This window comes from Gracilinanus agilis, chromosome 2 (genome assembly GCF_016433145.1).
Source record: "Gracilinanus agilis isolate LMUSP501 chromosome 2, AgileGrace, whole genome shotgun sequence".
Classification (NCBI taxonomy): Eukaryota; Metazoa; Chordata; class Mammalia; order Didelphimorphia; family Didelphidae; genus Gracilinanus; species Gracilinanus agilis.
The window spans coordinates 482,064,333-482,136,421 of NC_058131.1; positions in this window are offsets into that span (position 1 = coordinate 482,064,333).

The window sequence follows — 72,089 nt, forward strand, 5'->3', positions numbered from 1 at the left end:
AAGGGTTAGGTAATGGGGTTAAGTGACTTGCCCAGGATCATGCAGCAAGGAAATGTATGAGACCAAAATTGCTTTCCAGAATGGTCACACGGATTCACAGTTCTATCAGCAATGCTTATCTTCCCAGGAACCTGCCCACATTAACTATTCCCATCTTTTGTCATTTTGCTAATTTGCAAGGTTGTAAGGTAAAACTTTGAAACTTTTTGATTTGCATTTCTCTTATTATTAATGACTTTTAAAAAAACCCTTATTTTTCATCTTAGAATGAATATGTATAATGGTTCCAAGGCAGAAGAGCAGTAGGGGCTAGGTAATGGGATTAAGTGACTTCCCCAGGGTCATACATCAAGGAAGTGCCAGGTCAAATTGGAACCCAGGACTTTCCATCTCTAGACCTGGCTCTCAATCCATTGAACCCCCTAGCTGCACCCATTCCCCAACCCACCCCTTTTTTTTCATTGGGGGAAGGATCCTCTTTCAAGTTTCATCCTTAAATGCCACTGGAATGACTTTGCTTTACAGGTCACTTTGCCAAATTTTCTTTATACTTATTTGCCCCTTAGTTGTTCCTGACTCTTTTTTGAAGTGATAATTCTCATAATCTTCCATCATTCTCCTCCATAAGATTTTATAAACAAGTTTATATTCGAAACCAATGTTGCCCTTGGCTGCCATTCCTCTTCCCTTGGCAAGGACATAAAGTGTTTTCTGGCTGAGGCAAATTCTAGGTTAAATCGGATCTCCTCGTGACGACAATTGATTTACACTCAGTAAATGTCTTCAGAAATTTGTTATAATTGCTGTTATATCCTTTTGTGCTGGGCAGGGCTTGATTCAGGCCCCTCTAAGAGTTCAGGCTTGGGATTGGAATGAAACGAGACTCCGAGAACATCTAGCAACAACCACAGAATCAACCAAAGTTTAGTTCCTCCTGAGATGGCAAGGAGGCTCCTTAAGGACATAGCCTTGATTCAGGTAGACGTAGCCCTCACCTCCATCTCATACTGAAATGCAGCTAGTCAGAAGGGCATGTTGAGTCAGAATCTGTGTTGATTTGCACAAAAGTGGGACATCTGTCAAGTCTGAAGGGCCCCGACTCCCCAAGGGCTTTTTAAAAAAAATGCCATAGATGTCATTAGATTAATGCCCTAGATGCCTAGAAGCAGTGTTAGCAGCTCGAGTCCTTTGTACCCTGGACCAATCAAATCCTAAGAATGGCTTCCTGGCCTTTTAGGGGAAAATGAGCCCAGCCTACATGGCAGGAACCTTAGTAGATGTGGCTTCTCTACCTCACCTTTCTTTCATCCATTTCCCAAATCAATAACTTGTTTAAGTAGGTCAGGCCAGAGTTGCTTTAACTGCGTGCCGTGTCATTTTTAAAATTATTTTTGTAATTCTAGCTAGGTATTAATTTTGATACTTGCTCTAAAAAGTCAGTGGGCTGACTATACACAGACGGCAAGCTAGCAGATCCAGGAATAACTCCCACATCAGTAGTGAGTTGTTTTCTGTCTTTTTACATGTAATCGACTTAGTTCTTTGTGATGTTATTTGGTGCTCATCATGTCTGACCTGTCCTGATTCTTCTTTTAAAGAAAGAAAGCGTGATAAATGGACGTGTGGTTTCTATATATAGTATGCATTTGGGGGCCTGACTTTGGCTGAAATACGTATTTCATTATTAAAAAAATAAGTCTCACTATTTTGATCTGGGTGTGCAGCAATCACTCAGGGGTCCAATCTCTATGTTGATTGAAATCCAAGCCTTGTTGTTCAGTCATTTTTCAGTTGTGTCCAACCCTTTGTGACTCAATTTGGGGTTTTCTTAGTAAAAATACTGGAGACCCACCTCCCTATATTCAAATCTGGCCTCAGACACTTACTAGCTGTGTGACCCTAGGTGGGTCACTTAATCCTGTTTGCCTCAGTTTCCTCACATGTCAAATGAGCTGGAGAAGGAACTGGTGAACCACCCTGGTATTTTTGCAAAGAAAACCCCAAATGAACTAGGGAAAGCAATTCAGTTCATTTTTCTACTCACTCAGTCAGTTAACAAGCATTTGTTCATTGTTGTTGTTTGATCATTTCATTATGTCCACCTCTTTGTGACCTCATTTGAGATTTCCTTGGCAAAGATGCTGGAGTTGTTTGCCATTTCTTTCTCCAGCTCATTTGACAGATGAGGAAACTGAGACAAACAGGATAAAGTGACTTACATTCAGTATGTATCTAAGGCCAGATTTGTACTCAGGAAGAATTCCAAAGCATTTTTCCTTGCCTCTTGTCTGACCTGGGACAGTATTCCCCTCCTTAGTCAGCCCAGTGACCCTGTATTTGCCATGGCTCATTACATTTAAAAAAAATTAATTTATTTAATTGATTAATTCTTTCCCTCCCCTCCTCCCACCCCTCTTCCATAGCCAACGAGCAATTCCACTGGGTTTTACATGTGCCATTGATCAAGACCTATTTCCATATTATTGATATTTGCACTAGAATGATCCTTTTCTACATCCCCAATCATATCCCCATCAAACCATGTGATCAAGCAGTTGTTTTTCTTCTGCATTTCTCTTTCCACCGTTCTTTCTCTGGATGTGGATAGTGTTCTTTCTCATGAATCCCTCAGAATGCCATGACTCATCACATTGAGTGCTAATATCTGATTACAGCTCAGAACTCCCAAGTTCAAGTGATCACCTAACCTCAGCTTCCTCAATAGTAGGGATTAAAGGTATGCATCACCACCTCAAGCTCTGTCCTATTTTTAAATTTTTTCCTCTATGCTCCCTTTTGAAATGACATCACCAAGTATCAAAATCTATTTGATTTAATTTCAAGGGTCTTACAAATCTTTCACATACTTTGCTTTATTTTATTTTTCAATGAATAAAAATTCATTTTCTCTCCCTCCTACCTCCCCGCCACCATTGAAAAAAGAAAAGGAAAAACACAAAAATGCACATTGAAGTAAAGCAAATTCCTGCATTGTCCTTGTCCAAAAATATAGCTTCATTCTGTACCTTCAATCCATCATTCCTCTTTTAGGAGGTGGGGAGCATAGGTGATCATCAGTCCTCTGAAATTATAGTTGGTCATTGCATTGACCAGAGTTCTTGAATTCTTTAACATTGCTTGTTTTTACAACTTCATATAATTTCCTTGGGGCAGGTAGATGGCATAGCAGATAGAGTGACAAGTCTAGAATCTGGAAGACTCATTTTTTCTGAGTTCAAATGTGGCCTCAGACACTTATTAGCCGTGTGACCCTGGGCTAGTCACATGCTTCTGTTTGCCTCAGTATCCTCATCTGTAAAATGAGCTGGAGAAGGAAATGGTAAACCACTTCATTATCTTTGCCAAGAAAAACCTAAATGAGGTCACAGAGTCAGACGAGACTACAAATCGCTCAATAAATGACAGAATATATTCTTTACCCTCTCATCCTTTACAGCTAATGTTGCTACATTAGCTTTAATTATTTTAAAGATGATTTTTTGGGTCTATACTTATCATAAACACTATAATACAAGATGACCAAAATACCCATGAAACAATATTTCTTGATGTCTTTATACGCACAACAAAACCAATTTTGCCAACTCTTTTACCGGTCTTTCCAAGGAGAGTCTATCAGTCATTGTTCCATTTCTCAGTTGCAGTTCTGTCACTATCTGATTGGGCAAGTCACTTAATATTTCTGAGACTCAGTTTCCGCATCTACAAAATCAATGGGTTGAGCTAAATGCTCTCTGAATTCCTCTCCAGACCTGTATTGATGAGACATTATCGTCCTAATTTGGGAGAAATTAGGTTGTTTTGACAGCCCTTGAGTCAGTGAGGAGTGCCCTTTGGTCAGAAGACATTGATCACTAGACCAAAGATTCAGGAAGAGCTCTGTCCTTGCGCCAAGGTGATGTTAATTCTTCTCTCTGCAGCAGTTTAGCAGATGGTCCTTCTGTCCCTGACCAGAAGTTTGGCTGTGCCTGTGATCACAATCTGATAACATGTATTAGGAGTTAGGAAGAACTGTAGGAAGAGTCACTGTAGAGAAAGATAAGAAACATCATTTCCTTATGACTAGGGGCATTTCAATATGAGATGGAGGTAAAGATTATATCTACTTGAAGAGATACTTTATCATTTAAAAAAAATTAAAACCCTACTTTCTGTCTTAGAACTGATACTGAGTACCAGTTCCAAGGCAAAAGGGCAGTAAGAGTAAGCAACTGGGGTTGAGTGACTTGCCCAAGGTCACACAGTTAGGATGAATCTAAGGTTAGATTTGAACCCAGAACTTCCCATCTCTAACCCTGATTCTTTATCCATTGAGACACCTATCTACCATTTCCAATACTGTATCCTTAATCAGCTTCCTTTCCATCCCACAATTAATGAAATGTCTATAGTCTCCGTTGTTGCTAGGTGTTCTAGGAGTCTCATTTCATTCTTTCCCTGAGCCTGAACCCTTAATGTAATCTGATTTAGGCCTGTCCCAACACAAAAGGATAAACACCAATTATAACAAATTTCTGAAGATGTTTACTGAATATAAAATCAATTGTCATAATCAGGAGACCAAACAGTCTAGAAATTGCCTCAGATAGCAAACACTTTATGTCTTTACCAAGTAGAAATCCTTTTTTATAATTGATGAACATGTTTTTATAGGGGGAGCCAGGTGGCTCAATGGATAGAGAGCCAGGACTGGAGACCAGAGGACATAGGTTCAAATCTGGCTTCATATACTTCAGAGTTGTGGGACCCAGGGCAAGTTCCTTAACTTCAGTTGCCTAGCTCTTATCAGTCTTCTGCCTTAGAACCAACATTTAGTATTGATTCTAAGAGAGAAATTAAGGGTAAAAAAAAAAGTACTTTGCAGACCTTTGGAAAAAAGCTGCCCATTGGTAGGTCCTTTATTTAAAAAAAAAAAAAAAAGCTCTGGTGGTAGATTTATTATTTTTTCTTTGATTTTTTGAAGTAATCCTAAAATTTTGTGAATTATAAATTTGTAAGTGGGTGTATGGTGGATTGTGGGTCAGTCTCAATATATTGGACAGGTATTGGACATATTTTTTCTTAGATTTTCTAGGAGGGGGTTAAAGCTTGAGAAAATTTCCCCAAATGCACCTAGGCCCTTTCTGTCATCACATAACCTCTGAAAAGAGTTATATAACTGAAATATTCCTTATTTAGTAACATAGAATAGTATAACTGTCAGATCTATGGGAAAGGAAAGAATTTAAGACCAAGCAAGAGATAAAGAATATTGCAAAATGTAAAATGAATAATTTTTATTACATTAAATTAAAAAGGTTTTGTACAAACAAAACCAATGCAACCAAAACTAGAAGGGAAGCAATAAATTGGGGAAAAAATCTTTATAACAAAAACCTCTGACAAAGGTCTAATTTCTCAAATTTATAAGGAGCTAAATCAGTTGTCCAAAAAATCAAGCCATTCCCCAATTGATAAATGGGCAAAGAACATGAATAGGCAATTTTCAGATAAATCAAAACTATCAATAAGCACCCGAAAAAGTGTTCTAAATCTCTTATAATTAGAGAAATGCAAATCAAAACAATTCTGAGGTCCACCTCACACCTAGAAGGTTGGTTAATATGACAGCAAAGGAAAGTAATAAATGTTGGAGAGGATGTGGCAAAATTGGGACACTAATGCAATGCTGGTGGAGTTGTGAATTGATCCAACCATTGTGAAAGGCAATTTGGAACTATGCTCAAAGGGCTTTAAAAGACTATCTGCCTTTTGATCCAGCCATAGCACTGCTTGGACTATACCCCAAATAGATAATAGGGGAAATATGTGTATAAAAATATTTATAGCCACGCTCTTTGTGGTGGCAAAAAACTGGAAAACGAGGGGATGCCCTTTGATTGGGGAATGGCTAAACAAATTGTGGTATCTGTAGGTGATGGAATACTACTGTGCTAAAAAGAATAAAGAACTGGAGGAATTCCATGTGACCTGGAAAGACCTCCAGGAATTGATGCAGAGTAAAAGGAGCAGAACGAGGAGAACCTTTTACACAGAGACAGATACACCGTGGCACAATAGAATATAATGGACTTCTCTACTAGCAGCAATACAATGATCCGGGACAATTCTGAGGGACTTATGAGAAAAAACACTATCCACATCCAGAGAAAGAACTGTGGGAATAGAAACACAGAAGAAAAGCATATGATTGATCACATGGTTCAATGGGGATATGATTGGAGATTTAGACTCTAAAGGATCACCCTAGTGCAAATATTAATAATATAGGAAATAGGTCTTGATCAATGATTCATGTAAAACTCAAGGGAATTGCTCATTGGCTATGGTAGGGAGGAGGGAGGAGAGGAGGGAAAGAACATGAATCATGTAACAATGGGAAAATAGTCTAAATAAAATAAAGAAATATTTAAAAAAGAAACATTCCTTATTTAAATGAGTTGATTCTTTAAAGCAATTTGAAATTATGATTTTTAAAAGTAATTAAACTTTCCATACCCTCTGACTCAGAGACTCTACTCTTAGACACCCCAGTGAGGTTAAAGAGAGAACATTTTCCATAGGCACCATGGAAATATTCATGGCAGCATTTTATTTTGTAGTAGCAAAAAACTGGAAACATAGTAGGTGGCTATTAATTAAGGAATGGCTAAGCAAATTGTGTACATGAACATAAGGGAATATTTCTGTGCGATAAGAAATGAAGAATCTGAAAAATTTTGAAAAGTACAGAAAAACTTCTATGAAAAGATGCAGACTGAAGCAAGCAGAACAAGAAAAACAGTATATGCAATGATTGTTGTTCAGCCACTTTTCAGTCAGGTCTGACTCTTTGTGACCCCATTCAGGGTTTTATTCTGGAGTAGCTTCCTTCTCAAACTGATTTTATAAAAGAGCAAACCATGGCAAATGGTGAAGTGATTTGCCCAAGGTCACACAGCTAGTAAATATCTGAGACCACATTTTAACTTAGAAGATGTCTTCCTGACCACAGGCCCAGCATGCGCTCCACTGCACCACCTGGTTGCCCTGTGTGTGCAATGATTGCAATATAATAAAAGGGTAAAAAGGGAAACTGCTATATAATTAAGATGATGCATCTTGTTCCCAAAGAAATGTACCTCCCTCACTTTGTAGGGACTAGAGACTAGAGCCTATGGGTGTGGAATATTTATTTATATATGGTCAGACTATATGGCTCTCTTGGTAAATTTTTGTGAACTGGGTTTTTCTTGCCTCTTTGTTGCAGCAGGCTGGCTCTCTGGTAGGGAAAGGAAGGGGGTGCATTGGAGTCAGCCTGAACCCAGCTTCAATCCCTATTATTAAATTTTCAGCGCGAGCATTCATACCTTAGAAATCAGCAAACCTTCTAAAAATGGGGGCTTGGTTTATTGTTTCGTTGATTATTTAGAATCCAGAGACAATGCAGATTAAAATGAAAAGTGTGTAGCATCAACACTTTTTCTAGGAAAGCCTGTTGTTACACCTTTATCAGTACATCACTGGATAGCTTCATAAATCAAAGTGATATAAAAGCAAAAGACATCAAGCAAAAATTTTTTTTATTAAATGGGAAGATTCTACTCAATCTCAAAGATCTCTTCTAGTTGTAAATCTGTGATTTAGTGAACTTCTAAAAAAATATCTCTCTCCAGAGAAAGAACTGTGGGAGTAGAAACATAGAAGAAAAACAATTGCTTGCTCACATGGTTCGATGGGGATATGATTGGGGATGTAGATTCTAAATGATCACCCTAATGCAAATATCAATAATATGGAAATAAGTCTTTATTAATGACACATGTAAAACCCAGTGGAATTGCATGTTGGCTATAGGAGGGGGGTGGAAGGAGGGGAGAGAAAGAACATGAATCATGGAACCATGGAAAATAATAATAATAATAATAATAATAATAATAATAATAATAATATCTTTCCTCTTGCATCTCTCATCTACTAGCACAATAGCAATAACTAATAACACCTCAAAGTTTATCAAGTGTTTTCCTTATGACAATAGAGGAGATTTCAGACGTTAAGTGATTTTTTTTTCTCCCCAGTGTGTCTATAGTAAGTGTTGATTCTGTTTTGAAACTGAAGTCATGCTCTTTCTACAGGATGAGGGCAAGGGCTTTGGTTGAATGGGTCCCCAAACTGCACTGGGGCTGAAATTGGGGGGATCTATTCTTAATGCCTCCAAGGCTTTCTCTCTTTCTCTCAGAGCTGTTTTACCACAGATCTTTAGTGTAAGTGGTCTTCAGTCTTTTGTGGGAAAGTGGGGGAGACTTTCTCCTGATGGGGTGATTTTTATTCTCTCTACCTCTACACCCACACCCACCCTGCTCCCAGGCTATAATTTTCCCCAGAAAACCCCCAAAGAAGACACGTGATTCATACAAGGCATCTTCAAAGTTACATTTAGTGCTAGAGCTGGAAATGCGAAGGTCACATGTGAACATAGAGTGGGAACAGCACACACCTCTGTTCCTCTTTCATTCTCCACTTTCTAGTCTCCTTGGGCAATTCTGCTTCTCCTTTTTCAGTAACCTGGAGAAGCAGAGCATTAAGATGTCAGGTCACAGGCACAGGATGATTTCATCTCCCTAAAGAGCCTGGAGGTTTAAGGGAGGAGTGGACTGAGATTTGAACTACTGAACTTCAGACCCACCTCCACCATCATTCCTTGGTAAATCTGCCTTTGTTCTCTGTTCTCACCAAAGGCCAAGGCTTGAAGAACAATTTCCAAGCATTTAGTCCAAAACAAAACTAAGCAGCCCAGAATAGGGCTTTCTCTAGCACAAAAACACATAGGGCAGGAGAAGTCTCTCAAGCCATTGTGAAGTGGGTATGCCTGCCCATCAGTGACCTTGTTTATTTCCAGTTTTGAACTCATTACCTCTATTGTTTGTGACTTTCACGCTCTCTTGGGTACTTTTTCTTTGAATTACAGTATTATTCCAGGGGGCCGAGTGTCAGAAGAAATGACAGGAAAGGTAGGGTTTGGGGTGTTTGGTGGAGGTGTGTGGGTGGGGAGATGTGTTACTGGGGACAGAGAGAGAGGGAAGCAAAGAGGATGCAAATTGCCCAGGGGTACCTATTTACGGGAACCAAACAACCAGAATTATGTTTGTTAGCATCACCTAAGCAAAACAGTGTTTATGATAACTGCTTTATCTGAAACAGGGTGAGATAGACAAGCCTAGGACTTCTTTTCCAGAAAAATGGAAGCTCCTTACTTTCTCTAAATTATTAAAATACTCAAAATTTGAAAAGCTCTTTTTACCTGATCATTTTAAGAGGAAAATGCCCCTTTTATTGGAAATTGTCATTATGTAAATACATGAAAGATCTATGATTTTTGTCCTTCGAAAATGGTGATCCATCGAAGACATGTTCTGTACATTCACACAAGATGTCTAAATGTACAGATGGATGACTTGAAGGAAGACATGAATTTACATCTCTAGAATCTTGTCTATTCCTCTCCAATGGAGACTGAGGTTACAGCTTTGAAGAGAGTTGGAGAAGGTGTCACAAGACTGGCTACTTTGCTCTCCTCTAAGAAGAGGAGTACAAAACCAGAGCTGATTCTATCTGCACCCACCCATTAAACGTTGTTGGTCTGTGGGCACGGTTTTTTGTTACAAAAGCCACTAACTTCCCTTGTCCTTTATCCCTCAAGGAGGAAGGCCCCTTCCCACCAAATCTGAATCATGCGACAGACTATCATAATAGTGAATAGTGAGTAAACTTATTTATCTTAGCAAATAGCAAACAGAAATTGGGCAAGTTCTGCAGAGTAGATAATTCTTTATAGTTAGATTCACAGAAGTGAATGAGCTGTTTCGATGGGAGCAAGATGAGATCTTGGCTCAACCAAAAGAGAGTCCTTAGTCTTACTCTAGAGGAAATTCCCCATAATCTCTAGGAAGATAATCTAGAATAATTATCATAATGATATCATCAATATAAAATACACATATACATATATAAAACACTTTAGGACCTGCAAAGCATTTTACAATTATCTCCTTGACAGTAAACCCAAAATTCCATTTACTATGTCATCTTGCCTCCTGATTCTTTTAATTACTTTATTTTTAAGTGTAGTAGAATGCATAATTTTCTCCCCTGTAGCTTTTCATCTTTACCTTGTAGAATCCCTTCTCCTTCCTTCAACATTCAGCTCAAATACCTCCTTCTAAATCATCCCTCCTAATCCCTCCCAACTGCTAGTACCTTTCCTCCAGGACTGTGCAGGTAAATGTTTAACAACCAGCTTTCCCAAAAATAAGCTGATACATTTTATTTAATTTAAAACTTTCTGTCTTAGAATTGATACTAAGTATTGATTCCAAGGCGGAAGAGTGATAAGAGTTGGGCAATTGGGGTTAAGTGACTTGCCCAGTATCATACAGCTATGAAGTTTCTGAGGACAAATTTGATCCCAGAACCTCCCATCTCCAGGTCTGGCTCTATCCATTGAACTTACAATATGCTTTAAAATTTTTTTTACTTTAAATTTATTAAATTTTATTTTTATCTTTGGTTCCAAATTCTCTCCAAATTCCTCATCCATTAAGAAGGCGAGAAATTCAACACCCATTAGACATATTGAGTGAAATAAAGTGTGTGTGTGCGCGTGCACATGTGTGTGTGTTTCTCAAAGTAACCATTTGGCCTATACCCCCAATATCCTTAAAGCTGGTAAACCTCCCCAATTGGAAAAGGGATGAATAGTCTGTTTTTAAATTGTATAGATCTTTTGTTGACTGTTTAGCTAAAGACTCTGGGACAAGCCTGGGAAAGGGACTGATAAAAGACCGAAGGTCCTGATTCAAGGGTAATCAACAACTTAGTTGCTTCTTTATCTCTTAAGAAAGTTAAAGTAACATTTTTTCGGTACCTCTCGGTGCCCCAGAACCAGGCTAGAATCCATGTATTTAAATTGTAAATTCAGGCCCCAGGCAGGAGCTAGACAGGGGAAGGGAAGGGGCGAGTCTCAAGTAAGGAACCTGTAAAATGTCTGTTTTGAATCCCGGGCATTGCATTTGCCATTAGGGCACCTCTCATTCTCAGAAGGAAAAGAAATAAACAACTGCTTTTCTTTACTCTCATTTTCTGACTCCAGATTTTTTTTTATTTTGAGTCAGTGGCACTGGGTACTCATTTTTTTAAATCTCACGCAATATGAAGACATGCAAAACATATTTCCACATTAGTCCTATTTTGAAGTGAGGAAAAAAGTAAGAGAAATAAAGAAAGAAAAAAAAATTCAATTTATACTCCGTTTACTGACCACCTGGAGATGAATAACATTTTATGTTACAAGAACTTTGGAACTGTGGTGTATCGTTGATCAGAGTTTCTAAGTCTTTCATAGTTGATCATCTTACAATCCTGCCATTACAGTGTGCAATGTTCTCCTGGTTCAGCTCACTTCACTTTGCATCAGTTCATAGAAGTTTTCTCAGGTTCTTCTGAAACTATCCCTCGTCATTTCTTATAGTACAATAATAGCATTCCGTCACATTCATATACCATAACTTATTCAGTAATTTCCCATTTGATACCAAATATTCTTTTTAGCTTTAATCTATATTAATAAAATTTTCACCATCACTTTCTTAGGTCTAGATAATTAACAAAACAATAAATTAAATCCCTGTGGTTTTTCACTAATTTCCAAAGTGTAAATGTTCATGCTTAAAATTTAACACTTAGCTCTCCAGAGCCTGTATGAGCTGGTTTCAACCCACCCTGGCCTTCTTCCCTAAACTTTTATATTTCTTTTAAATTTATTCTACGTGAATATCTATATGCATAAATATACATATACACATATATATGGGTGTGTATATAAACATACACATAAATAGTTGTCTTCTGTATTAAAATATAAGCACCATAAGGGCAGGGGCAGTTTTTTTCTTGTCTTTATATTCCTAGCATCTGGTATGGTTCCTGGCATATAGTAAATATTTAAGAAGTGTCTGTTGATTGGTTAGGTATTTGGTGGTGAAGTTTTTAAAGTTTGCTCCTAGTTTCTGGCTTTAGCTAGAGACCTCAGTTGGAGTACTAGCTCTTTCCTAAAGGAGGTAGCTAGGTGGCACAGTGGATAGAGCTCTGGACCTGCAGTCAGGACCTTGAACTTAAATCCAACCTCAGACACTTACTAGCTATGTGACATTGGGAAAATTACTTTTGTCTTCCTCAGTTTCCTCATCTGTAAAGTGGGGATAATAAGAGCACTTCCCAGGACTGTTATGAAGATCAAACTAGATAACAATTATAAAGCATTTAGCATAGTGCCTGGCACTATATCATCACTATAATTATTTTTATAGACTAGTGCAGTGATGGGCAAACTTTTTAAAGAGGGGACTAAAGGAAAGGAAATGCTCATCTGTCAGTCTGTTTCTAAGGCAACTCTTTCCAAGTTTCATTGTATTGTATCCTACTCATTGTATTTGTCAGATTAGGAATAATGTCTGCAGCCAGATAGAACAGGGGGCTGCATCTGGCCTGAGAGCTGTAGTTTGTCCATGACTGGACCTAGTGGGTTACATTCTTTTTTTTTTTTTTTTTTTTTTTTTTTTTTTTTTGGTTGAAAGTTTCTAATCTTTCCATAGTTCTTTCAGAGAAAAACTACTTAGGCTCAGTCATGGACCAGCAAAAGTCTTTCCTTAAAAAAGGAAACAACTCACCCCATCAAAAAAACAAAACACAACCCCGCAAAAACTGCCAAGGAAGTCCATCTTACTTTTGGTAGCTCTAATTGTTAGAAAGCTTTTCCTGAGTTACTATTTAGAATATGTCCCAGAGAATATGGGTTGGGTTTTCCATCCTTTTCTGATAAGGTTTATTGGTACATTTTGTTTTGGCACATCAAATGCTTTCCAATAAACAGAATAGCTTTCCATAGACAGAATATCTTCTCTTTTTTTTTTTTTAAAGAAAGACTAAGCAAAACTAAGGATGAAGGAAAGGAACAATTTTTCTCAGTCTGGGCAATCTAACATATTGATGGGGGTTAGTGTCCTGAAATAGATGTTCATCACAGTAATCTACAAAAAGAAATATCGTTGCTATTCAGGAAGTATGTCTATCCATTACTGGACATGTACAACAAGGAGATCAAAAAAGAATGGTGATACCAATACCAAAATATTCGTAGCAACACTTTTTATGGTAGCAACAACATGGAAATAAAGTAAATGTTCTTGGGAATGCCCAAACGGATTGTGAGACATGGTGGTAGATGAATATCCTTGGTTTGTAAAGAAACTAAGACTGTATGGAATCAGAGGCACTAGCATAGACTTATATAAGTTAATGAAAAGTGAAGTGGAACCAGGAACCAGAAGTATGCACAAGGATGACTGTAATGTAAATGAAAATAATACCAAAAGGCAGCCACGTTCATATTAATTGCAACAATGCAATGTTAGTCTTGGAGGACAAATAACAAAACACATCCTTTGGGCTCCTTTCTGTATGAGCGCAGGATGGAGCATGTGCTGTTAGATGTAATCACTGAGCCAGCTAGTTTTGCTTAACATTTTTCTTTACTATAAGGGAAAGTTAGATTATAGGGATTTAGGCCAATATATGGGGAAAGGATTGTTATATTAAAACAAAAAACACCAGTAAAACTTCACTCAATAAATAAATAAAACGGACTAAATATTTTTAAATGGTATTAATTGGCGATAGGCTAAAAAGAATCATGGTGCATAAATGCAATGGAATATTACAGTGTTATAAAAAGGGACAAATATGAAGAACACAGAGAAGTATAGAAAAGTTTGCATAAACTAATGAAGAGTAAAGTAAGCAGAGCCAGGAAAATGATATCACCTAACAACTTTTGTTGTTGTTGAGTCATATCTGATTCTTCGTGATCCCATTTGGAGTTTTCTTGGCAAAGATACTGGAATGGTTTGCCATTTACTTCTCCAGCCCATTTTTATCATTTTACAGATGAGAAACTGAGGCAAACAAGCTTAAGTGACTTGACCAGATAATGCAGCTAGTAAGTATCTGAGGTTGGATTTGAACTCAGGTCTTTCTGACGCCAGACCTGGTGCTCTATCCATTACACCATCTAGTTGATCTGTGCTCAGACCCAGCAACTACAATAATGTAAATGTAAAGAATAACCATAAAATTATCAAAATGAATATTGCAAGATTATAAACAATAAGTTTGGTCTGGGAAAAAAAAACCGTTAAGAGGACATACTTCCCTCAACTCCTTTATAGAGATGGAGTCCATGGGACTAGGACTGTGTTGGTGAACCTATCGCATGTGTACCAGAGGGGGCTGCTCCCCTCCCCCTCTCCACTGCACCTGCACATTTCTCACATCACCCGCCCCTCTGCCCAGCAACCCAATGGAAGCACTTCCTTCCTCCCCTGTCTGGGGTAAAGGGGCAACTCACATGTGGTGTGAGGGTTGCAGTTTGGGCACTTGATTGCTAAAAGGTTCACCATCACAGGTATAGGACATGGCATCTATGATCAGATTTGCTTTTTTGGATATACTGACTAGTTTTGCTTACCTTTTTATTTGTCTTTCTCTTTTTAAAAAAATTGGTGAGGGGCAGCTAAGTGGCACACTATACCAGACTTGGAGATAGGAGGTCCTGGGTTCATATCAAGCCTCAGACATTTCTTAGCTAGATAATTCTGGGCAAGTCTTTTAACCCCCATTGCTTAGCCCTTGTCCTTTTATCTTAGAGCTGTTACTGACAGAAAGTAGGGGTTTAAAAAGCCTTTGGCTCTGGAAGGGAATGGGAAGGATATAAAGGCAAATTTAAGCAAGGTAAAAACAGAAAAAATAATCAATTAAAAAACTTTTTTTAATGGTCATCTAGTAGTGAATCCTACATTCTGGTTCCTAGAACCTATTCGTTCCCTCCATTTATTCATTTTCACGTCATTTCCTTAAGTGAATAAGAATTATTTTCTTTCCCACTTACCTTCTCACCCTCATCGAAAAATAAGAAAAATAGATTTCTGGCAACAAATAAGCATGGTCAAATAAAATAATTTTCCATATTGACCATGTACAGAAATGTGTATCTTAATCCAAATCTTGAGTCCATCATCTCACTTCCAAGAAATGGTTCATCAGTGGTCCTTGGGAATCATAGTCATTGGGTTAGTCACAGCTCCTGAATCTTTCAGAGTTGGTTATCTTTATTATGTGAATTGTTCTCCTGGTTCTGCTTACTTCACTCTGCATCAATTTTATATTATTCATAGGCAGAGTTATAACTGGTGAGGGGTAAATAGGCTTGCCTCTTCACAGTAACCATTACTTCTAATGCCTCACCTAGAAGCTCTCTGTCAGACATGCAGTACACCTGCCTCTAGGTACAATCACCAAGGCTACTGTCTTCCAGGACCTTCCTTCCTCACAAACCCATGAAGATTTTCTGAGGGATGGTTATCCAACTCCATGCTGGTACTACCCTCTGGGTGGCCACCATCTTCCTCATCCTCTCCTCCTCCTCCTCCTCCTCCTCTTCATTCTCTTCCTCCTCTTCTTTCTCCTCCTCCTCTTCTTTCTCCTCCTCCTTCTCCTCTTCTTTCTTCTTCTCCCCTCCTTAGCTTCTTTGGGATTGATTCTAAGACAGGAGAGTGGCAATCAGAGTTGTGACTTTCCTAGGGCACACATCTAGGAAGTGTCAAAGACCAGATTTGAATCCAAGTACTCTCAACTCTAGGCCTGGCATTGTGCTACTTAGTTGTCCCTTTTCCTCTTCTTTTTAAAATCTTTGCTATAAGGAAAAGTTAGTTAGGTAGAGGATAGAGAAGGGATATATTCAAATAATTTATTGTTCAATCATTTCCAACTCTTCCTGACCCCATTTGGGGTTTTCTTAACAAAGATAATGGAGTGGCTTGCCATTTCCTTCTCTGGCTCATTTTACAGATGAGGCAACTGAGGCAACCATGGTTCAGTGACTTGCTAGAGTCACCTTGCTAAGTGTTTGAGGCCAGATATGAACTCAGTAAGTCTCTATCCACTGCACCACCTAGCAGATATGGAAGTGCTGTAAAAATAAAAAATTCTAGAGATGTCTATTAATGCTTCCCTCCTGCACCACATTTAAATAGCCCGTGTTGATATATATCACCTTCATGGGCAGCACACATTTTACAGAAACATAAAATAAAATTAGCAGCAGGCGTCCCATCACCACTTTCCCCAAAGAATGTAATCCTGTGGCCCTTCTCTTGGAAGGATATTTTCACTGCCTGGAATATACTCCCTCCTCATGACTGCCTCCTGGCTACCTTCAAGTTTCAGTTAAAATTCCACCTTCTGTAGGAAGTTGAATACTAAGGATGATAGAATGACTTGCTCAAGCATAAAGAGTCGACCTTTCTGTACAGGAAATTTAAAGTTTTCTATACATTGTGCTGGGAAACAACTGTATGTCTTCTTAATTGAGAAATCTTATGTGACAATTGTATTTACATCAAAGGTTATCTTTTTTTTTTCTTTAAAAAAACAAAACAGGAAAACAAATGCTAAGATGAAGAAGTCAAGATCCAGAGGAGTTAAAGTACCAAGGTCACACAAACAGTAAGAAGCAAAGTCAAGATTCACTGATTCCATGTCCAGGTTCCTCCCAGGAAACCATAATCTTTATAAGACATTTTCAAGTCAGTATGTACTCCATATAAATGCATTTTAGGTGTCCCAAAACTATTTCTGAGATTGCTTCATGCCAAAGTTCTTGCATTTACTATTGGGAAGCCAAGTTCTAAAAAGTAATGATAATGGACTCCTAGACAGAACAGCCCAAATGGATTACTCAAGGTTCTCCATCTATGTAGTACCTATGTGGTGTTTATACTTCTGCTACCACTATTCCCTCATTCAGAGGACACCCCTTCCCCCTCATTTGCTTATTGAATTCTGCCCATCCTTTGATTTCTTTTGTTGTTTTTTTTTAAACCCTTACCTTCTGTCTTGGATTCAATACTGTGTATTGATTCCAAGGCAGAAGAGTGGTAAAGGTAGGCAATGGGGGTTAAATGACTTGCCCAGGGTCACACAGCTAGGAAGTGTCTGAGGTCAGATTTGAACCTGGGACCTCCTGTCTCTAGGCCTGGCTCTCAATCCACTGAGCTACCCAGCTGCCCCCCGCTTTTGACTTCTTAGTTCAAATATAATCTCTTCAAAGAAGACTTCTGTGATTCTCCCAAGGGGCAATGGGACCCTAACTTTTTATGTTCCTCCATGACCCCATTAAATACTTTTTACATCCTTCTTGTGCCCTTATGTATTTGTTTGCATTTTTGTTGTACATGTCATGTGTTTTGTATATAGTAAGTACTTAATAAATACTTTTTCATTCATTCATTCATTCATTCATTCATTCATTCCTATCCCTCTACTGGACTGCAAATTCTATGAAAGGTGAGATAATATCATATCTAAATTATGTATCTTCCCAACATCTAGCACAATTTTTGCCTAAATAAGCTTTTAATAAATGCTGAGTTGAACTGGAATTAAGAAACATCAATTTTTAAGAGCCTTCATTTGAAAGACAGAAGAATACTAAATTCATGGGTGAGGGGAAATCACGAATATTATTATTATTTCCAAAGAAAAGAAGAAAAAGAAGTGAGAAAACATCCCTGAATAGTGACCTGTATACCTATTTTCAATTTCTACAGAATTTTTTTTAGAATAATACATACATCTGAGGAAGAAAGAAAACATAAGTATTTACTAAAAATCTATGGGGACAGCTAATTGGCACAGTAGATAGAATTGTAGGCCTGGAGACAGGAAGACTCATCTTCTTGAGTTCAAATCCAGCCTCAGACACTTATTAGCTATGTGATCTTGAGCAAGTCATTTAACTCTACCTCGGTTTCCTCAGCTGTCAAATCAGCTGGAGAAGGAAATGGCAAATACTCCAAGATCTTTACCAAGAAAACCACAAATGGGGTCACAAAGCATCAGACACAACCAAAAAAATGACTGAAAGGGCAACTCTGTGCCACGTACTGAGTTAGTACTTCACAAATATTATCACTTTTGATCCTCATGGCCCAGGGAGGTAGGTGCTATTATGATACCCATCTTATAGTTGCTGAAAATGAGGCAGATGGAGGTTGAGTGACTTTCCAAGGTGCACATAGCTAATTGGTGTGTGAAGCGAGTTTGGAACCCAAGTCTTCTTGACTCTAGGTTAAAAATCCTGTCCACTTAGCCGTCCTCTATAGAGGATATTCATGATAAAGATACAAAAAAAGAATAGGTGGGCTTCCATTGACGATATTCTATATTAGACTTCATCTTTGGAGTCACAAAACTCACTAGAGGTGCAAAGAATACAAGATCTCACTGTACATCTTTGTTGACTATTTTTAAAAGTATTTATTTTAAATCATTAAAACAAATCAAAATGCTTTATTTTAGAGCAAAATACAACTGTAAAGACTCTCTTCTCCTGTGAATATATTAAAATTGTACAAGATGAGAAGGCAGAGGTGAACTTGACCCAACATTATAAGAAACAGTTTCTGTATCACTGAGATTCCAGATCTATCAAAATCAATGAATTGACTCAGATTGAGCTTTCAGCCTACTGAAAGCTCAAGATCTTTTCTTGCATGAACCATGCCTCCTCCATCTTGTACTTATGTAGGTGATTTAAAAAAGAATTGTGTAGAACTTTACATTTTCCCCTATTAAATTACTAAAACAAAACAAACCCCCCCCAAAAAACCCTTACCCCTTTGTCTTAGAATCAATACTAAACATCAGTTCCAAGGCAGAAGAGAGGTAAGGGCTAGGCAATGGGGCTTAAGTGACTTGCCTAGGGTCACACAACTAGGAAGTATCTGAGGTCATATTTGAATCCAGGACCTCCTCTCTCTGAGCCTGGCTCCCAATCCACCGAACCACCCAGCTGCCCCCATATTAAATTCTGTCTTCCTATATTTAGCCCATGATTCTAGCATTGAGAAATTGCACCAAGAATACATGAATAAAATAAATAATAAATGAAATTTTCCTTACCCATCACCCCAATAATACAATACATACACACTCACACATACACATGCACGCACTCACGCACACACACATGCACACAGAGTAGCTGGCTTCAGAACCAGATTGCAGGCTAAACTGACCTTCTCCAAAAAGGAAGAAGTAGATAAAGGTGGCATCCACTATACCAGTGATTCCCAAAGTGGGCACCACCGCACCCTAGTGGGTGCTGCAGCATCCAGTGGGGAGGTGATGGCCACAGGTGCATTTATCTTTCCTATTAATTGCTATTAAAATTTAAAAAAATAATTTCCAGGGGGCTAAGTAATATTTTTTCTGGAAAGGGGGCAGGAGGCCAAAAAAGTTTGGGAACCACTGCACTGTAGGATTATGGGATTTAGAGTTTAAAGATCTTGAGAGTTCATCTCTTCCAACCTGAATTAATTGTCCACGATCCACAGACTTTCCAGTTACCAATTTTTTTCCTATTGTACAAATGAGAACTAAAGTTTTGTCTCTGAGCTTAGACTTGGTCCTTCACTCTATGCCTCATATTGTATATCCAGGGGAAATAGTACTAAGGTGAATAGCAAGAGAAACCTTAAGAAGGAAAAGAAGTCATAACATGTCAATAAATGCTAATTATTACCATTATTATTGATTCTACATCCCCTCAGTCTTCCTAATTTTCAATCCACTGGCTCCTTCCCTGCTGCCAATAAGCACATCCTTGAGGAGTGGGGCTCCCTGGGAGGGGAAGAGAATCCCTCTTCTGCTTTGCCATAGTGAGGTCTCAGTACTTAGACATATAAATGCCTCAGGTCTTAAATTCCTGAGCTATGAGGTACATAGGGCTCCTGGATTGCTTTAGATGATATCGCAAAGCTTTACTATCTTACAAAAGGGTAGTTAAGTGGTGCAGTGGGTAGATTGTTGGGTCTAGAGTCAGGAAAAGTCATCTTCCCAACTCAAATCTGGCCTCAGATGAGACCTGAGAAAGTCACGTAAGTCTGTTTGCCTCGCTTTCCTCATCTGTAAAATGAACTGGAGAAGGAAATGGTCAACCATTCCAGTGTCTTTGCCAGGAAATGAGAGTTGGACATTGAACAACGCCTTACAAAAAGGCTGGCAGAGTTCTTGCAAGGAACTGGACCTGGACGCAAATTATGGTTTCGTGCTGCCATCTGTTGACCGCCAATAGAATGGTCTTGGTCCATCTCGAAGACCCATTTCCTCCACAGAATCCAGGTGATCCAGATGGTTTGGGATTCAAACTCCCGTCCGGCCATCAATCAGTTTGGCTTTTCATTAGAATATGCTAATGTGAAGAAAAAAGATGAAAGGGAGAAAGAGAAGGAAGAAAAGAAAGAGAAAGAGGAGGAGAAAGGATGCTTAAAATTGTTGCAAAAAAAAATCTCTATACAATCTCAATTTAATGGATGGAGGATTGAGGACTAGCCTGGAGTTAAGGATACTTGTAGTCAAATTGTGCCTCAGACATTTAACCTTAACCTCTATCAGCCTCAGTTTCTTTGCTTATAAAATGGGGACAATAGTCATGCCTATTCCCACAGTAGGTATCATATGATATGAAATAAGTAAAGTACTTTACAATCTTAAAGTGCTATGTAAATGTTAAGTATTACCATTATTATTTATTCTATCTCCCCCTTGTTTTTCCCAATTTTTAGTCCACTGGCTCCTTCCCTTCTTGCCAATAAGCATTTCCAGATCTTCTTCATCCTAAAAAAACAAAACAAAAACAAAAACCTTTTCATATGTCTCTCTTATCCTTGCAAGCTGTCATCCTATATTTCTCAACCCTTCCTTGATAAACTTGAATATTCTTTGCTTCCATTTTTATCATGTGCCACTTACACTGTATGGAGATCTGACTGCCAGTCTGAATTCCATTCTCTATCATCACATTGAAATCGGCCTCTCCAGGATCACCAACATTCAATTCGTTTCTAAAACCAAAAGACTTTTCTCAGTCTTCAATTTTCTTTATTTCTAGGCAGCTTTTGATACTGTTGGACAGATTCTCCTAAAAACTCTTTCCTTCCTTTGTCTTCATGATAGTTTTCTCTTTTTTAAATTCAAAGATATTTTATTTTCCCAATTACATGTAATAGCAATTTTCAACATACCTTTTCCAAAATTATAAGATCCAAATCCTCCCCCTCTCTCCCTTTCCTCCTCCATCATGGAGACGTTAAGCAATCTGATCTGCATTATGCATATATTATCATACAAAACATACTTCCATATTGGTCATTGTTATAAGAAAATAGTCACTAAAAACCCCAAACCCCAAAAGAAAACCATAAATAAACTAATGTGAAAGATAGTTTGCTTTGATTAGTATCCACCTCAACAGTTCTTTCTCTGGAGGTGGAGAGCATTCTTTGTCATAAGTCCTTCAGAATTGTCCCGGATCATTGTATTACTGAGAGTTGTTAAGTCTTTCACAGTTGATCTTCATACAATATTGCTGTCACTATGTACAATGTTCTTGGTTCTGCTTATTTTGCTTGCATCAGTTCATGTAGATCTTTCCAGCTTTTTTCTGAAGTCATCCTGCTTATCATTTCTTATAGTACCATAGTATTCCATCACAAAAATATATCACAGTTTGTTCAGCCATTCCCCAATTGATGGGCATCCTCTCAATTTCCAATTCTTTGCCAATACAAAAAGAGTAGCTATAAACATTTTTGTACAAATAGGTCCTTTACCTTTTCTATGATCTCTTTGGTATACAGACCCAGTAATTGTATTACAGGATGAAAGGGAATGCACAGTTTTATAGTTCCAAATTGCACTCCAGAATAGTTGGATCCATTCACAACTCCACCAACAATGCTTAAGTGTTCCAATTTTGCCACAACCTCTCCAACATCTTTTGTTTTCTTTTACTGCAATATTGACCAATATAATAGATGTGAGGTGGTTCCTCAGAGTTGTTTTGATTTGCATTTCTCTAATCAAAAGTGACTTAGGATATTTTTTCCATATGATTATTGATAGCTTTGGCTTCTTCATCTGAAAATTGCTTGTTTATATCCTTTAATCATCTGTCAATTGATGATTGACTTATATTCTTATAAATTTGACTTAGTTCTCTGTAAATTTGAGAAATTAGACCTTTATCAGAGAAATTTGTTATAAAATTTCCCCCCGGTTTATTGTTTCCCTCGTGGGTTCCATTTGTACAAAAATTTTTTAACTTAATATAATCAAAATTATTCCTTTTACATCTTATAATGTTCTCTATCTCTTGTTTGGTCATAAATTCTTCCCTTTTCCATAGATCTTCCAGGTACACTATTTATTCTAGGTTCCTCTAATTTAGTTATAGTACATGATACAGTTTTCTCCTGAGTATCTAACTACTCATTTCCTTAGTTTCCTTTGCTAGATCTTTATCTGGGTGCCAATTGCTATATATGGGTGTCCTTGACAGCTCTGTCACAGACCCTCTTCTGTTCTCTTTATGGTTCCCTTGGGTTCATCTACCATGTCTTTGGCTGACACTGAAATCAACCTCTATCCATCCCTTCTCTTCTTGATTCTCCTTCACAAAGAGGCAGTCACTTTCCATCTTACTGAAGGAATTTTCCATGACTGCTTGCTCCATTCCCTCTTACATAATGCTGATGTGCTAGCTATATTGTCCTTGGCTTGATCCTGACTTTGTTTCTGGTTTGGACTGCTCTCATTCGACTTTTGACCCCTCAGTTAATGTGTGTTCCTGGCTTCGATTTTAGATTTCCTGAATCAGAGTCTTAGGAACATTCCCTCGAGGTGCCCTTCTCCCTCTCCTAAACTAAAATCTCAGGGTGCCGATTTCTGATCTTCTTTCCCAAGCTGAGCAAGAGATCTCAGGCATTTTTCATGCTGTTGCCTCTCTTTGTCTATTCAACCAGCTGCTTTGCAACTAACTGTCTTTGCATCTCAACTGCCCTCTCGTGGTCACTTATAGGATCCCTCCCTAACTATTAGTATGGGATCAGCCCCTGGATGCTAAGCTTTTCTGCCTCAGTGTAACTTTTTTTTTAAACCTCTCCCTAACATCTTAGAACTGATACTGTATATTGGTTCCAAGACAGGAGAGTGGTAATGACTAGGCAATGGAGCTTAAGTGACTGGCCCAGGGTCACACAACTAGGAAGTATTTGAGGCCAGATTTGAACCTAGGCTTGGCTCTCAATCCACTGAGCCATCTAGCTGTTCCCTCAGTATAACCTTTTATTAGGGTGCTGGGTCTAATTGTGTCATATATATATATATTTTTAAAATTTGTATACCCTTTCATTCTATCTTAGAATTGATATCAAGTATCGGTTCCAAGACAGAAGAACAATAAGGGCTAGACAATGGGAGTTAAGTGACTTGCCCAGGGTCACATAGCTAGGAAGTATCTGAGACCAAATTTGAACCTAGGACCTCTTGACTCTCTCTATCCACTGAGCCATCTAGCTGTTCCTGTCCATACTTTAGAAAAAAGATTTGAAATTTTGAATGAGAATGCCGATCCATGCAATGATCAAACATGATGCCATAGTACACATTGGTAAAACATGCTATCCAACCTCCTGACACAAGAGATGGATTAAAAGTATAGACTGACAGATATGTTTAGCTGGACTTGGCCAATGTGTCACCTTGTTTTGCTTGACTATGCATATTTGTTATAATGGGTTTTTTTCCCCTTTATCTTTCTCATGGGGTGGATGGGAGGTAGGAGAAAAAAATTTTTTCCATTAAGTGAAAAATAAAATTTTTAATTTAAATCTTTTTTTAGGGAAAGAATGTGAAGAAAATAGATCCATTTCAAAGAAAACTAATGTAAAATGGAACCAAAAATAGTTATTAGGGGAAAGACTTTCAAGGATTGAATCATTTAATCGAAAAAACATTTATGTAATGGTTTATTTGCTGTATGAAATTATGTGAAGGATTTCTATGGAAGTTCTATTAATCAAATGGTCTTCAGTCCTATGGACGACTGAATAAGAAGAATCATATTTCAAATACAAAGGAATCCATTAGAACAGTGATGGGCAAACTACGGTCCACAGCCCAAATGCGGCCCCCTGAAATGTTCTATCCGGTTGAGAGACATTATTCCTAATCTGACAAATTCAATGAGTAGGATACAATACAATGAAACTTCGAAAGAGTTGCCTTAGAAACAGACTGACAGATGAGCATTTCCTTTCCTTTGGCCCCCTCTTTAAAAAGTTTGCCCATCACTGCATTAGAATATAATTGTAGATCATGGAGGCAAATATTAAGATACTTAAAAAATTATTTGTTTAATTTTAAAAAATACCACAGAAGAAACATTCTGGAGTGAACAGAGGGCTGGCCTGGAGGCCAAGAAATCCTGAGTGCTAATCCTGCCTCTGATACATATTAGCTATATGACTGGGCAAATCCCTTAATCTCTTGGTGGTCTAGGCAGCTCTCAAGATTATAAATTGCATAGAATTAGAGAAAATAATAACAAAATTCATCTGAAAGACCAAAAGATCAAGAATATCAAGGGAACTAATGGGGAAAAAAAGTGAAGGATGGGGGCCTTGCAGTACTGGATCTTAAACTGTACCATAAAGCAGTGGTCATCAAAACAATCTGGCACTGGATCAGTGGAACAGAGCAGGGATAAATGACCTCAGCAATCTTATTCCCAGCTTTGGGGATAAGAACTCACTATTTGACAAAAAACTGCTGGGAAAATTGGAAAACGGTATGGGAGAAATTAGGTTTAGATCAATATCTCACACCCTAACATATACCAAGATAAGTTCAAAATGGGTATATGATTTAAACAGTGATATTATAAGGAAATTAAGTGAACATGGAATAGTCTACCTGTCAGATCTACGGGGAAGGAAAGAATTTAAGACTAAGCAAGAGACCGAGAACATTACAAGATGTAAAATGAATAATTTTTATTATATTAAATTAAAAGGTTTTGTACAAAAACTGTAAGTTGCAGAGAAGGCATTGCCTTGCATTGGTAGAAGGAGTTTCTTCCCCTGGTTGTTCCTTATGCCAATGAAATCATAGGTCTAATCTTTACCCTTCTCCTGGAGGACAATACTCCAAAGGTTTTTATGGAATAGTCACTAAGCTCACACACAGCTCTCAAGGACCAGAAGGATGAATTCTCATGGAAGTAGAGATAGGATGCCGTATAGAAGGACAGTAAAAAAGCCTTGGATTGTCAGAAGAATTGGGTTTGAATAACAGGTCTACTGCTTAGTATGACCTTGGACAAGTCACTTTAACTGGCTAGGTCACAATTTCTACTCAAATGAGAGTTGGAATAGAAAACTGTATGATTCCTCCCAATTCTAAATCGATAACCCTGCCTGTGATTCTTCCATCTATAATCCTATGAAATCTCCACACCTCAGACCTCCAAACAGAATCAGAATTGGACTTTTATCATCTTCCTTGGCCTCAATAATAACAAAGGCAAATGCAAGTTCCTGAGGGAAAGAGATTATTGTTTCATTCCCCATCCCCATCCCCAAACACAGAACCTTTAACATGATAGACCCTAATCAATGTTTGTTGAATTGACTGATGCCTAAGGAACTTACAAAGCACTTACCTTGTAACATTCCTGTAGGAGAGGAAATAGAAATATAATTACCTCCATTTTACAGAGGAGGAAACCAAGATTTAGAAAGGAAATGTAAAATGGTCAATAAGTATCAGAACCTTGATCTTAGGTCCAATCCAAGCACCCCTCTCCTTATGTTATATCACTGTTGGCCAAGATTTGCCAGCACCTCAGAACTGGAAGATAACCCTAACATGGCCCCTTTTTTCAATCAACCAAAAGATGTATATGATTCAAAAGTATATGTGGAGCAGACAATGGGAGTAAAGAAGAATCTGTATCAGCACATTTCATTTTCTGACCTTTAAACAGCAAAGAACTGCCTCAATCTGAAACGGGGCTGCTGGGTGATTTCAGTCTTAACAGTTAAATTACAGATAATCAGATAAGCATAAATACCATGTTGTCAAGCAGAGCAGCTGCAACTTTCAAAAGTCTCCCTGGGAATTTTCTCTCCTGGAGGCTCTACGAGAATTAGAATTTGAAGATAGTGGACTTAGTTGTTCATTCCTTCATTCATCTTGTCAGACTTAGAACATGATATCAACTTCAGTATGATGCGATTTAATAAGAATAAATATAAAGCCTCACGAGGGGTCAAAAACACCAACTTTACAAGAATAAAATGAAGGAAGTATGGATACATGGGCGAGTAGGTGGTGCAGTGGACAGAGCAGTCAGTGGGCAAGGAGATCCGAGTTCAAATCCGACTTCAGACATTAACTAGCTCTGTGATCCTGAGAAAGTCACTTAGCCCTGTTTCCCTCAGTTTCCTCATCTGGAAAATGAGCTAGAAGAGGAAATGGCAAACTACTCCAGTATCTTTGCTAAGAAAATCCCAAATGGGGTCATGAAGAGTTGGACATGTCTGAAAGGACTGAACAACAAATGGATAGATAGAAATTTATCTGAAAAAGATCTGAGGGACATAGTAGATTGCAAGTATGGCTGATACCACATGAGTTCATAGCATGGTGGCACATGCCTGCAGTCCTTGTGATGAAAAGAAAAACAAAATCTATTACAAATATGTATAGTTGAGCAAAATAAATTCCTATGTTAGAGAAGAAAAGAAAAAGGAAAGGGAGAGAAGAGGAAGGGGAAATGAGGGGAGAGGAGGTAAGGGAAAAGAAGGGGAAAGGAGGGAAGGGAAAGAAAGGAGAAGGGACGGAAGAGAAAAGAACAGAATAGAAAAAAAAGAAAAAGAGAATATGCTTCAATCTTCACTCTGAGCTCATCAGCTTTCTGTCCTGGGAAGAGTGTTTTGAATTTATGGTTGGTCATTATGTTGATTAGACTTTCTAAAATCTTTTTTAATTATTTACCATATTGTTGTTTCTGTACAAATTGTTCTCAAACACTATGTTATTATGCTTGTTTATGTCTGTATCTTATATATTTAAACTATTCCCCTGATTAACCTCTTTATTTCTTACCCAATATTCAATTGTTTTAATGATAATGGCTTTGTAAAAGTTTTTTTGATGATTTTGGCTTCATTTCGCAGGAGTAGATTGATCTTTAAGAGGATGCAGGAAACAAATTTGTACAAAGTTATCCATTCCACTCTTTCTTCCAGTCATCCAAGTCTAGTGGCAAGACAAAAAGCCAGGATGACTGGTGATGGCCCAGGAATCAGTGGATGGCTTTGGAGTCTTTGATGTTTGACCTTGCTTTAGGTTCTCCACAGCACCTACTTCAGCTGCCTTCAAGGCATTAGAACAAGTTGTGCTTATCCTCTCATTCCAATGAGGAAAGTCTTCACATGCTTGCAGTAGACTTCCCCCTAATTCAATGCTGGATTTGTGGTCCATTGGTCACCCTCAACCTGAATTAGCCCATCTGCTGAGATGGTTTTATGGGATGTGGTAAATGCACATGCTATAGCTTCTTGAGGCCACAGGTAAGAGCTGGGTGAAAAGATGATACCAAAAGCAGATGGACAACCTTAAAAAGGGTGGTTATGGATTCCACATAGAAGGCTCTGCAAAGTTCTGGAACTTCAGGAAATTAGGACCACATCAACTGTTGTTGTTCTGTCATTTCAGTTGTGTCTGACTTTTCATGACCCCATTTGGGGTTTTCTTGGCAAAGATACTGAAGTGGTTTGCTGTTTCCCTCTCCAGCTCATTTTATAAATGAGGAAACTGAAGGAAACAAGGTTAAGTGATTTGGCCAGAGTCACACAGTTCATAAGTATTAAAGACTGGATTTGAACTCATATCTTTCTGACTCCAGGCCCAGAGCTCTATCCACTATGTCACCTAGCTGACCTATGTCAACTGTTAATAGGCATTATCTGGTCTGGAAAGATCTCATCATTTATAGGGTATTCCCATTCAACTCAGACTCTTCATGGCACCTTCCCAAATACAACAGTAAACACCTGATGAGCTAGTCTCCATGTTTAATACCTTTTCTAATATCCTTACGGATCTAGAACATCACTGAACAAAGTAATTTCTGTTACTATAACTTGCAAAGAATCTTGCATAATTTTGATATGAGGCATGAGAGACATGTTGTAGGAGAGCCTTTCAGTGTGCCATTTTGTTCTATCCTTGTAAATGCATTTTTATGATTGGCAGAAAATAATCACAGTGGCAACTTGTAATCTTGACATGTTTTATATAGTTAATTTTATGATAGGAATGATGTGGTCTACTGTGAAATATCACTTGTAAAAACCTGTCTGTTGCTTTCCAATAGCCTCATTAAGAATGCTATCAGTGTATCTGAAGATTATTCTTTTTCAAATGTAAAAGAGATGATAACATAGCTATATTTTCAGTAGTTATTAATATTCTCTTTATTTTTTTTAAACCCTCACCTTCTCTCATAGAATCAATATCGTGTATTGGTTCCAAGGCAGAAAAATGGATTAGAATTTAGGACCTCCCATCTCTGGGCCTGGCTTTCAATCCACTTAGCCACCTAGCTGCCCCACTTATGCCCTCTTAATCATCTTTTGGGGGGGGTAATAAAAATGAGATTCTTCCCCCTATACTTCCTCGGTTTTCTCCTTCTTCATATACTTTGAGAATGACTCTCTTAATACTTTCAAAATCATGTCCCATGCAGCATGGATCTCCTCTAAAAACATTGGTGTAGTTCAGTTATTCTTTCCATCCCTCTCTTTAGTGACTATTTCCACATCATCTCCAAACATATCTGAGATTGTGATCATAGTCCAAATGTGATGGCTTTCTCTGGTGAAAAGTTTGTCATAAAAATCTTTGCAGATTTTGAAGATGTTTTATCTGTAAGGGTAAGAGATTGACTGAGCCAGACCCCATATTCCTTAAAGTAACTGACTCTAGCCCCAATACCTTTGTGAGGTGAGGACACCTCTAATCAATCAAGCAATCAATAGCATTAAACAAATGTTTGCCCAATCATGCACCCTGTGGGTTTTGAATAAAATTGCAAGTCATCTCAGAACCAGGAGATTCTAGCATCTGGCAGCCTAAAAGAGAGGACCCTCTGAGAAGGAATTGCTTGAGGGGGAGGAGGAGAGACCTTTGTCTCCTCTCCCCCAACCTGGCCTAGTGAATCTTGAATGATAGAGGATTTGGACTTCTCCTTGGCATCCTAGCAACATTGTGCAATAGTAATGACTGGCAACAGTGGCTGCATCTGAGGATAAACTAAACACTTTAATTAATTAAAGGCATCTTTAGGACCCTTTGAGGAACTCAGCAGAAAGCTAGAACATGCCCGATGAGAACATCATGAGGATTCCCCTTTGTTGGGGTGGGGAAAAAACTTCTAGGAGCTTTGAATTACCCAACTTGAATCTACTTTTCACTAAAGAAACTGTATATTCTTATGAGTGTACCCTTAGTTTGGAATGGTCAGTGTGCCAAATCTTTTTATTATTCTACCTTAATAAATACCATTTTGTAAAAGCTAATTGTTTAGCTGACCAAATGGGAGCACACTAGTGGTGGCTAATGAGCTATAGTTCTAGAAAAGTCACCTAGCCCTTCTAGGGTCTCCTAGAACTACACATTTATTGTAGAGCCCAGAGGAAAGAAGTTCTGAACTCTAATTGACAATGTAATTGAAGGTGTCCTCAGAGTATGTCCTCCACATATCTTTTATATTCCCATTGCCTGACACATAGTAGATGCCTAATAAATGCTTGTTGACTAAGTCATTGTCCTTCCAGTTTCATCTTTAAATGCCCTGGAATGACTTCAATTAGTTCAGAAGTTCTTGACCTTTTTGTGCCATGGACTCCTTTGGCAATCCAATGAAACCTAAGGACCCCTTCTCAGAATAAGATTTAAATGCATAAATTAACATACATTGGATTGCAAAAGAAAACCAATTATAAAAAATATTACTAAAATCTTTTTTAAAACAAGTTTGTAGACAATAAGTTTAGGAACCCCTAGATTAGTTAGTTCTCCTGCCAAACTTTCTTTTTTTCCCCTTCTCTTTTTTTGTCGCTTCCCACTCTTTGATTCTTCCTACCACTTGCAGAAGTTTTGAAACCAGGAGGGCTAGTAGGTCCACCACAGATTCCTGTTCCTATTCAAATGAAATAATACATGTGAAGTGTTTTGTAAGCCTTAAAGCACCATATAAATGTGTGCTACTGTTATTATTCATCTCAGTTGAGATCCCAAGTCTGTAATTGCCAGGCTTTCTTTACAGTAATTTCCCCTTTTCTGTATCTTACTATTTTATAAGATGATAGTACTCAAAATTTTCTATCATCTTTCTTTATAAGATTTTACAAACAACTTCTGTTTTAAATTGGTATTGCCCTTGTCTACCTTAGCTTTCCTTTGACAAGCAAATGAAGTGTTTATTTGACTAAGGCAGTTTATAACCTCTTTTGATTTCCTTTTAGGTTATGAAACCTACTTACAGCAATTAAACTTTTATATGAAATTATTTTAATCTGTATCTTTGAAGATCTGTATTTCAATTTTTTTAAAGTAGCTCTCTTTCCTCACCCTATCAATATAATGATAAAAACAATGGTTATTTAAACACATGAAGTAAGGAGGAAGAGAAATAAATGTCTCCCCTTATTTTTTGCATATGGAAATGGAGTTTCTTTTTGTGTCCTGGGATAAAAGATCTTGTAAGGAAGTTAGTCTCTCTTCACTATCAATAACATAATTTGGGAGAGGAGAAAACCATAAAACCAAGGAGGGGGCAGTCATGACATTTAAAATCATGATGATATCAAGGCAATTCTCCTTATTTTATAATATGGGGAAACTGAGGTCTAGAGAAATTAAATGACTTGACCAAAGTTAGGAGGTTAACTGGTGGCAGAACAAGTATTTATGGTTTTCTGACTCAGACCTGTTTACTTTTTACTAAACCATGTCAGGGAAGTTTGTTTTCTTTTTTACCTGTTACATATAGAAATACTTTTTGACAATTGCTTTTAACATTTTAAAATTCAGATTTTTTCCCTCCCTCCAATTTCCCCCTCATCCCCACCCAGGTGGTTAGGGTTAGGGTTATATGTCTTTCCAGGTTTTTCTGAACTCATCCTATTCATCCCTTAGAACATAATAGTACCCTATTACGACCACATACCACAACTTGTTCATCCATTCTCTAAGTGATGGACTATCTCTCAGTTTCCAATTCTTTACCACTACAAAAAGAGCTGTTAAAAATATTTTCATTCATGTAAGTTCTTTTCCCTTATCTCTCATCTTTTTGAAATACAGACCCACTGGTGTTATTTTTGGGTCAAAGGGTATGCATAGTTTTGCAGTCCTTTGAACCCAGTTCCATATTGCTATCCAGAATGGTCGTATCAGTTCACAATTCCACCAACAGTGTATTAGTGACCCAATTTTCCCACATCTTTTCCAACATTTATCATTTTCCTTTTGCTCGTGTTAGCCAGTCTGTTAGGTATAAGGTGGTATCTCAGAGTTTAATTTACATTTCTCTAATCAGTAGTAATTTGGAGCTTTTTTTTCATATGACTATGGATGGTTTTAATTTCCTCCTTTGAGAACTGCCTATTCATATCCTTTAACCATTTTTCAATTGGGGAAGGCTTTGTATTTTTATAAATTTGACTTAGTTCTCTAGATATTTGAGAAATGAGGCTTTTAACAGAAATATTTGCTATAAAATTTTTCCCCAAAATTTGTCATTTCTCTTCTTATCTTGATAGCATTGGTTTTATTTGTACAAAACCTTTTTAATTTAATATAATCAAAATTATCTATTTCATTTTTCATAATCTACTCTAGATTAATTTAGTTATAAAGTTTTCCTTTATCCATAAGTCTGACAGATAAACTTTTCCATGTTCCCCTAATTTGTTTATGGTGTCACCCTTATTTCTTAGATCACATATTCATTTTGACTTCATCCTGGTGGATAGTGTAAAATATTGGTTCATGCTTAATCTCTGCCATGCATCTTTCCATTGTTCCCAGTAGTTTTTGTCAAACAGTGAGTTCTTTCCCCAAAAGCTCGGATCTTTGAGTTTATTGAACACTAAGTTGCTATGGACATTAATTGCCATGTGTTTCCCTAATCTATTCCATTGATCCACCGCTGTTTCTTAGTTAGTACCAGATTGTTTGATGATTACTACTTGATTTTACTTTAATATCTGGTAAAGCCAGGCCTCCTTCCTTCATATGTTTTTCCGTAGGGAAGTTTATTTTCAATGAATTAGGCCTCCGTGCAGCCTCCTATTGGGCAAAATATTTTGCCAATTTAGGAGTAGGACAGTAGCTTAAGAACTAAGAATGTATATATATGAAAATGGACCTCTACCTTCACTATCCTAAATTAATATTTTTCCTTATACACTTCAGGTCCGAATCTCACTCTTCCTTCTAGTGTATATGCCAAGATACTGTACTCAGAATACATGTAAGATACTAAAGCAGTATCTGATATGTTTTCCTACTTTTTTTTTTGACCTTGCATATTAGGCTCAATATTGCGTATTGGTTCCAAGGAAGTGGCAAGGGTTGGCAATGGGGGTTAAGTGACTTGCCCAGGGTCACATAGTTAGGAAGTGTCTAAGATCAGATTTGAACCCAGAATCTTCTTCCTTTAGATCTAGCTCTCAGTCCATTGAGCCACCTCGCTGCCCCCTCTGGTATCTTTTCTTACTTGTATCTGAACTAATTGGTTCTCAGAACCATCCATAGGGTATAGCAAATTGGGGTGATCACCATGCTTCCAAAGATCCAAGAATCATCAAGATGCTAGTAAATATGAGTAAGGAAAATAATCAGTTGAAGAAAAAGAGGTATTAGTAGTATTATTGATTTAGAGGGAGAAAAAAGAGAGCTCAGAGGTAATCTAATCCATTTCATTTTGCATATGAGCTAATTGAAGCCTAGAAGGTTCGATAACATCATCATGGCATTGGGCCAAAACATGATAAAGTCAGGATTCAATCTCAGGTCCTTTGACCCCTTAGGCTTGCATTCATGTGTTTGAAATGCCTGTGAAACATCTAGCTAGAGATGTCCAGGAGGCAACTGAAGACATGGGACAAGAGCTCAGGAAAGAGATCATAGATGCAGAGGTAGGTTGGACCTTAAAGGTCACCTAGTCCAACCTCTACAAATCATAGATGAGGAAACTGAGACCCAGAGGGATTTGCTTGCGGATAAATAGGGAAGAGGGAATGAAACATACATTTATTAAGTGCCTCCTCTGTGCTAGGCACTTTACAAAAACTGACCCATTTTGATCTTCACATCATCCCTGGAAGGAAAGTGCTGTTATGATTACCATTTTGCAGTTGAGGAAATTAAGGCAGCCAGAATCACAGAATTGTCAAGAGTCACTCAGATAGTAAATGTCCAAGGCAGAATTTGAACCCAGATCTTGACTCCTGATTTCTTTTACTCTATTCCCTGAACCACCTAATTGTGATTGAATAAATAGTAGAATCAGGATTCCAAGTGAGGTCTTAGATTTCAAATCAAGTCCTTTGTCCTGTGCCTTCCTGATCTACAACTATGTTCCAATGGATTTTCTTTCTTTTATAAGTTGAATTCTGACTGGTTAATATTTGATAAAATACCCTGCATGGAAACTCTTCATATGGGTTTGTACATTAAGCAAGCTACCAAATGGTCTTCTTTAGGTTAAATGATCCAATTCTTGAAATACTTTCCCCCAATACCCATTTTCCATTCCATTTACATTGTTCTTTGAAATTATTTGTTTCTTCACAGCCTTTCTTTCAAAAATATTCAATGTTTTTGCTTATTTCATTTAACAATAACCATTTTCCATACCTCCCACTTTTCTATCCTATGAGAAAAAAGAATACCAAAACCACTGTAAGAAATATGCATTTTATTGTTATTCAGTTATGTTCAACTCTTCATGACCCTATGGACCAAACATGCCAATACTGTCCACGGAGTTTTCTTGGCAAAAGTACTGGAGTGATTAGCCATGTCCTTCTCCAATGGATTAAGGCAAACAGTTACTTGCCCAGGGTCACACAGCTAGTAAGTATTTGAGACAAGGTTTGAACTCAGGTCTTCCTGATACCAGGGAATAGGGCTCTATCCACTGAGCCACCTTGCTACCTAATAACAAATATATAGTTAGACAAAACAAAACTGCATGTTGGATAAGTTCAGTAAAATCTATGTATTAATTTATACCATGAAGTGTCTTATCATCAGTATTGTGTAATATCTGATCACTGTTTTGATCAGAATTCTCAAGTTGTTCTAAGTTTCAAATCCCCAAGAATTATGGTGAAAACTAGACCCAGCACCCTAAAAAAAGCTCACACTGAGGCCGAATAGCTGCCAATTCTAGACAAGTGCTTAGCATCAGCATGCAATGCCATTAGGGTGAGATCCTGTGAGTGACCATTGGATGGCAGTTGAGAGACAAGAACAAGTGCAAAGTAACTAATTTCATTTACAAAGAGAAAGCTATCAGATGTAAAATGACTGGATCACTTGCTCAGGGTAGTAAAGAAGGTCAAGTAGGGATCTTTCCTACAAGCCAGAGGACCACACAAGGTCATAATTCAGAGGAACAGGCCAGTTTAAAGGAGGGGGAGGGTTACCACAAGGGAATGTTCCTAAGTCTCAGGTTCATGAAGTCTGAAATCAAAGCCAGGAAGACATACATTACCAGAAGGGTCAAAGTTGGCCAAGAACAACGAAAACAAAGTTAATATCAAATCGAGAACAAAATATCTGGCCTACTAGTATCATTTAACAAGGAGTGGAACAAATCAAGTAATCATAGTCATGAAATCATAGGATATGATTTCAGCTAAAATCATCATCTCTTCATGAAGGAGCATCAAGAATACAAGGGATGGATTGGTAGATGTAGAAGTCATCTGCAGCTAAATGACAAAGAGGATGGTGCATCAGAAAGACAAGATTTCAAATCCCAGTCTTTGAAATTCTTTCCCTCAATACCTGTTTTCCATTCCATTTACTTTTCTTTTCTTTGAAACTATTTCAGGTTTTTTTCATGATGGAGAAAATGCGGGCATGTTTGTAGATAGCAAGGAAGGAGCCACAGGACTGAAATTTAGGGAGAGTGAGAGGATGATGGAATAAATAATAATGCTAATAGCTAACATTTCTATTGCCTTTTAAAATTTGAAATTATTGATCAAATTTGCATCTATTCATTAAACCACCAAGATGCAATCATTATAAGCACCACTTCTCTTCTATCTCCTTCTCCTTCTTCCTCTCTTTATTATTCTCCTTTTCATTATTCTTCTCCTTCTTCCACTATTTGTTAAATTCAGACATAGATCTCAGTATTTAAGAAGTATTCATTATTGGGTACAAGCAGTAATGGACAGGGGCTCTATTGGTATATGAAGTTCATAAAAGGAATATATATTGTGCTGGCAAGCAATGTAGTAAAGTTTGGAGAGCACAAAGGATTTCTGGGAATTGGATGATCTGAATTCAAAACCTGGTTCTAACATTTTAACTTTTATAATTTGGGGTAAGTTATTTTATCTGTTTCAACCTCAGTTTCTTTATATTCTTACCTTAAGCCTTTGGGATAGGTGATTTCTAAAGCCTCTTCCAGTTCTAAAACTATGATTCCATGTGTAATTGGATAATTATTTTACACATAAACAGAAGCCATACAAAATGAAGGAGTTAATAGAATAATTTTTCAGATTGAAAAACTATATTTTTATCACTCTTAGAAGTTTGACCTCTATTTTTTTCAGTGGCTATCTTGTCATTTCCATTTCTTAAACCTGTTGACTCCTCTAAGCTGAAGCAATGGGTCTTGGATTTATAGGAAACTTACAGTTTCTGCTAGAACTCTTCAGTTTCCTAAACCTATTCACCTTTCTCATAAGAAGGGTGGCAGAGCGGAGAGAGTGCTGAATTTGAGGTTAAAATACCTGGGTTCAAAATTGAACTCCAATATTTATTAGTAATGTTACTATGAAACTGTTTCATTATACTTTAGACCTCAGAGTCTTCCTCTTTAAATTGGGGATCATAACATTTGATTACTTACAACACCCAGCTGTTATGAGGAAAGCATTTTATAAATCTTAATGTACTATAGAATATAGGAAGTTATTCTTTTCATTAGTCATCATTTCCAACTTCTGATTCACTTAAGTTCAACATCTTGTATAATGACCTACCATCCCATCCCAACTCCACTTCCCCAATTGCCCTTTCTCCACCAGCCTGCAATAGTTTTTATTCTTTTACTTATCTGTTGAAGGGATTGTGATATCATTTCTGCTATGCAAAATGGAGAGCAGAATGATTGACATTTGGCAGTTTGGAACTTAGAATCAACCAAGCCTGGCCTGAGCCAGCAAGGGCAAAAGTCAGTTATTGGCTGACTACAAATAGCAGGATTTTGGACCAAAAGCTCTCTCAATTTGGAGAAGGGATTTTGGTGGGAGGTTTGGTTGGGATTTGGGTAGGCCAAATCAATTTAGGAAACCTGCATCCCGCTCTGATCACTACTATGCCCTCATCTTCTGTGTGACCTTATACTATATATCCTAATTAATTAATTATCAGAAAATAAGCAATATAAATGCCATCAAACAACCTGGTTCAGGCTAAGCAGCCTGGCCTGGCCAGGTTGTAACTGAGAGAGACAAACCTCAACTGCCAATCTCAAACCCTGACTACCTTCAATTGGATATCATCTGATTGTCTGTAGCTTTAGCCAAGAATTCCCATTATACTTCCTTCCTTCAGTTCCTATTTCCCTTTCCCTAAGTCTGTTATCATTAAATCTTGAAACTTACTTAGATGGATGTCATTTTTACCCCAAGGATCATCAAACATATCCTTGGGTATCTGAAGGAAGAGGATTACTCAAACTAAAGTTAAGCCACAATCACTAGAGTTATCCATCAATTTGGAGCCAGGATAAGCAGTCAAAGGAGCTGTGTGATCTAACCCACAGTCTATTGATCACTTACGCCTTGGACACTGTTATATAAGCAGGGCATATTAGTTTATTCACAAATATTTCTGTGGGGTCCTTAGTGTTCACCACCACAACTTGAGTGCTCCACTTAGGGATTCACACTCACTCAGCTTCAGCTCCTCATACCATCAGAGGACCCTGTGTGTGCCATCTATTATCCAATTAAAGGATTAAATTTACAGTTGGACTAAATATAGGAGAATGTGGTCAATTAAAAAATAATTAATACAGTTCAAGTCAAAATGGCTTTTTAGCAGATTTATTCACAAAAAGAGAGGAAGAGTGAAAGTAGGGAAATGTGAAAGAGGGTAGAGTAAGATATCTAACCTAACACACAAAATATTTGCTCCGGCCCCTGGTTCAATCCAGGTAGGGCTAATTAGCCCTCAGCCAGAGGGTCTGGTGGTGAATATAACAAGTGTACCACCCATTTAGCCTTCTCCAAGATGGGGAGGCCTCTCCAGAAACTAACTTCTCCAGAAGCCAGGAAAGGAATCCATTTTTTACTCACCCAAGTCAGTACCTCCATGATGCCATCCCAGTCCAAGATCCTTCAAGAGCTTAAAGACTTCACAAAGAAGACCTTCTCACAGGAAGTTTAGGCCCTTTTTAAAGACCTTTTTTTAGTCCCTTCCTGTCCCTTTCTCCACTTTAAGGGGACCAATTGCAATCTTTAAATTTGCTTAACACTGCCCAGGGGGGCATTCAGTTGTTTCTGGAGATGTAAACCACTTTAGTAAGTGGTTTGTGAACCTCCCCTACTTCACATTAAGTAGGGATGTCTGGCTTTTGGTTGATTAAATTTAAAAGGAGGCAAGGGGAGAGGTAATCTTATCTTCACATTGCCCTCTAACTAAATTTCTTCAATAGTTTTTCTTCCTCTGTTTTTAAGAATCACTCTCCCCCTACTCATTTCCATTATGACTTCTCCCTTCCAGACTTGTACTACTCCTGAACTTCTCCCCAGTATCCTCCTGGTTTCAGTTCCCCTTCTCCTCAAATTTGACACATCTCTACCCTATTTCTATTATGTAATGCTTCATACCACAGAAAAGCACCATTGCTTCCTTGATTTCTCTATTCACTGGCCCAGTCTTTGGACTATTTCATTGGACTATAATTCATTCAGAGTTGAGTCTTTGATTCTCTCTGATCCTCAGTTTGTGGTATATTTCTGTTCCTTTCTACCATGTCCTTTTTTCCTCCCACAATAGAGGAGCAGAATGATCAAAATGATTTGAAGTCAGATGGTCTCTTCAAATTTCTGTTCTATTACTTATATCAGGCCAACTTTACTTATCTGAGGGAGAGTAAATGGAAGAACCAGGATCCCAAAAGAAGTCTTGTATTTCAGATCAATTTCTTTTTGTTCTGTTCCACCCTTACCTATCACTATAGAGTCCTTCTTATTTTAGGTCTGATCCTTCTTGTTCAGTTTTCCTTGGAGAACATTTGATAAAGATACCTTGCATATAAATCCTTCACCCAGTCTTGGTCCACAAAAGGTCACCACACATAATTCTCTGAAATAATTCAGACTCTGAAATTCTTTCCCCAAATATCAATTTCCCAATCCATTTGCTTCACTTTTCTTTGAAACTATTCCAATTTATTCACATCCTTTACTTTAAAAAAAAGTTTTATTTTTTTCAATTAAAAAAATTATTTTCTATACCTTTCATTTTCTACCCTGAGAGGAAGAAAAAGAAAAACAAATCCATCCTGACAAATATGCATAGTCAAGTAAAATAAATCCCCACATTGGCCATGTCAAAAAATATGTGTTCATCTATTCTCTGAATGCATTACCTGTGTCAAGAGGTGAGTAGCATACTTTGTCATTGGTCCTCTGGAATCATACTTGATCATTGCATTGATCAGATTCTCAAATAATCAGTACATATCCAGGAAGTACATATCATGAAGACAAAGAGGAAAAAAAACTATTTATAGGAGAGAGAGTGTCCACTGGCATTATAAAGAGTAGAGAGTCAAGAAGGTTAAAGATTATGAAAAATCAACCTTCCTGGTTAAGATGGTGGCAGAGTAGAGGCAGAGCAACTTTCTCTCCTTACAAAGAGATATAGCATACCTCCAAAGGACAATAAAACAAAATCCAGATGAAAGAAGGGACCCCACCATAGGGCACAATATCAAAGGTACATGGGATTTGGGCACTTCCACACTATAAGGGGGGAAATAGCTCCCATCAAAACATGAGAAGATCACCCCTCCCCCACCCACAGTACCAGAGGCAGAGGCTGCACTCCAGAGTTAGAGCGAGCAGGGTCACAAAATCTAGATCCTTGGCAGCTAACTGGCACCACTAGGAGCTTGCCCCTGAAAGCAGCAAGACATGAAACCCCAGGTGGCTGGAAAACTCAGACCTTCGACATGGGAATGGGGCTGAGAGAGGTAGCAGCAGCAAGCAGCGAGCTCAGACTCAGGGGGAAAACCTCAGGTGGTGGAACAAGCGTGGGCTCTGGGCAGCTGGCTAGGATCACGGGGGCTTGGCCTTGAAAACAGCTAGACCAGAGATCCTAGGAAGGGTACCCAGAGAAACCAGGAGACTCACAAAGCAGCCTCAGGCAAAAACTGCTCCCTAACTCCATACAAAGAGAATCAGATTGCCTTACTCAGACTTCTGGCAGATAAAATACAATGATGCCAAGCAAAGCCCAAGAAATAAACAAGAAGACAAAGAAAATAACTCTAACACTTGATAACTTCTGCAGAGAAAAAAACCAGAAAACAGAGGAGGACAAACAATTAAAGACATCCAAACCTTTTCCAAAAAAATGAAAATGAGTCACAAGATCTTGAAGAGTTCAAATCTGAGATCATGAGAAAGATGGAAGAGATCTGGCAAGAAAATAACAGTTTAAAAGGTAGAATTTCGCAATTAGAAAGTGAGGATCAGAAATCAAATGAATTGATAGGCAAATTGAAGACCAGAAATGACCAGCTGGAAGCCTTAAAGAATTAGGTAGACCAGACTGAAAAGGAAAACCAAAAGATTTTAACCAAAAACCAGTCTCTAAAGGCTAGAATTGGGCAATTAGAAGCCAATGATCTCACAAGACAACAAGAATTAATAAAGCAAAGTCAAAAGACTGACAAAATAGAAGGAAACATGAAATATCTCAATGAGAAGATCATAGACCAAGAAAACTGGTCTAGAAGAGACAATTTGAGTATCATTGGTCTTCCTGAAAAAGCAGAAATTAATAGAAATTTGGACTCCATGCTAAAAGAAATTATTCAGCAAAATTGCCCTGAAGTTCTACAACAAGAGGGCAATATAGACATTGAAAGAATCCATAGATCACCCTCTACACTAAACCCTGAAAAGACAATCCCCAGGAATATAATAGCCAAATTCAAGAGCTTCCAAGTAAAAGAAGAAATATTACAAGAAGCCAGAAAGAGACAATTCAGACATCAAGGAGCACCAATCAGGATCATACAGGATCTGGCAGCCTCCACACTAAAAGACCACAAGGGTTGGAATATGATATTCAGCAAGGCAAGAGAACTGGGTCTACAACCAAGGATCAACTACCCATCAAAACTGACTATTGTAAAAGTGAAATTTGGAAAATGCATTCTATAAGTGTATATATTTCTATAGACATGGGAAATGTATCAAAACTACATTTCCCGTGATCCAACATGGTCCAACTGGTTTCCGTTTCCGGGTCTTTGGGCATTGGGGAGGCCTACGTCGACACAGAGAAGGGATATAATCTCTGGGGTTAGGAGGGAGTGGCCTCTTTGCCAGTAGGCTCTCTTGGCGAGGAAACAGGAGGTAGTAATGGAGGCGGTAGTTTTGAATGCTTACAAGCGCATGGTCTAATAATTTTATCTATCAGCGTGGCTTTAATTAAAATACTAATTTATATATTTATACAAGCCTTTATCATTTTTCATATTTATCACTATATACTTCCAGGGAAAAGTATGGGCATTCAACAAGATCAAAGATTTCCAAGTATTTGCACAGAAAGGACCAGGACTAACTGGAAAGTTCGATATCGAAACACAAAAACCAAGAGAAACATGAAAAGGTAAATAAGAAACAGAGGGGAAAGAAAGAAAACTCTTATTTTTAAATTTGCCTCTTTAAGGGCTTTAATACAATCAAATTATTTGTATTCCTATATGGAGAAATGTTATGTGTAATTTTCAAAAACTGTATTCACTATTATAGTAATTAGAAGGATTATTCTTCTAAGGAGAGGTTGGAGCACTAAATGGTCTAAGATGACATGGGGGTGGGGAAAAAAAGAGGGGGGTGAATAGTAGATGACACCAAGAGAAACCTGAATGAATAAGAAAAATAGGATATTCTATACCATACAAAGAGAGCATAGAAAGGGGAGGGGATGAATACTATTATAAGGAGAGGAAGAGAGCATTAAGAGGTACTATTTAAACCTTACTCTCAATGGAATTAATCCTGAGAGGGAAGAGTAGCTATATCCTTTGGTATATAGAATTCTATCTAACCCTACTGAGAAAGTCAGAAGGGATTAAACAAGGGGAGCAGGGGAGTGGGGAGGTCAAAAAAGGGAGGGGAGGAGAGGGGGGAGGGAATTCATTAGGCCTTAAAAAATAAAAAGAGGGAAATAATAAGGGAGGGGGTGGAAAGGGAAGTAGATCAAGGGAGGGGACAAGGGGGACTGGTCTAAAACAAACCACTGGCTTAAAAGGAAATAGCGTAAGAAGAAGGGCTAGAACTAGGAGAGGATACTAAAATGTTAGGGAATACACAACTGATAATTATAACTCTGAATGTGAATGGGATGAACTCCCCCATAAAATGGAGGCAAATAGCAGAGTGGATTAGAAACCAAAATCCTACTATATGTTGTCTACAAGAACCACATATGAGGTAGGTGGACATACACAGGTTTAAGGTCAAGGGCTGGAGCAAAATCTTTGGGGCTTCAAATGAGGGAAAAAAAGGCAGGAGTGGCGATTATGATTTCTGACAAAGCCAAAGTAAAAATAGATATGATTCAAAGAGACAGGGAAGGTAATTACATCCTGATAAAAGGCAGTATAGACAATGAGGAAATAACAGTACTCAACATGTATGCACCAAATGGTATAGCATCCAAATTCCTAAAGGAGAAACTGGCTGAACTCAAGAAGGAAATAGATAGTAAAACCATACTAATGGGAGATCTAAATATTCCTCTTTCAGATCTAGATAAATCAAACCAAAAAATAAATAAGAAAGAGATGAGAGAGGTGAATGAAATCCTAGAAAAATTAGATTCAATAGATATGTGGTGAAAAATAAATAGGGACAAGAAGGAATACACCTTCTTTTCAGCTGCACATGGTATATTCACAAAGATATATAATAGGGCATAGAAACATCACAAACAAATGCAAAAGAGCAGAAATAATAAATGTAACCTTCTCAGATCATAATGCAATAAAAATAATAATTAGTAAGGGCACATGGACAGGCAAACCAAAAACTAATTGGAAATTAAATAATAATATGATTCTCCAAAATCAGTTAGTTAAAGAAGAAATCATAGAAACAATCAATAATTTCATTGAAGAGAATAACAATGATGAGACATCTTACCAAACTCTGTGGGATGCAGCTAAGGCAGTACTCAGGGGGAAATTTATATCCTTGAGTGCATATTTAACAAATTAGAGAGGGCAAAGATCAATGAACTGGGCATGCAAATTAAAAAACTAGAAAGAGAACAAATTACAAATCCCCAGCTAAAAACCCAATTAGAGATTACAAAAATTAAAGGGGAAATCAATAAAATTGAAAATAAGAGAACTATTGAAATAATAAATAAGACTAGAAACTGGTACTTTGAAAAAACAAACAAAATTGACAAAGAACTGGTCAATCTAATTTAAAAAAGGAAAGAAAAAACCAAACCACCAGTATCAAAGATGAAAATGGAGACCTCACCTCTAATGAAGAGGAAATCAAGGCAATCATTAAAAACTATTTTGCATAATTATAGGGTAATAAATATAGCAATCTAGGTGAGATGGATGAATATTTACAAAAATATAAATTGCCTAGATTAACAGTAGAAGAAATAGAATGCTTAAATAATCCCATATCAGAAAAAGAAATTGAATAAGCCATTAAAGAACTCCCTAAGAAAAAATCCCCAGGGCCAGATGGATTCACAAGTGAATTCTATCAAACCTTCAAAGAACAACTAATTCCAATACTATACAAACTATTTAACAGAATAAGCAAAGAAGGAGTTCTAACAAATTCCTCTTATAATACAAATATGGTACTGATCCCAAAGCCAGGTAGATCAAAAACAGAGAAAGAAAACTACAGAAGAATCTCCTTAATGAACATAGATGCAAAAACCTTAAACAGAATACTAGCAAAAAGACTCCAGCAAGTGATCACAAGGGTTATTCATTATGATCAGGTGGGATTTATGCCAGGAATGCAAGGATGTTTCAACATCAGGAAAACCATTCACATAATTGACCATATCAACAAGGAAACCAACAAAAACCACATGATTATCTCAATAGACACTGAAAAAGCCTTTGACAAAATATAACATCCATTCCTACTGAAAACACTGGAAAGTATAGGAATAGAAGGACCTTTCCTAAAAATAATAAACAGTATATATCTAAAACCAACAATAAGCATCATATGCAATGGGGATAAATTAGAAGCCTTCCCAATAAGATCAGGAGTGAAACAAGGATGCCCAATGTCACCTCTATTATTTAACATTTTACTAGAAACACTAGCAGTAGCAATTAGAGAAGAAAAAGAAATTGAAGGTATTAAAATAGGTAGTGAGGAGACTAAGCTATCACTCTTTGCAGATGATATGATGGTCTGCTTAAAAAATCCTAGAGAATCAACTAAAAAGCTAATAGAAATAATCAATAACTTTAGCAAAGTTGCAGGATACAAAATAAATGCACATAAATCATCATAATTTCTATATATTTCCAATACACCACAGCAGCAAGAGGTAGAAAGAGAAACACCATTTAAAATCACCCTAGACAATATAAAATACTTAGGAATCTATCTACCAAAACAAACACAGGAATTATATGAAAACAACTACAAAACACTCTCCAAACAATTAAAACTAGATCTAAACAACTGGAAAAACATTTATTGCTCATGGGTAGGATGAGCTAACATAATAAAAATGACCATTCTATCCAAATTAATATACCTATTTTTTGCCATACCTATCAAACTACCAAAAAAATTTTTAATGAATTACAAAAAACTATGACAAAGTTCATTTGGAAGAACAAAAGATCAAGAATATCAAGGGAAATAATGAAAAAAAATGTGAAGGAAGGGGGCCTAGCAGTACCAGATCTTAAACTATCCTATAAAGCAGTGGTCATCAAAACGATATGGTACTGGCTAAGAGACAGATGGGATGATCAGTGGAATAGACTTGGGGTAAGTGACGTCAGCAAGACAGTGTATGATAAACCCAAAGAGCCCAACTTTTGGGACAAAAATCCACTATTTGACAAAAACTGTTGGGAAAATTGGAAAACAATATGGGAGAGATGAGGCTTAGATCAACATCTCACACTCTAAACCAAGATAAATTCAAAAAGGGTAAATGACTTGAATATAAAGAAGGAAACTATAAGAAAATTAGGTGAACATAGAATAGTATACCTGTCAGATCCATGGGAAAGGGAAAATTTTAAAACCAAGCAAAATTTAGAAAAAATTACAAAATTTAAAATAAATAATTTTTATTATATTAAATTAAAAAGGTTTTGTACAAACAAAAACAATGCAACCAAGATCAGAAGGGAAACAACAAAGTGGGAAAAAAATCTGTATAACAAAAAACTCTGACAGAGGTCTAATTACTCAAATATACAAGGAGCTAAATCAATTGTCCAAAAAGTAAAGCCATTCCCCAATTGATAAATGGGCAAGGGACATGAATAGGCAATTTTCAGATAAAGAAATCAAAAGTATGAATAAGCACATGAGAAAGTGGTCTAAACCTCTAATAATAATAATAAGAGAAATGCAAATGAAAACAATCCTGAGGTACCACCTCACACCTAGCAGATTGGCTAAAATGAGAGAAGGGGAGAGTAATGAATGTTGGAGGGGATGTGTCAAAATTGGGACATTAATGCATTGCTGGTGGAGTTGTGAACTGATCCAACCATTCTGGATGGCAATTTGGAACTATGCCCAAAGAGCTCTAAAAAACTGCCTGCCCTTTGATCCCACCATACCATTGCTGGGTTTGTACCCCAAAAAGATCATAGATAAATAGACTTGTATGAAAATATTTATACCTGTGCTTTTTGTGGTGGCAAAAAACTGGAAAACAAATGGATGCCCTTCAATTGGGGAATGCCTAAACAAATTGTGGTATATGTTGGTGATGGAATACTATTGTGCTCAAAGGAATAATAAACTGGAGGAATTCCATGTGAACTGGAAAGACCTTGAGGAATTAATGCAGAGTGAAAGGAGCAGAGCCAGAAGAACATTGTATACAGAGACTGATACACTGTGGTAAAATCAAATGTAATGGACTGCTGTACTAGCAGCAATGCAATGACCCAGGACAATTCTGAGCGATTTATGGAAAAGAATGCTACCCACATTCAGAGGAAGAACTGCAAGAGTGGAAACACAGAAGTCAAACAACCGCTTGAACACATGGGTTGATGCGGGCATGGTTGGGTATGTAGACACTAAACGACCACACCAATGCAACTATCAATAATATATAAATAATTCTTGATTGATCACACATGTTAAAACCAGTGGAAATGTGTGTTGGATATGGGGGGAGGTGAAGGGGAGTGAAGGGGAAAGTAAAAACAAGAATCATGTAACCATGGAACATTTTTCTAAAAAAATAAAATATTAAAAAAGAATTAAGAAAAAAATTAAAAATAAATTAAAAATTGAATCTTAAAAAAAACCACTGTGAAAAATCCTTTGGTTTTATCAATGAAGTGAACACTGACAACCTTGGAGAGGCTGATTTCAATTGAGTGTTAAGGAATGGAAATAAGATGACAACAAAGTGAGAATGGTTTACATATGAGAAAACTGAGGAAAGGAGTATAAATAACTTTTATTAGGAGTTTATCTGAGGAAGGAATGAAAAATGCAGGATGATCTTTGGCAAAGATAATAGAGAAAAGTAGAAGGTTTTTTTTAATGATGAGGAAAATGTGAGCATGTTTAAAGGCAGCAAGGAATATGTCAATGGGTTGTAAATTAGGGAGAGTGAGAAGATCATTGAATAACTAATAATGTTAATAACTAACAGATATAGCACTTTAAAGTTTGTAAAGTGCTTTACTTATTTCATTTCATGTGATACTTATAATAACTCTGTGATGTAAGTGTGATCATTATCACCATTTTATAGATGAGTAAACTGAGGTTAACAGAAATTCAGTATTTGAGGAAAGATTTGACTCCAGGTTTTCCTAACTCCAAGACCAGTACTGTATCCATTACAACACGAAGATAAAACTGTTAAAAGTAGCTCTTCTCCTACTCTTCCTCCTTCAATTCTTCTTTATTTTTTTTTTTACTTCTCTCTTCCTTTCCTTTTCTTCAACTCTTTTTTTCTTTTACATTCTCATCCTTATCTTTGTTTTTCTCCTCCTCCTCCTCTTCCCAATATGTCATGAATTCTTCACAGAGATTTCAGTATTTATAGATCACTTATGACAATAAGGACCCTTTTCTACCATTTCACTTTTGGAGGCTTCCTAATTTTATTCTGTTTCCTAAGCCTTTCTCATTAGAAGGGTGGCAGAGTGGAGAAAGTGCTGGACTTATAGTTAAAACACTTGGGTTTAAAATGGACCTTCAACATTTATTAAGAATGTTAATTCTTAATAGAGAGGCAGCTGAATAGCTCAGTGGATTGAGAGTCAGGCCTAGAGTCAGGTCCTGGGTTCAAATCTGGCCTCAAACACTTCCCAGTTGTGTGACCCTGGGTAAGTCACTTAACCCCCATTGCCTAGCTCTTACCATTCTTCTGCCTTGGAGCAGTATTGACTTCAAGACGGAAGGTAAGGGTTTAAAAAAAAAAAAAGAATGTTACCACAAAATTGACTTGTTATTCCTTAGGTCTCAAACTCTTCCTCTTTAAATTGGGTTTCTTCTTTAAATTTAAATAAGACTTGACTATCGGCCTCACTCAAGTGTTATGAAGAAAGCATTTTGAAAGTCTTAAAGTGTTACAGAATAAAGATAGGAAGTTATTCTTTCTTTAGTAATTTTTCACATCTGGATTACATGTGTTTAACCTCGTGGTATAATGATCCCCCACCATAGCCCGCCCCCACTTCCCTAATTACACTTTCTCCACCGACCTAGAATGACCTTTATTCTTTTAGCTCTCTATCCCTCACCCAAACCTCTTCAGTGGTTTTTCTTCCTCTGTTTTTAAGTATCATCTTCTCGCTACTCATTCCCATTGTGGCTCCTCCCTCCCGGTCCTATACTCTTCTTGAACTTCTCCCTACTACCGGCATGGTTTTGGTTCTCCTACTCCTCAATTCTGATACATCTCTACTCTATCTCTGTTATTCAATGCTTCAGACCACACGCCATTTGCTTCCTTGCTTTCTCTATTCAATGGCCCAGGTTCTCTGTCTCACTTGACTACAATTCATTTAGAGTTAGATTCTTTCATACTCATCCTCTGTTCTTCAGTTTGAGGTTTCTTTCTGTTTCTTTCTACCCCGTCCTTTTCTCCTCCATCATTCAAGTGGCAGAATGATCAGAATGATTTGAAGTCAGATGATCTCTGCTCAAATTTCTGTTCTATTACTTATAATTACCAGGCCAGTTTCACTTATCTGAGGCAAAGTGGAAGAAGCAGGATTCCAACAGAGGTCTTGGGTTCCAGGGAAATTCCTCCCTGTTCTTTTCTAGCCACACCTATAACTATAGAGTCCTTCTTACCTTAGGGTCTGATTCTTCTTGTTCAGTCTACCATGGGCTTGGCAAATATTTAATAAAGATACCTTACATATGAACCCTTCACCTAGGCTTGGTCCACAAAAGGTCACCACACAGGCTTCTCTGAAGACTGAAATGATTCAGTCCTTGAAATTCTTTACTCAAATACCAATTTCCCAATCCATTTGCCTCATTACTTTTTTTAGAAACTGTTCCAATTTATTCACATCCTTTCTTTCATTTATTTATTTGTTTGTTTGTTTGCTTGCTTGCTTATCTCTCTATCTCTCTATCTCTCTCTCTCTCTCTCTCTATCTATCTATCTACCTATTTATTTATTTATTTATTTATTTTAAAACCTTTACCTTCCATCTTGGAGTCAATACTGTGTATTGGGTCCAAGGCAAAAGAGTGGTAAAGGTAGGCAATGGGGGTCAAGTGACTTGCCCAGGGTCACATAGCTAGGAAGTGTCTGAGGCCAGACTTGAACCTAGGACCTCCCATCTCTAGGCCTGGCTCTCAATCCACTGAGCTACCCAGCTGCCCCCCATCCTTTCCTTTAAAAAAAAAGTTTGATTTATTATTTTTTTCAATTAAAAATACCTTTTCTATGCCATTACTTTTCCCTCTACCATGAAGGGAAACAAAAGAAAAACAATTCAATTGTTTGACTTCAGATAACTGAAATCACTGAAAGCAGAATTTGAAGACTATACTGAGGTAAAATAGCTGCCAATCCCAGGCAAATGCTTAATATTCAAGGGCCCACTCTGTAGTACCATCAAAAAGAGATACTATAAGTGACCACTGGCAGGTGGTTGAAAGGCAAAGATAAACAAAAAGCACCTAATTGCATTTACAGGACATTTACCATAATGAAAAATGGTTATGGGGGTAGCTAGTTGGCTTAGTGGATTGAGAGCCAAGCCTAGAGACAAGAAGTCCTGGGTTCAGATCTGACCTCAAACTCTTTCTAACTGTGTGACCCTGGTCAAGTCACTTAACCCCAATTATCTAGCCTTTACTATTCTTCTGCCTAAGAACCAGTTCACAGTATCAATTCTAAGACAGAAGAAGAAAGTTGTCTTTTTTTTAATGATTGTGTGCTTAGGGTAGACAATAAGTTCTGGTCTGGATCTGATTCCTCCAAGTCAGAGGACAACTTGTAATTCAGAGGAACAGAAATCAGCACTAAGATGTGAGTTTAGGGGAAGAAAAAGGGTACCACAAGGGAATATTCCAAAATCTCAAGTTCGGGAAGTTTGAAGCCAAAGCAAGAATTTTTTTTTTTTAACACATATGGTACTAAGGTAGGTTTTTTTGGCTTAATTTCTATACTATTTACTTAGGAGAAGCAGTTAGCATCTGCTAAGTCAAAAGGAGACATAAAACCATAGATCTGATGTTTTATTGGTTAATAAGAGATAAGAGAATGTCTAGCTCAGCTTTACTACCTCAATTTACTTAAGATGAGCATGTCAGTAACTAGTTATATATCTGGTGTTAATGATTACTCTGCATATTTCAACTATATCCCCAGTGTTTCTTGGTCAAATTGTTATTTTATATTTGCTATCTGTTCTTTGACGTATAAATCATTACCTTCCACTTCTAACCTCTGTAAAATTCCATTGCATCCATCCTGCCTACATAACTAAAACCTACAGAAGTTGGCTGAAACTCCAGCTCAGAACCCATTGGTTTTTTTATGGCATGGAGTTAAGCTCTAAACATATAATAAACCATTTGGGGCATGTTTCTGTGTATTGTTAAGTATGATTGGTGGGAACGCCTATCATTAAATCCTTGGACAGTTTTTAGAGAAGTCTTTTGATCAGAGAGGTCAAAAGTCTATCAAAAGCAGCCAAAACCAGAAACAAAGTAAAGATTTAACCAAGGACAAGATAGCTAGAATGCTACAGCATTATAACAGGGAATGGAACAGAGCAAGCAATCACGGAAAAGTACATGAGTATTGATTAAGTGACTGACTCTTTGTGAAGGCAAATCAGGAAAACAAGGTCTAAATAGGCAGATTTTAGAAGGATCTGAGTAGAGCTAGAAACTGAACCCAAAGAGAATGGAAGAGAGTCTATGGCAGAGACATAGGGAACCACCAAACGTAGCAAGGGGTCCATGGAAAGAGTTAGGTTGACACCCAGGGGAGAACTGTATCATGAAGATAAAGGGAGGAGAGAGTATTTAGGAGAGGGAGTGAGCTGCAGAGAAGATTGAAGACTGAGAAAATTCCTTCGGTTTTAGCAGTGAAGTGAATACCGGTGACCTTGGAGAGGCTGATTTCAATTGGGTTGGCAGGGAATAGAAGTCAGATTACAATGGGAAGAGAAGTGACTGGCACTTGAGAAAGTGGACGAAAGCATTGAAGATGATTCTTTCTGGGAATTTATCGAAGAAAGGAATGAGAGATATAAAACGATAACTGGTAGGGACAAAAAGGTCAAGGGAAATATTTTTTTAAACCATGTTTCTTCATAGCAGAGAAGGAGAGGGTAGATTAAAAATTAGGGGGAATAAGGGTGTGATTGAATAAATAATAATGCCAATAGGGAACATTTACATAGGTTTATAAAATGCTTTATACGTTTTATTTTGTATGATACTAATAACTCAGTGAAGTATGCATGATTATGATACCCATTTTATAGATAAGGAAACTGAAATTGAAAGAAGATTAGGGGGCAGCTAGGTGGCTAAGTGGATTGGAAGCCAGATCCAGAGACAAGAATGTCTTGGTTTTCAATATAACCTCCAACATTTCCTAGCTGGGTGACCCTGGGCAAGTCACTTAACCCCCATTGCCTAGCCCTTACCATTCTTCAGCCTTGGAACCAATATGCAGTACTGATTCTAAATTGAAGGTAAAGGATTTAAAAAAAGATTAATGATCTGCCAAAGATCTAAGGCAGAATTTAATTCCAAGTTTTCCTTACTCCAAGTTATGTGCTACTACTACTACTACTACTACTTAATAATACACACACACGTATATATGTACATGTGTATATATATATATATGTATATGTATATATGTGTACATATATGTATGTATATGAACATATATGTACATATATACTTATGAAACCCAAAGATCCCAGCTTTTGGGACAAAAAAATCCACTATTTGACAAAAACTGCTTGGAAAATTGGAAAACAGTATGGGAGAGATTAGGTTTAGATCAATATCTCACACCCTACACCAAGATAAACTCAGAATGGGTAAATGACTTGAATATAAAGAAGGAAATTATAAGTAAATTAGGTGAACACAGAATAGTATACTTGTCAGATCTTCAGGAAAGGAAAGATTTTTAAGACCAAGCAAGAGTTAGAAAAAATTATAAAATCTAAAATAAATAATTTTGATAATATTAAATTAAAAAGGTTTTGTACAAACAAAACCAATGCAACCAAAATTAGAAGGGAAGCAAAAATTGGGGGAAAATATTTATAACAAAAACCTCTGACAAAGTCTAATTACTCAAATCTATAAGGAGTTAAATCAATTGTCCAAAAAATAAAGCCATTCCCCAATTGATAAATGAGCAAGGGACATGAATAGGCAATTTTCAGATAAAGAAATCAAAACTATCAATAAGCACATGAGAAAGTGCTCTAAATCTCTAATAATAATAATTAAATAAAAATAAAATAATTTTTTTAAAATTACAAAAAATAATATATATATATGTATATGTCATGTGTGTGTACAAAATGTTGTTCAGTGATGTCTGACTCTTTGTGATCCCATGGACCACAGCATGACAATACTATCTATGAGGTTTTCTTGGCAAAGATATTGAAATGATCTCCCATTCCCTCTCCAGTGGATTAAAAGCAAACAGAGATTTTTTTTTTATGTAATTTAGCCAGGTTACACAGCTAGTAAGTGACTGAGGTTGGATTTTTAACTCAGGTCTTCCTGACTCCAAGCCCAGTGTTTTATCCACTGCACCAACCAGCTGCCAAATAGAGAGTTTGTATAGGTGCTTATGACTGTTTAAATGGATAGATTAATTGATTGATCAATCTATAGATAATCTATTTCTATATAAAGTATTTAAACATGTTTCTTCTCTGGTTTCTCCTTTTCCTGTTTCTCTTCCTCCTTCTCCTCTCCCCCTCCTTCTTGTTCCTCATATTTCTAGGATATTCTAATGGAAAGTCTTCCATCATGGAAAACTGGATAGACTGGAAATTGAATTCCCAACCATGAATTCTATGGAGGAATTGAGATTTTATGAGTTGGGTGAGCCAAAACAATTGTGCTGGTGTCCAGTGCCATACTGAGATGGGCAGGGCAAAATCATGACTTTTATCCAGGCTTGGCTCACTGCAAGAAACCTGCTAGCCCTTTTTAGTATATTAGAACTTTTTACTCTATAATATCTTGAATAATTTTAACCACAGCAATCCATGGGGAACCATGTCCCTCATATCTCAGGAAATTAAGAAGTCCTGAGGCATTTTATAACATACAAGTACTAAGGCTTCATTAGGGCAGAGTTAGAGGGATATTTTCATATACTCATCTCCAAGAATCATTGGTTTTTTATGACTTCGTTTTTCTGTCAAAGTTTCTCTTGATGTTTTAAATCTTTTAATCTTTTTTTTAATCTTGATGTTTTAATATCTTTTAGCAAGACTTTAACTGGTTAGAAAATATAAGATGTAGAGTGAAGGACGCTTCTCAGGAACAAAACCTTACTTTTATTCATTTATAAAAAAAAATAGAGTAACTGGAAAGACTGTGGGATATTGGGCACAAATCATTTAATCTCTCTGAATTTCAGCTTCCATATTTGTAAAATATTGGATTGGGAGAGATGAACTTTCAAGACTTTTAAATTTTAAATCTCCTAATCCTATAGTGGATTCCACCTCCATGGAGAAGCCCTTTTTGCCCTCCAATCTGATTCTGATCTCAGCTATTTTTTTTGTGTGTGTGAAGAAAGTTTCATTTATCTCAATATAAGAATGATGGACTAAAACTAGAAAGATAAAATTTAATATGGATAACTCTAGAGTCCTGCATAAGTTCTTTTTTTAGAAGAATCACCGACACAAGTACAAGATGGAGGAGGCCCCATTAGACAGTAAGAAAAGGGAGGTTTAAGGGGTCTGTAAAATCAATGCAAGTTGATTCATTGACTGATAGATCTCTGACCTCAGTGATGTGGAAGCTGTCTTCCGTGGTGTAAAATCAAATTCATTTATGTTTTCTCATCTCTTCTTATTGTTCTTGTTATTGATGTTCAGTCATTTTCAGTCATGTCCAACTCTTTGTGACCTCATTTGGAGTTTTCTTGTCAAAGACACTGGAGTGGTTTGCCATTTCTTTTTCCAGCTTATTTGACAGATGAGGAAACTGAGGCAAAAAGGATTAAGTCCCCCTCTCATTTCTTGTATAATTTTAATATATGCACAGGAGACACCTTTTTGGAAGAGAGCCTATACATTTGCATTTTTCTGTGGCAAATTAAATGTTTTAGTTCAACAAAGAATCACAGTAGAATCAAGTATTCTTTGCCCCTTTCAGTTAACTGCATGACTAAAATGATTGGGAATGCTATAGAATATGATTTATGACAGCCTGACCAGGTCTTTTCAAGCTTTCCTCACAAATACCCTCCATGCAGCTAGGTGATGCAGTCGATAGAGTTCTTGGCCTGGAGTCAGGAAGACCTGAATTCAGATCTTGCCTCAGATATTTATTATGTGACCTTGGGTAAGTCACTTAACCTCTGACTGCCTCAGTTTCCTCAACCATAAAATAGGGATCAAAATAGGACCAACCTCTCAGCAATTGCTGTTTTGATCAAAGGAGAGATTTGAAAAGTTCTTAACATAGTGTTTGGCATAGTGGGTCCTTAATAATTGCTTTTTTTGTTTCCTTCACAGATAAAACAATCTACCCAAAGTCACATAGGTTGAAAGTCAGACTTTGAACCCAGTTCCACTGATTTCCAAGTCTGTTCTCTTTATTGTATCACACAAAGCCTCTGAGCACAATACAGCATCTTCCTGCCTACTTCACATACCAGTAGAAATCCCAGGGCATGTAAGCAGTGTAGTAGCTAGAACACCAGACCTGGATTCAGGAAGACCTGAGTTCAAACCTGACCTCATTCCCTTACTAGGTATGTGTGGGCAAGTCACTTAAAGCTGTTTGCCTCAGTTTCCTCATCTGTTAAAAATGAACTGGAGAAGGACATGGAGAACCACTCCAGTATCTTTGCCAAGAAAACCCCAAATGGCGTCATGAAGAGTCAGACAGAACTGAAAACAAAAATGAATGAAACAAGAGGACTTGGTGTAGTCTATAGTCTATAGCATCTAATTGCCTGGCACCCAGTCAAAAGTGCTCTATAAATGCTTGGATCAATGGTAGAATTTAAGTAGTATAAGAAGGAAAAGGAGAAGCATGAAGAGGAAGAAGAAGGAGCACTGGCCTTGGGATGAAGGAGTTTGTTATTGCTGCTGAGGCATTTCAGGTATGTCTGACTCTTTGGGACTCTAAATGGGAAGACCTAGAGTCAAATTCTGCCTCGCCTCGGACCCCTAGTAGATAATTTAATTGCTAATAGCATTGGTTTCCTCTGCTATAAAATGGAGCTAGTAATCACATCCACCTCACAGAATTGTTATTAGTATCATATAAAATGAAATATGTAATGCACTTTACAAACTTTAAAGTGCTCTATAAATGCTATTTATTAGCATTATTATTTATTCAATCATCCCTTCACTCCACATAATTATCAATCCACTGGCTCCTTCCTTGGGGCTACAAATATGCTCACATCTTCACCATTTAAAAATAACGAAAAAAACAACAACTTCACTTGCCTCTATTATCTCTGAAGAGATCACTCTCTATCTTTTGTCCTTTCTTTATTTAAACTCCTAGAAAAAAAATGTCATTTCTCATGATTTTCATTCCTACTATTCAACTGAAATCAATTTCTCCTTGATTAATTTACTAAATGCAATATGAATCCAAATTCTAAAGTGTTCAATTTAAAATCTTGATATGGGGTGGGGGGGGGGGTCAAGTAGAGAGCCAGGTCGAGAAATAGGAGGTCCTAGCTTCAAATGTATCCTCAGACTCTTCCTAGCTGTGTGATCCTGGACAAGTCACTTAACCCCAATTTCCTAGCCATTACCACTCTTCTGCCTTGGAACTGTAGATTTTAAAATTAAAATTTGATATCTTCAAAGTATAATATTTATAAAGATTTATTAATATTTAACCAGAGAGCTAGAGAACACAGGGAGTGCTCACCAAACCCCACTGACATGGAAGAGAGAGCTAGAGAGGCAGTCCTAAAACTTATATACAATTCACGTAAAGGTAAACAAACAGGGAAACAAACAGGGAAAAAAGGAACCTCTTCCACTTACATAGAACTGATACTTAGTGTCTATTCTAAGACACAATGCTGGGGTTTCTTTAAAACTGGCATTTTTCTGGGAATGAGGCATAATGGCAAATGGGACTCTGCAGAACAAGTTCTATAAGACAGTGGCAGAAATTCCTAGAAAGGAGAGCCCAGAATAGATATCTCAGAAGTTTTGATAGCATGAGTATTACAGAGAATAAGTAGAGACAAAATAGTTGTAAGGGTATTAAAGAGAGGATGGATAATGACAAATATGGGAGAAACCTTCTCTGGAAAGAAATACAAAAATGAAATAAAAAAAACACTAATCAATGGGACTAATTAAAAGGGAAGAGAGAAAAGAGGAATCTATTTGACTAACTGAGAGGGGAGGGAAAAGATGAAGAATTAAAAAGCCAGATAAAAGTAGGAAAGACTAATAAACAAGATCCCAAAGGGAAAAAGGTAATAAATTGGAAGGGAGATTAGTAGTGAAAGGAAGAGAGCCAGTCAGAATAGAGCCACCTTAAAAAAGAAAAAAATCTAAAGAAACTGAAGAAATGTAGTACATTGTTTATAACAGAAGGGGGAAAAAACCTGGGAAAATTCTAATAGTAGAGACAGATGGAGAAAAATATATACCTAACTCTCATAACTTTGAATATGAATGAATTAATCCAATAAATGGGAAAAGAGTGACAGGTTGGATTAAAAATGTTTTTAACCCTATAATCTGTAGCTTATAAGAAATACATATTTAAAAGACAGTTAAAACAAAAACTGTTAAAATAAAACTGAAGATGTGGGGCAAAAATTGCTATACATTAAATGAGTCCAAAAAAACAGGAGTCAAGTTATGCTATCTGACAAAGCAAAAACATTCAAAACATAAAAAGGGCAAACAAGGAAATTAGATTATGCTCAAGGGACCCATGGACAACAAACTCATCAGGAATAAATGTCCTGATGACATAGCATCCAAATTAATAAGGAAATACTTACTGAATTACAAGGAAATGTAGATAGTAAAAAAGAGACTTCAATAGCTCTCTGTTTTAAGTGTAACACAAAGATAAATAAAAAGGAAAATAAGGAACTGAGCAAATTTCTGGAGAAACTAGAATCAAAAGATTTATAGGGGCCTCTGGATGGTTCAGAGGATTAAGAGCCAGGGCTGAAGACCAGAAGTCCTGGGTACTAATCTGATTTCAGACACTTTCTAGTTATGTGATCCTGGGCAAGTCACTTAACCCCAGTTACCTAGCCCTTAATCACTCTTCTACCTTGGAAATGATACTTAGTATTGATTCTAAGACAGAAGATAAGGGTTAAAAAATATTTCTGGCATCTTCCTTTTTTAGAAAATTAATTATTTGTAATCTAATTTAAAAAATTTTGTGAGGTCAGAATTCTCTTCTTCCAGTCATTACCCCACCCAATGAGAAGGTAAATAATATGATATCAATTATACATGTGAAATCATGCAAAACATATAGCCATATTAACCATGTTGCTAAAAAAATCCCAAGAAAAATAAAGTGAAAAATTATGCTGTAATCTGAAATCAGACTTCACTTCTCTTTCTGAAAATGGATATCATTTTTTATTTTAAGTCCTTTGGAACTTAGATTATGATATTGATCGGAATAGCTAAGTCTTTCATAATTGATCATTATATAACACTACTATTACTATGTACAGTGTTCTGGTTCTGCTCACTTCACTTTGCATCAGTTTATATAAGTCTCCCGGGGTTTTTTCTGAAACCATCCTGGTCATAATTTCTTATAGTACAATAGTATTCCATCATAATCACATAGCATAACTTGTTCAGCCATTCCTCAATTGATGAGTATACTCTCAATTCCCAATTCTATGCCACCACAAAAACAGCTGATATAAATATTTTTGTACATATAAGTGAGTTTCCTCTTTCTTTGATCTATTTGGGATTTAGACCTTAAATTTCTGGGTCAAAAGGCATGTATAGTTTTATAGCCCTTTGTGCAAAGGTTCAAATTGTTCCCCAGAATGGCTGGACCAGTTCACAACTCCAACAATGCATTAGTATCCCAATTTTTCCACATCCCCTCCAACATTTGTCATTTTCCTTTTCTATTATGTTAGCCAATCTAATAGGTATGAGGTAGTACCTTAGAGCTGTTTTAATTTGCATTTCTCTACTCAATAGTAATCTAGAACATTTTTTTTTCATATGACTATTGTACTAAGGAACTTCTGGGACAAAATGGAGAACATCTTGAGTGAGAGGATCATCAGTTAAAGACTTTGGAATGTACCCAGGTGGCTTGAGCCAGGGTCAAAAGACAGTTGGAACCACCCCTATAAATACCCTGGGACTACAGCACACCGAGTCTCAGTTTTTAGAATCTTGGGAGGAGGATGGTTGAAGGGAGGGTAGGCCACCAGCATCCAAACCTGGGTGCCATAGGAAGTTATTCTACCTGTTACTAATAGAGCTGAGAGAGAGCAACACCACAGCTATTAAGAACACCATCAGCCTTCCCTGTCCTTTGTTTTGTATCATGGCTGGGTAGAGCCAGGGATTAAGAGAGGGAGAAGAATCTCCAGCCTGTTATTAACTCATCATCTATAGATTTAGATTACTTTAATTCAATTAGATTAGTTTAGCATTCCCAAACCTCTATCCTTATTCCTTGTTCCTAACCCTTTAGATAAGCAAATAAATCCTGTTGTAGTTTAATCCAAAAGAAGACTGGTGTTCCTTTCCTAATTGGTGAACATCTACAGCTAATTAGGGGAAGAGATTTATCAAACCACAGTCAGAACAGCATTTGTCCATTTAGCACATCAACACCAGCTAAAACAACCTTTGCCAGCAATCCCAACCCCAAGAGAGGAAGCTAGAGAAGTTGTTAACACACATACAATTCCTCATTTGCCACTTGGCTCGGGCACTGTTAAAAAGGCATAGGCTTGGCTAAACTGAACTTCATAAATCCTGGGATTACCAGCACTTTGGGTGATCACCCAGACAATCTCATCTCTCACTTAGCCTAGATCCATCCATCACCAGAGGATCCAGAGCCAGCTTGGCAGACTCAGCTTCATAGAGCCTGTCAGGCCCAAGTGAAGCTTAGAAGCCCTTTCATATTACGTGATCAGCCTCCTATTTATTTTAACACTATAGATAGCTTTGATTTCTTCTACTGAAAATTGCTTTTAGATATCATTTGACCATTTATCAGTTAGGGGGAATGACTTGAATTTTTATAAATTTTACTCATTCACCCTATATACTTAAGAAATAGAGCCTTTTATCAGAGAGACTTGCTATAAAAATTTCCCCCATTTCTCTTTTCTCCTAATCTTGGCTGCATTGGCTTTGTTTGTACAAAATCTTTTAGATTTCATTTATTTAAAATTATACATTTTAATTTCCAATAGCCTCTCTTTTTAAATCATAAATTCTTCCCTAATTCATAAATCTGACAGATAAAATATTCCACACTCCCCAGATTTGCTTATGATATCACCTTTATGTCTAAATCACGTACTCATTTTGACCTTATCTTGGTATATAGTGTGAGATATTAGTCTAAGCCTAGTTTTTACCAAACTGCTTTCCGTTTTTCCCGAGTAATTTTTGTCATAGTGATTTTTTTTGTTCCCAAATCTTGGATCTTTGGCATTACAAAACACTAGATTATGATGATCATTTACTACTATGTATTTGTGTATCTAATCTATTTCACCGAGCCATCATTCTATTTCTTAGCCAGTACCAGATTATTTTCATGATGACCACTTTGTAGTATAGTTTGAAATCTAGTACTCTTAAACCACCCTTCTTCACATTTAATTTTCATTAACTCCTTTCATAATTTTGACTTTTTATGCTTCCAAATCAATTTTCTTATTTTTTCTAACTTCATAAAGTAATTTTTGGAGTTAAATTGGTATGACTGCATAAATAAACTAATTTAGGTTGGATTGTCATTTTTATGACACTGGTTTGGTCTACCAATGAGCACTTAATATTTCTCTACTTATTAGATTTAGCTTTATTTGTGTGAAAAGTGTTTTGCAGTTGCATTCATATAATTCTTGGATTCATCTTAGCAGATGGATTCCCTATCTGCAGTTATTTTAAATGGAATTTCTCTTTCTATCACTTACTGTTGGACTTTGTTGGTAATACATAGAAACGCTGATGATTAATGTGGATTTACTTTATATCCTGCAATTTCACTAAAGTTGTTAATCATTTCACCTAGTTTTCAGTTGATTTCCAAGATTCTCTAAGTATATCAACATATCATCTGCAAAGAATAATAATTGTGTTCTCACTTTGTCTCTTCTAATTCCTTCAATTTCTTTTTCTTATCTAATTGCTTTAGTTAGTATATCTAGTACATACTGAATGGTAGGGCGATAAAGGATTTTCTTGTTTCACCCCTAATCTTATTGGGAAGGCTACTACTCGTCCTCATTACAGATAATGCTTGCTGTTGGTTTTAGCTAGATACTACTTATCGTTTTAAGGAAAGCTCCATTTATTCTTACACTTTCTTAATGTTTTTAATAGTAATGAGTGTTGTATTTTGTCAAAATCTTTTTTCTGCATTTATTGAAACAATCATTTGATTTTTTAAAAAATTGATATGGTCAATTATGCTGCGATTTTTCCTATTACTGAACCAGCTCTGCCTTCTTAGTAAAAATCTTACCTAGTTAGAGTGTAAGATCTTTATGACATATTGTTGTAATCTCCTTGCTAGTATTTTGTTTTTAAAATTTTACAACAATATGCTTTTAGAAAATTGGTCTATAGTTTTCATTCTCTGTTTTTGCTTTTTCTTATTTAGATATCGGAACCATATTTGCATTATAAAAGGAATTTTGTAGGGTTCCTTCTTTGCTTGTTTTTCCAAATAGTTAAATTATATTGGAATTAATTATTCTTGAAATGTGATAAACATGAGAATTCTTCTAGTCCTGAGGATTTTTTCTTGGGGAGCATGTTTATGGCTTGTTCAATTTTTTTTCTCTAAGATAGAGTTATTTAACGATTGTTTCCTCTTCTGTTAATTTGGGCAATTTGTACTTTTGTAAACATTCGTCCATTTCACTTAGATTGTCAGATTAATTACCATATATTTAAGCCAAATTGCTCCCAGTAATTGCTTTAATTTCATCTTTATCAGTAGTACATTCACACTCACCCTTTTAACTTTTGATAGTAGTATTTTGGTTTTCTTTCTTTTTTTAAAATCAAATTAATCAGTGGTTTATCTATCTTGTTGTTTTGTTTTGTTTTCCCAGAAAACTAGTGGTTAATTTTAATTAGTTTAATGGGGTTTTTGTAACTTTTAATTTTATTAATCTCTCCCTTGATTTTCAGGATTTCCATTTTGGTGTTTAATTGGTGTTCTTTTTCTAGTTTTTTGATGTGTGCCCAATTCATTGATCTGCTCTTTCTCTATTTTATTGGCATAATCATTACAGATATGTTTTCCCTTAAAAATTGCTTTGGCTACATTTCACAAATTTTGACATGTTGTCTTGTTGTTATCATTCTTTTTAATGAACATTTATTGTTTCTATGATTTGTTCTTTAACTCACTCATTCTTTAGGATTAGATTATTTAGTTTCCAATTCATTTTTTAAAATCCTTATTTTCCATCTTAGAGTCAATGCAGCAGAAGAATGCTAAGTGCTAGGCAATGAGGGTTAAGTGACTTGCCCAGGGTCACACAGCTAGGACATGTCTGAGGCCAGATTCCAATTAATTTTAAATCGATTTTTGCATGGCCTTTAATTGAATATAAGTTTTATTGCATTATGATCTGAAAAGGATGCATTTAAATGTTTCTAAGTTTCTCCATTTATTTGTTTTGGAAAGGTGTTATGTACAGATAAGAAAAAAATATATTTCCTCCTATTCTCATTAATTTTCTTCAGAGTTCTATCATATCTGACTTTTTACAAATTCTGTCCATCTACTTAATTTCATTCTTAGTTATTTAATGGTTAGTTTTATCTATTTCTGAGAGGGCAATGTTGAGGTCTCCATAAGTATGATTTTACTGTCTATTTTCTCCTATAACTCATTTAACTTAATTAGTAAGTTCATTCATTTAAAGAACGGAACATCCAGAGAGTACCAAGAATCCTTTTGAAAAAATTTGGCTAAATAATTTTGTCCAAGAATTTGTACATTTTATTTATGCTTTTTTTTAAACCCCAATTTAAGGTTCCTCCAACTTGTCTTAAGTTGGATAGTGTTATAAATATAAGAGAGGGTAAACTGGATACTACCACTCTTAATTGGGTGACAGTAGTGGTAGTTCAGATATGTGGCTAGTGCAAGATCACCTGAGTCTTGCCACCTAGCTAGATGTTGTAACACCTCCCTCCTTTATAACAGTGCCCAGACAGGATCCTTCAGGTCAGTGAATGGGCATCCCTTCCAGGTCCCACCTGGGGTTGATTAATAATAGATATTGGGCTCTATTAGCCTTGGACACATTTATCTAACTGTGTTTGCTCCCTTCCCAGAGAAGTGATGACACAGCTACTCCAGGAAGGTACTTGAAGAGTTTATATAATTTGGCAAGGAAGGAATATTTAGGAAATGGGAAGAGGAATAGGAAACCCTAAATTAAACTTTGATCATTTTAATCCTTCAGGACTGTAGGCAGGTGAGTGATTCTGGCTTGTTATTAGCTCCTCTGGCTCAGCCTAGCCACAGCCAAACCAGAGCAAGCAAGCTGTTGTATGATGTCTCTCAGCTTAGGAACCACCCTTTCCACCCTCTTCTTCTTCTCCTGCCCACTTCCAGAATCCCTCCCGGGCCCCGGGATGCCTAGATACCTAAGGATGGTTTGGATACCTAAATATCTAGGGGACAGAAGAATAGGAGGATTCACGGTCTGGATACAGGTGAGCAAATGTCAATGAGCTCAGACAGGAGTTCTTGCAAGTTTGAGCCAAGCAAGCCTCAGATCCCAATAGATCAGGGTCTACAGATCCCAGGTCCAAAGGAAAAGGAAAAGAACCCTCTGTCGGGGGCTGCCAGGGTATTTATACCTGCCCCTGGCCAACCGCTTTCTCCCCTGTCCTCATGGTCTCTGGGAACATTCTGAGGTCCAACGGTCTTCACCTGTCAATCAACGGTGAGACTCTCAGCTCCCAGAGTTTCAATATAACAATAGTCAGTACTACTCTTATTTAAATAAAGGAGTATCTGTTCTCAAGGCTTACTGGGTAACAGGAGCATGATTCCAGTTCCATCATATAACAGGGAACCTGTTCTTTTTTTCTGGGCACAAAGGCATCTTAAGAATCGTCTTCCATTGCTGAGGATTCACTGGGGGTCAGCCACTCTCACTCAAGAAGATTCATTAAACAGTTTTTTTCAAATACTCTAAAATGTCCAGTGGAATCTCTTAAGAGAGCTAGAGGGTAAGCATTTCTGTTGGAGCTAGGGAGATATTTGTGATCTTATGGTCACATATCCCTTTATTGTGGTGAATCCACTGATTTTAAGATCAGTCACTCAGGCCTCTATATTTTTAAACACAGAATGGATAGAAAAACATTAAAGCAAGTCACAAAACAATGAAGAGTATCCAACTTTATCCCTCTTATCCAATTGAGAGTTTCTGGACAAAGAGCCATGGAGTTATTGGAATACATAAAGTAAATAGAGGACAATTAATAAGTAATCATTAACCAGGACACTAGTCCCATTGATTTGCTGCAAAGTTTCCCATGCTCATGAGCTTAGGGACATTCTTCCTTGCTTTCATCCCTGATGTGACTGAAATGGGTTTAATCCCAGACAAGAGAAGTGATTTAGAGCTTCTAAAGGAAGGGTTTTGGCATAACAAAAGATTTATTGCACATAACATATAAGGTAAAGGAGGTGTGGAAATTGTGGGATTCGAGTGAACTACACTGACTCTATCTTATGATACTGTTGTAGGCAGACTTATAAAATAAGATAATAGATAGATTTAAGTGTAGACAGAAAGATTTCCAAGCAGGGTGGCGTGAGCTGAACATTCTGTGAAGCCTTAGAATACGGCAGTGTGTGTGACACAGGGCTCTGGGACAGTTGGCTGTACCTGAGGAGGAAGTCTGTTTTTTGAACTCCCAAAAGCATCACCAAGATACCATCTACTCTATGGTCAAGTGCAAGCTGGAGCTTGGGTATGCCGTTTTGGGAGGTGGACCTTCATTTCTGTACCAGCTCACTGTTTGTCACCTACTGGAATTACTGGGACATCTGAGACCACTGCCAGAGGGAAAAGGATCCAGGAGTGAGCCTCTATCCCATCTTGCTTGGATCTTGATCGTGTTAGATTCAGTGTAGAAACTGTTTCCCTTGTCTCTGATCCCTGTCCATAGTTAACCCCGTTAAGGAATCCTGATTCCCATCTCCTTGATTATTTACCTTAATAAACCATTGTTTTTGTTTCCTGTCTGTTCTCCTTAACCTACAAGAACCCCAGTTAAGATATATAAGTTCTCATTTTATTTCCCCAGCTGGCTGGAGGCTGACTCACTGTAACTGAATAACTGTCATTCCTCTATCTTGGTGTTATCCACTTTCTCAAGTCCTTACCCATCTTCAAGGACTGAGTTAGTGATCGGTAATTACTTTAAGATATAGTTACTGGGCCCTCATTTAGTGTATTTTAATTAATTGTACTAAATTCAGTTATTCTAGTGAAGTCAGTAACAGCCCACTTACTTCAATATCCTGTTGAGTGTTGCGTTTTAATGCATTAAAATCTGTCTTCCTTGGAATTCAGAATCCAATACTAGCAGGCCTGGTTCTGATTTGTTATGCAATTGACATCAAAATGCTCAGAAACACAAACCTTTGTTTCCTCAATTATTTCAGATTGCAACTATTACAGAGGCTACAAAGACACGAAGTCATGCACAAATACCTCTAACTATGTGAACTCCTCCCTTAGACTATGGACTTCTTAAGAACAGGGACAGGTTTTCCTTTTATCTTCAGTGCTTAACATAATGTAGGCACTAATAGATGCTTAGTGACTGACCAACATTCACTTCCGTGTCATTAGTGTCAACCATTTCTTTTTATTTCCCAATTATCTCTCCTCAACTGTCTCTTGAGTCAATGTTGGTTTTTCTTTCCTGTGTTTTTTTAATGCTGATTTCCTTCTCTAGAATGTTTTGATGCTTCAATCTCATCGATTCATATTTATCACTCCAAGATCACATACTAAATTCACACTCTCTCATAATGATAATAATAATAGCAATAATAATGATGAATAGTGCAAAGCTTAAATGTTTTACATACATTATTTAATTCAATTCAAAATTATCTTTTCTAAGCTTATACTTGTGATTTAATTCATTATATCTTATTAAACTACTATTTGAATGATTCTTCTTATCATGAAGGTAAAAAAAGTTATCTTTTCTGACTAATCTATTTTCACATTCATCATTCCAAAAAAAGGCATATTTCATGTAACATTGTCCCAAAAGTGTCATTTTACTATAATTTTGGATAATTAAATAGCATCATAACACTTCTTAAAAATAATTTTTTCAATCAATAAAAATTTATTTTCTCTTCCCCCATTGAGGGAGAAAGAAAAGACAAAGGTTCCATTGCATATATATGTCAAGAAAAGCAAATATTTGCATTAGCCACATCCAAAGAAATGCCATCTTCAATTCAGGATACTGGCTAGTCCAGTTTGATTAGAACAAAAATTCTTCAAAACAAGGCTCCAATAAGATCAGCTAGGACTATTGAACTCCCATTCCTGTATGGAAAGTATCTCTTGCACTGACCTATAGCTCTTATATTTAGGTCTCTGAGAAGACCACAGGGCCCCTCTGTCCTTCAAAACTAAATTCTCTCCCAGATTCTTAAATTTTGCAAATTATCTTTTCTGACTAATCTATTTTCACATTCATCATTCCAAAAAAAGGGCATATTTCATGTAACATTGTCCCCAAAGTATCATTTTACCATAATTTTGTTAATATAATTAAATAGCATTCTTCTTGTTTGATGGGCAGAGAACAATTCCCAGGGCCAGGAGACCTGGTTTCTTCCCTTTGATCAGCACCTAGACACTGTTTGATATTGAATAAAACATTTCTGGAATCTCTCTTTCACATTCTGTTTGTAAAATAATGATAATCATTCATGTCACTATTAGTCATTCCAAAGCTTGTGAGAATTAATAAAAGTGTTCCCATTTCATTTCTAGATAATAAGATGCTTATGGAGATATATTCTTTGTTTCTGCCTATTTGGAGCCCATCTGACTCAGTACTAATAAAACATGAGTTAAAGGCAAAGTATGAATATGTTAATGTTTCCCAGGCATATGGCGATACAAACCTTCTCTATGTAGATAATAGAGTAGCAAATTACATCTCCTGTTTACTACTATAAAATTTAAGTACATTAAAGTTTCTTTATAAAGTATTTCACTTTATCATAAATTGCATTGTGGATACAAATCTTGTTTTCCCTCAATAGTCATTCTTTCTCCTTTCTCAAGGAAGTCAGTGCCTGGATCACTATCTTTTTATTGTTGAGTTATTTCAATTCTTCGAGACCCCATTTGAGGTTTTCTTGGCAGAGATACTGGAATGGTTTGCTGTCTTCTTCTCCAGTTCATTTTATAGACGAGGAACTGAGGCAAACAATTAAATGACTTGCCTAGGATCACATAGTAAGTGTCTGAGGCCAGATTTGAACGCAGGAAGATAAAGAGTTTTCATCACTTGAGGCTTGGCACTCTATTGTTTCATTTAGCTGTCCTAATCACTATCTTATCCTGCACTTATATCAGGGGATTTCAATATCCGTACTGATGCCCCTTAAACTCCTTAACACCCACTACTTCAGTCTGCTAAAATCTCATGACTTCGTTCACTTTTTTTTGAAGCTCATCTTCTGTCTTAGATTTAATACTGTATATTGATTCCAAATCAGAAGCACAGTAAGGGCTAGGTGGGGTCTTGGAGGAGGAGAGTGTTAAGTGACTTACCCAGGATCACATGGTTAGGAAGTTGTATAGTTAGAAATATCTTGAATCCCTAAAAACTACATTACCCAAACTTCCTTTCTGTATTACCTACAATGTTTTTCCTTTTGTTTATATTTGTGTGGTCACGTTTGTATAAGTTCTGAGGCTCTGCCTCTTTGGTTCTCTTTTGCTCTTGGGAGCGGGCTGGTTAGTAGTACCTTTTTAGTTAGCTTTTATGTTAGTTTACTATTAATAAAAATTTATAAAATATAATACTTAGTTAGTTATTGGATATTAATTTTAAAATCCACATTATGTCCAACCACAAAGTGACAGAATCCTCAAATATTTTTAAGAGAGATTTTCAATTACGTTAGTAAGTTTTTTCTCTGGCCAAGCCTGCCCACGTGCTTTCCGCCAGCCCTGAGGTCTGCCTCCCATTGCTGCTGCAGCTTCCCACTTCTCCTCTCCCAGCCTGAAGTGTCCACTTGCCACAACTAGACCTGCCATTACAAGCTGTTTTTATTTTTTCAAGAGGGTGAGGTATAAAAATCTTTCCACCCAATCCCTTCCCCCACCTCACATGGGTTTTCTAGTCTATGCTAGCCATTTTTTAAGCCAAAGTCTTAAGCTGACGCTGGCATTCTGACTGAGAGACAGTTGTACCTTAGGATTTTTTCACAGAAAGGGGACACCTCTTTTTGTTTGTTTGTTTGTTTGTTTGTTTGTTTGTTTGTTTGTTTGTTTGTTTGTTTTGAGGGCAAGGAAAGCCTAAAATCAATAGACTTGAAGTCAAAGTTTTAGGAAATAAGCCTGCTTTTCCCTTCTCTCTCCTGACTCAAAAAGCCCAGGGGTAGCCAGTTCTCTCTTATGCAAATACTCTATTGTTTTCTCTCTAGAAATTTTGCTTCCTTGTGTTTACACTCTAAACAAACCCATTCAGCCTTTTTTTTTTTTTTTTTTTTTTTTTTTGAGGAATAATGCTGTTTCAAAGCATGCTTGAAACTCTGAAGCAATAGTTTGAATTGGTAAAGTTACAAAGTACAGTTTGGATCTGCTTAATTCTTTTCCTGGGAGTTTTTATTTTCATTGGAGATGTCCCACTTTATTTACTTCTCAAAAATATGCAATGGGGGGGGAGGTAGCTGGGTAGCTCAGTGGATTGAGAGCCAGGCCTAGAGACAGGAGATCCTAGGTTCAAATCTGGCCTCAGACACTTCCCAGCTGTGTGACCCTGGGCAAGTCACTTGACCCCCATTGCCCACCCTTACCACACTTCCACCTAGGAGCCAATACACAAAAGTTAAGGGTTTAAAAAAATGTGAAAAAAAAAAAAAAGAATATGCAATAAGCTAGGGGGCTGTTTAAACCAGAAGCCAAACTGAAATATTTTGACAAAGTTTTGAAAGTCTTAAATGCTCAGTGCAGAATTCTCCCTCACTATGACGAAATTCAGAGCTCTGACAAACAAAATCTGAATGTTTGATTTATATAGGGGAAGGAAAGAACCTTAAAAGAGATCTGGAAGTTTATTGATGTTAATCCTTTGAGTTTTATCTCCCCTCTGAATAGTGAAAAAGTCTATTGGAATTGGTAAAAAGGATTTTTGAATGCACTGCCTGTACCTTGTTGCTGCTTATCATTGTTGTATTTGCTGACTGCTTAAAGGTTTAAATTTTTTTAAGTTTATCTGTATTAATCTAATTAATATCTCTTCTGTTATATGATTCTTTAACTGTACCATTTCCCTCTGATTTTGCTGAACAACATATAATTGTAAAAAAGCCCATAAGTCTTATGTATCCTGGATTTGTCATCTCAACTATTGAGGTCACATGTTGCTTATACAACCTTTGGAGAATTTAATGAGCTAAATATCTCAATTTTTAAAAGGTCCATTTGGTAGATGAAATGAAGTGCAATAGCATTTTTATATGTCCCCACCTCCACATTTATAAAAATTTAATGGATGAGGCATATAGCAGTCTCATACCAGAGGATCTACAAAGGTATTCCTAGGGCATAGTACCCCTAGAAGGTTCCCAAGAGGGAGCATACCCCAGGTAGCAAGTGGCTTCTGGATGATTTAATAGTTTTGACTCTTCAGCTTATTCTACTCTTCCACCAGAATAATCTAAATTCTTGGTGATGTTTTAGACCCAAATAGATTTTCATCAGCAGTTGCCAGGGTTGAAAGATTTGCTATTTCTGTTGAATTTGTGACAAGTATACATCAGTTCATAGGTTTTTAAAATATCACACAGAAAGTGCTTATACATAAACTCATGTGAATCCTATATAATAATGGGTTTGTTTGCTATTGTCAATAACTGTGCTATTGTGAATTTTGGGGATTTGGTACTTTATTTGGATGTGCTTTATCTACTCTACTACTGTTTTATTATTATAAATCTGTTATTTTGTAAAAATCATTTGCATTCACATAGTGGATCACGACCAAGTTAATATTAATCATTTTTATTTTACAGTAATATAAGTTTTAAAATACATTTGTTCTAATATTAATGCATACTCAAAAATCTTTATACTATAGAAATAATGCCACTCATTGTTTAAAATATAATGGGAACTTGCTTAATGATTCTGTCTGATTCCAAAAGAAGAAAATATTTAAAAAGCCACTGCATAATGCCAAAGAAGCACAAAGCTAGCTGCATAGTGCCAATCGAGAACAAGGTCAAAGACACCAACCAATCCAGTGGGATTGATGTAATTTTGAGCCACGACAAGAGGACTGGAATTTGTTTGGGATTCGAGGTTGCAGCTCTTAACATATATTAAGACACAGGACTTCCTCTGAACCACATTCTAACAAGCACCTCTTTAGCTGCCATTCTAGCTCCCATTTGCTGCTATAATCTAGTCCCTTTTCTGTCTTTCATAGTGTGGCAAAATTTTTGTAGCCCTGGCTACTTAATGGGTAAATGCACAATTGCTTAAATCACTTTAATTGGGCCCTGATTCAAGGACCTGTTATAGTTTTATTTTTCCTTTACTTAGATTTCTTAGACATAAGACTTTGTCATTTCATCCACAAGTTATTTTTTCTCTTTTATGTGGATTTTTTGATGTTTTTTATTTCTTTTGCAATTGATTCATATACCTTATAACTCAGCCATATATCCCTGAGTGATCCCTGTTTGTTATTATTTCCTCAGGGGAGACTTTGTTATTGTGAACTTTGATTTGAATTTAGGAAATTTTAGGATAAAAAACTTGCTATTTCCCAGAATCTAGAAAAAAAAAAAACAACTTGTTTGGAGAAGGTGCCATGAAGATAGATGCCAGCAGAGACCACACACTGCATCAAGAAGATCCAGAATTGAACTTTGGGATGTGAAATTGAACTATGGGGGGGGGGGGTTGAAAGCATTTGTTTTGAATGTATATTTTTATGCCAATGGGGACTGCCCCAAATTGGCCTTTTGTCAATGCACCAATCATTGGTTTTGTTCTTTTTCCCTTTTCTCCTCAAGTTGTTTTAATTTCCCTTTAGAAACTGTAATACTATATCTACCTCTAGTTAATGTTATAAGTTAGTTATGTTTAAATGATCCATTGGGGAGACTGGTATCCCAAAGGATCACAGAGGGGAATGTATACTTAGAAATATCTTGAATCCCTAAAAACTACATTACCCAAACTTCCTTTCTGTATTACCTACAATACTTTCCCCTTTGTTTATGTTTGCATGGTCATATTTGTATAAGTTCTGAGGCTCTGCCTCATTTGTTCTCTTTTACTCTTGGGAGAAGGCTGGTTAATACCTTTTAAGTTAGCTTTTATGTTATTTTATTATTAATAAAAATTCATAAAATATAATAGTTATTGGATATTAATTTTAAAATCCACAAAGTGTATGAGGCTACATTTGAACTCAGGACCTCCCAGCTCTAGATCTGGTTCTCAATCCACCGAGATACTTAGCCGCCCCCAACCTCATTCACTCTTCTGAAAACAAACATAGGAAGGGCCATTACATGGATCTCACTATTATGGATAAATGTTTCATTTTATTAAGAAATAAATAACAAACTGACATTTGTTTATCTGATAATAACCTCTTATCTTTCCATCAGACTTCCACTTTTGAATAAAGTTGGAGAAAGGCACACAAAAGTGTTGAGTAAATCCATGTGATCCAACTTCAACAGGACCATCATCACTGCAGTGAGGCAGGGCAGTCTTTTTTCTCCTCTCTAACTGATTCTCTATATTGCCCCCTCAGAAGCTATTCCATGCCTTCTTCTCTTCACTCCTTAAGCCCCCTACAACTTCCCCTCTTCTCTCTCTTCCTCCCTCCTTATTCCCTCTCTCTCAGCTGAGAGCTTCACTTCTTTTATTTTACTGAGAAAACTGAGCTTCTCTTCATCTCAAAACTGCTTGATATTATCCCCCAGTCTCTTCTCTGTTCCCCCAGTCTTTAACACAAGGTGGTCCCTATTCTTGCTAAGGCCGACCTCTCTTCAACTGCCTTTGATCTTTTCTTGTCTTATATTGTGCTCTCAGTCATTCCCACCTATTCTCTCTAATCATCACCCTTTGCCTATCTATTAGTTCCTTTTTAATTACTTCCAGATATAAGAAGCCAATAGTCAGGAAGCATAAAAATGTAAAAAAAGCCAGAAGGAGAGAGGATGAGTGACCAGGAAGAGAATTGGAGGAGGCAGGGAACAAAAGTATTACATGTTTCAGGGAAATAGAGAAAGTTTATTAAGTTATTAAATGTGACAATTTTGATAACTTTAGAGAGCAGTATTAGTTGAGTGATGAGGTCATTTATCATAAATAGAATAAAAGGAAATCGAGGCAAAAAAAGCAGGCAGCTTTTTCTAGGAATTTGAGAAAGATAAGATATAGAATAATAACTCAAAGGGATGGTACAATTTTGTGAAGTTTTAATAGGGATACTAGGGCATGTTTTATAGACAGCAGGAAAGGAGAAGGAGGGAGGGAGGAGAGAGAAAGAAAGAAACAATTGGAGAGCAGGGATGATAATAAGGACATTTCTCTGGAGAAGAAAGATGGGATCAATAGAACATATAGGCAGGTCATGGTTAAGAGAAGGGCTAACTTTTCATCAGTAAATGGAGAAGAGATGTCATGAGATTAGGAGAGGAGGGATGTTCATTATAAATGACTTCAATTTTTTTCAGTTGATGTACAAGTTTCAGAACTTAGCTAAGGGAGTTGAAGTAGGGGATGCTTAAGAGGAAAAAATTTGGAACAGTAATTATGGGAAATCACTTAGAAAATGAATTTGGCGGGGCAGCTAGATGGCTCAGTGGATAGAGAGCCAGGTCTGGAGATAGGAGGTATTGGGTTCAAATCCAACATCAGATACTTCCTAGTTGTGTAACCTTAGGCAAATCACTTAATCCTAATTGCCTAGCCCTTTCTACTCTTCTGCCTTGGAATCAATACTTAGTGTACATTCTAAGACAGAAGATAAGGTTTTAAAACAAAATAAAATTTTAAAAAATAGATTAGATGCTTCTCTTCTTCAACTTCCTAAATGTTAAGCTTCAGCCCTTCCT